General features: G+C 36.1%; 1 protein-coding gene and 1 pseudogene across 1 annotated transcript; one reads left to right on the top strand and one right to left on the bottom strand.

Moving 5' to 3' along the window:
• The first annotated feature begins 12,664 nt into the window (after window positions 1-12,664).
• On the top strand, window positions 12,665-43,977 carry LOC130813887 (structural maintenance of chromosomes protein 3). The gene is made up of 30 exons (XM_057679790.1): window positions 12,665-12,896; window positions 12,999-13,041; window positions 13,444-13,519; window positions 21,446-21,484; window positions 21,576-21,643; window positions 22,436-22,507; window positions 22,844-22,923; window positions 23,042-23,120; window positions 23,234-23,351; window positions 24,063-24,238; window positions 25,257-25,502; window positions 25,595-25,716; window positions 25,894-26,038; window positions 28,097-28,269; window positions 28,380-28,479; window positions 29,544-29,680; window positions 29,799-30,000; window positions 33,006-33,093; window positions 33,167-33,320; window positions 33,701-33,848; window positions 33,925-34,116; window positions 34,202-34,385; window positions 34,465-34,535; window positions 34,624-34,775; window positions 35,192-35,360; window positions 35,489-35,635; window positions 42,215-42,310; window positions 42,959-43,133; window positions 43,294-43,488; window positions 43,587-43,977. The coding sequence occupies exons 2-29, from the start codon at window positions 13,027-13,029 to the stop codon at window positions 43,485-43,487; spliced, it is 3,618 nt and encodes a 1,205-aa protein (XP_057535773.1). The 5' UTR covers window positions 12,665-12,896; window positions 12,999-13,026; the 3' UTR covers window position 43,488; window positions 43,587-43,977.
• A 320-nt stretch (window positions 43,978-44,297) lies between these two features.
• On the bottom strand, window positions 44,298-61,133 carry LOC130813419 (uncharacterized; annotated as a pseudogene).
• Window positions 61,134-72,089: the final 10,956 nt, after the last annotated feature.

Genomic DNA, 72,089 nt, shown 5'->3' with positions numbered 1-72,089 from the left:
AACACTTTGTAAATGTTTAGAGAATACTAGATCTTAATTCAAGAAGTGAGAAAATTGTAAGAAAATGCTGCAATGTTAATTCTTGAATGAAGCCTTATATTTATATATGTCACGCCTCAACATATCCTTGTAGAGCAAGAAAGCTTCATCCGTCAATTTCGTTGATCTGATTAATCTGCAAGAGTCTTCAAGATGTTGAGCTTGAACTAAAACTGACGTTGCACTGACAGCTCATATAATTACGTCATTGTGTGCTGTATTTTGTTATTAACAACCATTGTTGTGCTGTCATGTTAAAACTCATATAAGATATTGAAACTTCAGCAAAACCAGATAATACAACTTATAAATCTTTATTCAAATTTAATTTCTATTTTTAGCATCAATTTAAATTGTCTTTTCTTATTTCTAGTGTCAATTTAAATTGTCTTCTTATTTATAAGAAAGCCTATAATTAATATAGCTTTATTTCAAAACAACTAATTTAAATTCAAATATTCAAAAATAAACCGTGCAATAACATATTCAACGTGTAATGTATTCAAACATATAAATATCTTAAGCACACGTTTATTTTAAAACTTAAAATTTAAAATATAATTATAATTCAAGTATTTCAACGTCTTGAACATACATTTATTTAATTCAAATTCAATATAATCTTATCCAAATACAATTATCTCAAGTCATTTAAACTTAATTTATACTTCATTCAATATGTACTTTGGACTTAAAATATATATCGATTAATTACTTAATATTTAATATGATTTTGGACTTACTTAAACAACTAAATATAATTACTTAATTTATTGTTTAATATGTGTTTTGAATTATCATCACTTAAGAGAATTGAGTCTTCATTAACACTATTATTTGTTCTTAAGAAATATGGGTCTTGGAGTTGTGAGCAATTAGACACTTGAATCATTAGATTTGCAATTCGGAGCTAGAAGTTATGAGCATTTTAGTAAGACATGCCGAAAAGGGACTTTTGATGGTAAGAGATTTGGACTTTAAGTTGAATGTGGAATTTATAATTGGAGTAATAGATAAAGATAGAAAATAATTTTATCATTTCCTAAGCCGAAATCATCAATTTTTGTAAGTTTCTAGTATTATTATTTTGGAAACTTGGATTATTATTCTTGAAATCTTGATATTATTTTTGAAACTTATTTCCTCTTGTATTGGAGTTTTTATTTCTTATTATTTCTCTTGCATCCTTGGTGGCTTATGGTACACACTTCTTACCTTCTTACTATATGACATTTATATTATATTTACTTGAGTACGTGAAACATATGACAATATGTTACATTGATTTAATTTATATCTTGCATGTTCACTTAATGTAAGAATAACACATTTTTGTGTTCAAAGTAAAAATAAAGTGTTTATTATAAGTTTAAGTATATGCATGTTATAAATTGAAAATTTATGATATTTTATATATATTAATGTTAGAAATGTTATTCATATGTTTATATTATAAGTTTTCAAGTATTACGATTATTAACCCAAAATCGGTATTAAATTAAAGCCACAAGAAAAATATATAAATATAAAATTTTCTCATTTATATGATATTAATGATGGATATAGGTTTATTAATTGTATTTTCACTTTAAAGTTCATACATGTAAATTTTTTATGAATTTCTATTATGTAAAAATGCGTAAAAACGGTGTTTTGTGATGTTTTTGTGAAGTTATTGTTGTGAATAAGTTTTGTGTGAGCTTAGTAACTTTAGGAATGTATTTTATATGAACTCCAAAGTAGATAAAAGTTTGAAAATCATTTAGGTTCATTTCCTTAAAGTTATTTCATTAAAATGGTTATTTATGGAATTTTAAGTAATAAAATATGTTCTAATATATAATAGGAGGTTAAATATAATCTTAATGGATAAAAGAATTTATAAAATCATCTTATTATGTTTTCTACAAGTTTGGACCAGATTATTAACTTTTGGCATTTTTCTATGAATTTTTACTAAGTGTTTTACTACTTATTGATTAAACGTAGAATACAAAAATATGAAATAATTACTAACTGAAGTAATTTTGAGCTATATTTTTTACATGACCCTTATATGGGTAGTAGGATTGAAATTTGATTATTAGATAATTTGATATGACCATCTACAGACTCTTGTGAATTTTAAATAAAACAGTAAATCCAAAAATAATAAAATATGAAATAAATACTAAATGGACTATTTTGGACTTAAAATTTTATGATACTCCCATATATAGTAGGATCATATGAGAACCCTTGGATAAATTTTTCGTGGACATTAATAATTTTACGTCGTTTTATCGGTAAATTGACCAAACGTTTAGTTAGAATCCATAGGCTTGTTTTTCCTTAACTTTATGGTATAAAACTAACTTCATATAGATTCTAGACCTCTAATATATTTTTAGATATTTTTGTTGGTTATTATGAATTTTTAAATTAATTCACATGTTTAATCTATGGAAATTCCTTAAAAAATATTATGAAGTATTTGCCTTTAGTTTTATACGTTTGTATAGTTTTATAGAGAACTTATATAGCCTCTAGAACCTTGTTATAATTTGTGAAATTTTATTTATTGATAATATCTTAATTGTTGAATTAGCAAATATATTGACTATTCCCTAAGAGGAGGTTGACTTGGAGTTTGAGTAGACTAGAGTCGACTTATAGCAATGTGAAATAGATAACATGAAGTCTTGTTTGAATTATGTGTATTTAGATGAATGACTCTGATAGTAAGGAAATGTCGAACCACTGACCGATGTGTAATCCAGCGCCCATGTTTTCCGGCACGTAGAAATGCGAGGTTAGACAGGGGGACCGAGAGAGTCCCATCTTGTAGATTTTGGTTCTAAGTAGATCTATTAGATGAACCTTATAGTTGCCAAGTGTAGGTGACTGTAGCAAAGATATTTATTTACATTCATGTGATGAATGTGAAAAATTGTTGAAAGTATTCGAGAACTGAAAAAGAGAAACGAGAACCAAGGAACTTAAAATCAAGTTTTGAAATGTACTTTGCATAGCTTGTGAATATATTATGATTGTCATAGTATTACATTGTTGAGGAGTTTGTACTTGGCGTTAGGCGCTGATTCTGATTCAAACAGTTGTCATCCGTATCATGGATGACAGTATTTGGCAGGAAAGATTAGCTTCAAGACGATCCAGATTGAAATATTAATTTTCTTTATCAAAGATTTAGCTGCATTTTATTTTACTTATTGGTGACTTTGATGATCAGGGTGTATTTATGCTTTTATTATGTTTTGAGAAAACAATATGTGTTCTCTCAATTGTAATATTTTTAAACTTATGTTTTTAAATGATTTTAAATTTTAATGGAGTTTAGCAGTTTGGAATTTAAGACTTTCGCATTATTTATTGTAAACATATTTATTAGTGTGAATTATATACCGGGAATGTTGCGCTTGTTACAGATAGTCACAACCTAAATCTTGTAGTATTAAAATTAAGCATCATATTTAAGTAACCAAGAGTATAAATAACAAAAACAAATTCTAATAAAAGTACTATATTATGTTTTAACTAGAGCTGTTCAAAAGTGACCCAACTCGAAAATCCGAATCGAAATCGAAAGTAAACCGACCCGAAAATGTATTCCTTTTTTTTGGTTTATCGAACCGACAGTACTCGAACCGAAATTGTACTCGAACCAGTTGACAACCGAAAATGGTAAAGCTGAACCCGAGCTGTAACCGATTTTTGTAACCGACACATAACCGTTAACCGAGATTACCCGAACCTAATAATGACCGATCCGAGTCATATCCGACCCGAATCATGCTCGAAATCGAATTCTATCCGGCTAAAATCGACTTAACCCGAACGAATTTTAGATCGAACTGCTGTAAACCTGAACCAATTTTTAACATAGAAGTATGATGGACTCATATTCAATTATCTTATTTGTTAATCTAATAAAGTGTTAGATATTTTAATAAATTAAATTTTATAAATACATGGTTTCCTATATTTAGAGTTAATAACCAATGATCAATGTTTATTTAACTACTTTTAATCGAATTAGATGAATATTGATTGAACTTTATAATTTTAATTTTCGGTCAAACAAGTAAAAGTAACAAAGTAATAATGATTACTAATTGATTTGCATTTTAACTATTTTGCTTTAAATAAAGGAAATCTTGTCATCAATTAAAAATTGACTAACAACTTAATTGATATTGATTCGATCGATAGTAATTAGTAATACGTAGCTGAATTTTGCTTTTAAAAAAAAACTCGAACACGATCTGTACCCGAAAAAACCGAACCAATTAGTAATCGATTACAACCCGAGACCGATTGACACTTGACAGGAACTTCAACCGACACCGAACTGATGCTAACCCGATAGCTTGAATAACCGATCTCCAACTGAACCGTGACTAACCGACTCGACTCGAGTGTGACCCGTTGTAACACACAGCCAAAAAATAACCGATCCGAAATGCAACCGAACCGAATGACACCCGTCCGAAACCAACCCGATCACCCGAAGGAACAGCTCTAGTATTAACCATCTCAAAATATCCAATTACTAAATAATACTCATTTAATAAATAAAAATGAAAATATTTCATAAATAATTGAAATAAATGAAATATAATATATGGCTTTTTAGTAGTACATTAAATAATATGACCTAAAAAGTAGAAAACAATCAATATGAATTATTAAACTCAAAATTAGAAAGTACTTAAGTCAAAGATAATGATACTAACAATAACATCATCATTGAATTTTAAGGGTAAAATTTTTAATGAGAAACCGTCACGTAAGCATTTTTAAAAGATGATGATGTCAACATTGTTTTGTTTTAGTAATAATTATAGATATAGATTTACCTATTTAGTTTCGTATTTTCTGTAATTTTTTTTAAGAAAATCAAAATACTAATCACTCATTAACTTCTAAATATATGTAGCTAAATAAACTAAGTAAAAACTTATTTTAATTGTTTTTAATTGATTTAAATTTCAAACAATTGTGAATTTTTAATATCTTCACTTTTAAAGTATATCACAATCACATTGTTATCATTAGTTTATAATCCCTCCATACTTTTTTGTTCTTCCCATTTACTTTTTGCATAGTTTTCAAAGCAATTTTCAAGTCTCAATATCTCTAAATATGTTGTACGCATCATAAAAAATAATAAAAAATATATGATAAGAATATATACATTAAGACGAATCTAACAAGTTACATGGATATATTTTATCTTCAATACATCTATCAAAAATTTTAATTAAATTTCTCTCTTCTTAAAGTAGAATATTCCAAATGAGAAGAACATTAGAGAATAAAGGGAGTATCTATTATTCATTTTTATTATATGTATCTATATACAATTATATATTCGTGCATTGCACATGCATATGTACTAGTCAATAATAAAATTATTCCAACTAATGGGCTTTTATAAGGATGACACATGTAATTTTCCTATCTTCTTATTAAATTGTATGATTGACTAAATTAGAGAATATAATATACTACATAATATATTGTTGACAATTTTCTAAATTACAGAGTTAATTTATACATATAATGGTCAAATTTGAGTGTTTCCACTACATAATATCTCTGACTTTATTTTTTTAACATCATATATTTATACATGTCGATGTTAAAAAAATTGTGCATTGCACAGGTTTCTACACTAGTAGGAATAAAGTAGGGAAATTATCAATGGTACCCCTAAGTTTTTTCGATTATCAATAGTATCCTCGTATTTTGAGTGTTTTACAACCATAACTTTTTCTAATTTTGTTCCGTCCAAAATCGTCCAAAACCGTTAACTTTTTTTCTTTTTCTTTTGGGGAGTTTGGCAAATTAGTTTATTGATCAATTTTAGCTTATTTTGATGTATATAGAGAGTTGGGTGATCAAACCCGCTAATGCTAGTGTTTGGTGAATTAGCTGGTTGAAATAGCTTATTAATACGAATAAGTTGTTTTTGAACAAGCTGCTTATAGCAGCGGGTTCAAAATCAGCTGGTCAAAGCAGTTAATAAAATCATCTGGTCAAATCAGCTATCAACCATTTGCCAAACATCCTCTATTTTTCAATTACAACATTAAAATAAATAAAAAGAAAAAAGTTAACGGTTTTGGACGGAAAAAATTAGAAAAGGTTACGATTGTAAGACGCTGAATAACACGAGGATTCCATTGATAATAAAAAAAACAAAGGGGTTACTATTGATAGTGTGCAAAAATTTAGGAGTACCATTGATAATTTCCCAATATAGTAAAAATAAACGAGCCGAATTGGATTGGGCTTGATGAACACGGCCTGTATAAGCCTTTTATCTATTTCGTAAGGCCCAGCCCTGCTCGGCCCATGTATGTTAGTGCCCCACCTGACCTATATCCGATCCATTGCACAATCTTAGTATCTATTTAGTTCCATTTAAATCTATTAGATCAAACTTAATTGAACCTTTTCCCATAATATTGCCAAAGGAAAAATTATTTCCCACTTTGCATGAAATAGGAAAGTATTTCCCACAATACCGTCCACGTAGGATAGGTGTGAGAAAAATTTTTTTCTTTTTTTTTAATATAACCGCTACATCAATTAGCGGTTTTGTTTAGGAATTTGTACTAAACTGCTAGATGAAATGGTGCTTTTCATTAGTTAAATTTTTTTTTTTAAAAAAAAGTTAAAGCTGGGTAAACCGTCAATTGAGATGGCGGTTTTATACCTGTACAAAACACACCCAGTTTGTTGTTTTTATCATTTCATTGCACTCCTTCTTGCTCTTCAGCCGCTGTTGCATTAAAAAAAAATTTTCTTCACTCTCATTTACTTCATATTTGCAATTCCTCTCATTCAACTAAACTATTCAACTACATTCCCATCTTCTCCTTCTTTACTTGGTCATTTTCATCCTCATTTAAGGTATGAATATAACCCTAATTTTTTTCAATTTGCAAATTGTTTTTTTGTTCATTATTTGTCATTTGAAGTTATAAATACATTGATTGTTTGTTACATTCTCTTGATTTCATGATTTAAGTTTATCTTTTACACATTTATAGTTGAATTTTATGATTTAGTTTGTATGCATATAGAGTGTTTGATGAAATGCTTCAATGAAAGTTTACTACTTTGTAGGGTTAGTTTAATGGTTTTAGTATATATTCATGGTATTTTTAGCTTTATGTTTGAATTGAACATTCTAATAAGTGTTCTAATACCTTAATATTACAGATTCTTATATTCACATTTACACTTCCCTTACTCACAATCAACAATAAAGTGTATGTGAAATCACATGAAAAACATGCTTGTGTTTGCAGAATATGGATCATTATCCCGTTATAGTGTATTGGGGAGGGGAAGTAAGTTATAGATCCGATGTTGTGTATAATGGAGGATTAAATACAGTGATGTTTATCCATCGTCAGAATACTAATTTTGAGGTGTTTCATAGCAAAGTCTGTGATGTAATTGGTTGTGATCGCAACTCTTTTATGTTAAAAATAGAGATGAAATATCCGGTGTTTGGGAAAAATGTGTTAGTCTCAATTAAGAATGATGAAAGCATAAGTGCTCTTGCTTATGCGGCATCACAAGCCCCTAGAACGGCAATGGAGGTTTATGTTGAATTGGTTGCGAATTTGGGTAATGCGAGAGAAGTCATGACTAGCATGGAACTTCCAGAATCAGGTCCTAGTGTACGCCATGATACATTCATAGAAATGTATTGTAACCCAAATTATGTTAATGTGCACTTGGATGAGTTTACCTCTCCAACTCATTCACGTGGCATTGGTGGTGGTGTAATGAACACCTTTTCCATGAGTCACTTGGGTAGGCGTAATGCGAATGAGGTTGACTCTTTAGATCAAGAGGATGAGCATATTGATTCTGATTCAGAGGAGGATGATGACAGAAGAGAAGCTCTAGATGCAGCGATTAGAGATGGTGCTCCATCTCAAGACTGGCTTAGAATTGATGAGGTTGATCAAAGATTGATTGATGCAAGGATGACCTTGAACGATGACAACTCCATGAATGAAAATGGAGACTTTAGGATAGGGCAAGAGTTTAGCTCCTTTGACCACCTTAAGAAGAATGTTAAAGCATGGACGATTTCTAACAATAGAAACTTCCATGTAATTGAGTCGGAGCCTTCAAAGTACGTTATCCAATGCACTAATGAATGTAGGATGCGAGCTATTATGATCGCCACGGGATCATTTAAGATTGTTTGATATAAGGGTCATAATCAAGATTGCTCAGCACATTACAGTGACGACCATCCCCTCCTTAGTTCTGAATTTGTTGCTGATCTTATCGTGGATATAATCAGAGTTGATCCAGCATTCAAGGTGAAGTCAATCGTTAATTTTGTAAAAAATAAATACGGATTTGTTATAACATATAAGAGAGCTTGGTTGGCAAAAAATAAGGCTATAATAAAAGTATTTGTGGATTGGGATAAGTCCTTTGAGGAGCTTCCAAGGTACCTGCAGGCATTAATGCAATCTAATCTAGGAACAGTGGTGCAATGGGAAGTCCAACCGACAATGGATCCTACCAGAGTGATGTTTCAGAGTATTTTTTGGGCTTTCGGACCATCCATTAAGGGTTTTCCCCACTGTCGTCCGCTTATTTCTATAGATGGTACACATTTGTACGGAAAGTACAGAGGCACACTTATGATTGCTATGGCGATAGATGCAAATTCTCAGTTGTCCCCACTTGCCTTTGCCGTTGTGGCGGGAGAGAGTAACGACACATGGAGTTGGTTCTTGGATTGTATAAGGCATTATGTCACTAAGAGGGATGGCTTATGTGTAATATCTGATCGTCACAGGGGAATTTTGCATGCACTGAATAGAGTTGGAAAAGGTTGGGAAGAGTCATTTGCATTCCATTGGTTTTGTAAACGTCATCTAGCTTCGAACATGCATAAGAAGTTCAAAAACATAGCAGTTAAAAACTTATTCGGAAAAGCTTCTGAACAGACAAAGATTTGGAAATATAATTTCTACATCAATCGCCTTAAAGAGTTTAATAAGGACGCGTATAAGTACTTAGTGGATGGTTTTATTCCTGAGCGCCAATGGACTTTGATTCGTGATGGTGGGCATCGATATGGAGTGAAAACTACAAACATGTCTGAAGCGTTCAATGGCGTAATGAAGGGGGCCAGGTGTCTCTCAATCACTTCATTGGTTAAGATGACATTCTTCCGGGTTAACGAATACTTTGCCACAAGGAGGGATATTAGGGAGAAACAGATTAGAGAATGGACATGTGTATGCCAAGAAACCAACTGATACAATTGATAAGAATGCTGAAAAAGCACGCTTTCATGACGTTAGGATATACGACACAGTACGTGGGATATTTAAGGTCACCACTGATTGTGGCAACAGGATAGCAGGAAAAGGTGGAAAATGCTACATGGTTGACCTCACAGCAACATCATGCTCCTGTCAGAAGCCAACCATGTTCAAGTTGTCGTGCTAACATGTTCTTGCAGTATGTCGAGCTCGTAACATTTCGTATGATGCTTTTGTGGACCCTTCGTTTCACAATACAAAATACGTATCCACATATAAGAAGACCTTTATGCCCGTTCCAGACATGTTCACCTGTGATCCTTGGAATGGTTCTATAGTTGTTCCAGATCCCTCAACTATGCATGGAAAGGGTCGTCCGCGATCAACTCGTATACGGAACGAAATGGATGCACCGTCGACGCGTCCTCGTAACACATGTAGCATTTGTGGATTTAGTGGTCATAATAAGAAAACATGTCCTCGAAGGTAAACAAAGTATGTTTTTTTTAATATTTTGTAATCATGTTGAGTCTGATAATATTTTTGTGAATTTTATAACACTTATTTATGTAACATCGATAATGGCGATGCCGGGCCCAGTTGATCCATCAGTGCTTACACTTCAGGCGACACACAGGAGCTTGGCTGCCTGGGAGGGCTCCACTACCCAGTTGGTTACTCGTCAGCACTACCAGGCGAGTACGTTACATTGGGAGGTGGATGATAGAGTATTAGAGGTAGTGGAATTAGTTGGTTCTAGTTACATTCACAGGTTGTTGGGCGGGGGTTTAGAGCTCGATCGAGCTCTTATCACTGCATTAGTGGAGAGGTGGAGGCTGGTGACTCATACCTTCCACCTCACGGTTGGCGAGGCAACGATCAAGTTGCAAGATGTGGCAGTTATAATAGGAGCCCATTGAAGGACAAGCAGTGATAGGTCATGGAGAGGGAGATTGGCCAGTATTAGTTCATGAGCTACTAAGGGTTCGGCCAGAAAACCCTCAAGACCCCACACAGCTGCAGATCATCACTGGATCGTCGTTGAAGTTGACTTGGCTCAGAGAGCATTTTAGTGCGCTAGAGGATGACGCGGATGATATTACGGTGGATAGACATGTGCGAGCGTACATTTTGTACCTGTTTGGATGCATCTTGTTTCTAGACAAGAGCGGTGACTCGGTGCAGTTGATCTATCTCCCTCTACTAGGAGACTTGGAGCGGGTAGATGAGTATAGTTAGGGAAGTGCTACCCTAGCGTATCTATATCGTAATTTATGTTGAGCATTTCGTAAGGGTGCCCAGGACATTGGAGGCTGCTTGATGTTGTTACAGATATGGTTGTGGGAGCATATTCATCTAGAGAGGCCTATAATTCAGACGATTCGACCCGCTGGGCAACATGATCAGGAAGATGACACGGAGGATTTTGAACCGGTGTTAGGTTCACAGCATCGTCGTGGGGTGGATCCTTTAGCAGTAAGGTAGCAACACTCAATTCACTATTCAAATTCAAAATTTGACTATTTTATGATATATGAAAATATTAAATGATGTTCGTTTGTTTGCAGCTGGCTTCGTGTCTATCTTTCAAGGTCCCACTCCCCACATACTCTCATCTACTATAGAGACGCACTTGATCGACAACAGGACGAGCAGGTTATTAGCATTTACTGTTTGTATTAGTTATGAATAAATTGTATATATTACTGAGTATATTGATTTCTATACAGATGACATGGCAGCCTTACACAGCGGCTAAGATGGACGTTCTGCCACACATATGTACATCGGGCCACGAGATTTGGAGATCTCGTTGTCCACTTATTTGCTTTGACATCGTCGAGCTACATCTCCTGGATCGTGTCATGCGTTAATTTGGTTTGGAGCAGATTATTCCGCATGCCTATGACACCCAACCACAACTACATGCGATTGATCGGAGGACTGGGGACAAGAACTACGTCGTACGACATAGATCGCAGGTAGATGCGTGGAATGACCGAGCATCTCGATTGGTTCGAGGAGATAACTATACTGGTCATAGCTCTGGTACGTACATGAATTGGTACAGGCGTATCTCTATATTACGCCTAACGAACACCACATTTGCGCAGCCAGGATCACATTACCATCCGACATGTACGTTACTGGTACGTCTTCTTTTAACACTCATAATATATAGTAATACTTTTATGTGATACTTTTAACAATATAATGATAACATACAGGCTGAGCGCATTCGATCGGTGCTCATACAATGCAATGTCACGATTCACAGGGCCGCTACATCGCTAGTTGATGTGGGGTATCGGCTATATTCTCAGACCACTTGGCTCCATTAACGCGTCATTGACCGATGCATTGAGTCAGGCGGGGTATGAGTACCTCATTCCGACTCCACCCATCATTGGCGAGGTAGATGACACATTTCCACACACCTTCTCCACGGAGTTCGGCCCACTGAGGTAGCTCTTCCGAAGGATCAAGTACTCGGTCCACAAGAGGTCGCGAGCGTTCATCTACTCGAGGTCGGTCTTCTAGATCCCCATCGACATCCGGTGCTATGTCGCCATTTGTTCCTCCAGCTTCCATGACCACTCCTCCTCCACATCCATCGCCTCCGCAAAGGATCATCACATATCAGCGTGCTAGTCAACGATGAGCTCCTGCTCTTAATGTCATTGCAGAGGTTGACGAGTATACACCATCGTCATCCACCGGTGCGCACAACAAAAGGGGCTGGGGATTATAGTTTAACAAACTTTGTATCAACTTATATGATTTCAACTTCTTGTATCACTTTCCATGATTGTAATATATCTTCGCATTATTTTCATAATTAATGTTTTCAAATAAAGCTGGTTCGTAGTTGATTATTATGGAATAGATGGTATTGAACTAGTTTAATGCAGGTTGCGCTAACTATATGGGAATTGAAAGAATAAAGTAAAACGTTGGACGAGCACAGAGCAAACCGCCACATGAGATGGCGGTTTGCCCTAACCAAACCGCTACTTCATGTGGCGGTTTACTGGTTAATGCAAACCGCCATCTCATTTGGCGGTTTTGTCTGGAATATTTAAACAAAACAAATTGCCACGTGGACGGTATCGTCGGAAATAATTTTCCATTTCATGCAAAGTGGGAAATATTTTTCATTTTTGCAATATTATAGGAAAAGATTCAACTTAATTCAATCGTGCCGAATTGTTAATAAAAGGTCTTTTTTTTTTTTTTTTTGAAAAGAATTGTTCATACAAGTTCAACAACTGTACTTGAAGGAAGAAAAATATAAAAATAGTGGAAAATCACAAGACTTGCCCGGGAATTTTAGTGAGACTAGTGAAGAACCGAAAAATCCTCTAAAACAAAAATCTTCCATTTGACAATCCATCTCTCGCTTCTCTCTAACTCTTGCATTCTCCCGCCTTCATTACTTCATTTCTCTCTCCAAATCCCGCCAATATTTCTCACCACGCACTACTACTGCAACTAGTAAGCATACTTGAAACCCTAGAAACTCAGGTTTATCTCTTCCGCAGTGTAATTTGCTGAATTTCTCGCAATTTTGTTGTTGATTTCTGATTTATGATCCATTACTATTTATATAAGTTGAACTAAGTTAATTTTTGTTTTTACTTGCAGAGGTTGCGGTAGTTTATGTTCTGTAGTTATGCATATTAAGCAGGTAATTCTTCTATTTTGAGTTTTTTTTTTAATTTTTAATTTTTAATTTAATTTTTTAATTTAATTTTTATTGTTTTAAACCCTTATCTGATGGTCTTAATTTCGATTATTGTATCAATTGCTTGAATTAATTGTGTTTCGGAATTGCGGTCATAATTTGTTCATCGTCTCTTATCAATGAATGTATAATGTAATGGAGTAATGTGTTAAGTTTGACGCGAAATTGGATTCTTGTTTTGCTTACGTTTTCTTGTCGTTTTTTTTATGTTACTGAATATATGAAGTTTTAGATAATTATCGAAGGATTTAGAGTTATAAACACATGTATTCTTTATAAACAAATCTTATCAACTTTTGGCGTACTTTGTTTGTCTCTTTTAATACTGAATTTCTGAATATGTAGGTTGTTATTGAAGGATTTAAGAGTTATAAAGAACAAGTAGCTACTGAAACATTCAGTTCAAAGGTCAATTGTGTTGGTATGTGTTTTATTTATTTATTTATTTATCATCTTTGTCCGTAATTTGCTTACTTTGATGATTTTGTTGTTGTCAGTGAACTTTCGAATGGAAACCAGAAGAAAAATTAGAAATTTTTATATTCTTGTTGAAAGCTACAAACTAAGAAATTGATTTTGAAGGGATGTTAAGACAAATGAAAAGAATAATAATGCAGAATATAGATCGTTTGGGTTTTTGAATACTTTGTTTGTATTGTTATAATGAATAATTACACCTCTATTTATACATAAACTAGCAAGCTAATTATAGAAACATATTATACTAAATTCCTAAGTTAACATTATTCTAATCAATTACAATTATTTAATTATAATTTCCTATAGTCCCTCAAGTTGGGCGTAGGATCTCCAATGCCCAATTTGCGCAGTACTGTATCAAAGGCTTCAGTGCTAACAACTTTGTGAGGATTTCAGCTAGATGATCCTTCAATCTGACTAATGGAAGGCTAGTGATTTTACCTTCTAGCTTTTCTTTTATAACGTGTATCAATCTCGACATGTTTCTTTCTATCATGTTGAACTAGATTCTCTGAAATGCTGATGACGGATTTATTATCACAGTAAAGTTTGCACCACTGTCTTTTGTGGAAACTTGAGCTCATTCATAAGTTTTCAAGTTCACCGGATTTCTGTTATCCCTTTAGTAATTTCTCTAAACTTTGCTTCGACTCTTGATAGGTCAACTACCATCTGTTTTTTACTTCATGTAACCAGATTTCCACCCACCAAGGTAAAGTACCCGAAAGTGGATTTTCTACGGATCTCCCGCCAATCTGCATCTATATAGGCCAATAGATCTAGGTGTTCATTTTTGTCAAAGTAAATGCCTGTGTTTCTTGTTCCTTTCAAATATCTTAGGATTCTCATCACAACTGTCATGTGTTTTATTTGGGGAAGATGCATGAATCTACTCACTACTCCTATAACATATACTATGTTCGACCTTGTATGAGACAAATAGATAAGCTTGCCCACCATTATCTGATATTGTTCTCAATTAACTAATTTTGCACTTTTAAGGATTTAGAGCCCATGGTTGGCTACAATAGGTGTTTCAGCTTATTTACAGTCAAACATTCTTGAAAGGCCTGTAGATCAAGAATGTAGTTCCTTTGATGAATGAAAATCCTCTTTTTTAATTTCAAAAGCTCAATACCAAGAAAATATTTGAGGTTACCCAAGTCTTTCATCTCAAATTTTAAAAAATAAACTTCCTCTTTAGTTCTTTAATTTTCTCTGCATTGTTCCTGGTGATGATCAGATCGTCAACATAGATTATTGGGCATGTGATCTTGTCCTTTTCTTTCTTCAAAAACAGAGTGTGATATGAGTTACTTTGTCTATAGCCAAACTTCATTGCTGTAGTGAATCTTCCAAACCACGCCCTTGGGGATTGTTTCAGGCCATAAAGAGCCTTTATAAGTCTGCACCTTTTTCCTGTACTAAACTCTTGGGAATATCCAGGTGGAGCTTCCATATACATTTCTTCTTCAATATTGCCATGTAGAAAAGCATTTTTCACATCAAACTGGTGGTAGGGCCAGTCTTTATTTGCTGCAACGGAGAACAAAACTCGAATAGTGTCTATCTTGGCTACAGGTGAGAAAATTTCAGAGTAATCGATCCCCTATGTCTAAGTGTACCCCTTGACCACTAGCCGAACTTTATATATTTCAAGTGTTCCATTTGCCTGATATTTTACGGAGAACATCCATCTGCATTCCACCTTTTTCTTTCCCTTTCGTAGATTACATTTTTCCCATGTATCATTTTCCTGCAGTGCCATGTATTCAATTTCCATGGATTATCTCCATCTTTCATCTTTGAGGGCTTCCTCAGCATTTTTAGGAATATTAGTGGAGTATAAAGATGCAATGAAAGCAATGTTTGTTTAGGATATGTTTTCCCCACTGACCTTCTGCAGAGGATATCTGGATCGTTGAGTTTTAAACTCCGGATAATACTTTTTTGGTGGAAAACCCTTGGTGCGTCTACGAGGTATCTCATACTTGTTTGTTTTCTCGACATTGGATAGTGGATCATGTTCACAATTAACAGTTTCATGAGGTTTAATAATTACTTCTTGATAGATAGGATTGGGATGGACAGAAGAGGAGATACTATGGTTTCAGTAACAACGTCGGCATTCGGTCCTACTTGCACTTTGGGGTTCAGATCCATCGTAACATGTTATGTGAACCAGCTTAGGTCATCACTTAAGGTCTCCCTCTGAGGACTAATAAGGCTGTTCAAAATAGTCATTGTCCATAGTGGTATATGATCGGTTTTAGATGTGGTCAAAGCAATATTAACCCTTTTGATTATCCCCGTAATCAACAAAGACACATTTAATCACTTGAGGTTCCAACTTGTTTCTAGCCCGTTTTGGAAGATAGACATATACTACACAACCAAATACATGAGGGTTAAGTAGGGATGGGCATGGGTCGGGTCCAGCTACACCCAGATCCAAACCCTAATTTTTTTATTGGACCCAGACTCGGATCCAGATCCGCAGGGTCTGAAAATTTTGGACCCAAACCCGGACCCAAACCCAGACCCTTAGGGTTTGGCGAGTCTAGGGTCTGGATTTGGGTCCAAAACAATTTTATTTTTTTTCCTGAAAATTTTTTAAAAATATATTATGAAGTACAATTTCAACCATTCGCATAAAATTATTTAAACATTTTCGACTAACAAGGATCTTCTAATGCTTTATGCTTATTGAACGAATAAATATATGAAGTTTTCCAACATTCAAGTTCTTATAACGAAATATTTATAAGGTCTTTACTTTTTCAAGTATAGATACAACGACCACATTTTAAATTACATGGACCGAGAAAGTCCAAAAATCATGTAATGTTTAGAAATAAAACAAAATTTCAAATCAAATAATTAAATACACATGATAACTAATATATAATTTTTTTTAAAAAGATGTAAAATGGGTTCATGGGTCGGGATCTAGGTTTCAAACGTGTAGACCCAGACTCGGACCCTAAAGTCATGGACCCAGATCCGATCCGGATCCATAGGGTCCAAAAATAGGTGGACCTAGACCCTTAAAATTAGGGTCAGGTTAGGTCTAGACCCTTAGGGTCTAAGACCTATGCTCATCCCTAGGGGTAAGGAATGTAAAGAGGAAGGAACATGTGAATTAGAGTGTCAAGAGGAGTCTTGTAGTCTAGGGCTTTTGTGGGAAGATGATTAGTTAAATAGGTAGCAGAAACAATAGGAACATGAGACTCAATCATAAGAGCTTTAGTAATTTCAAGGAGGATACGATTTTTCCGTTCAGCCACTCTATTTTGTTGTGGGGTATCAGGACGGGTGATTAGTGAAGCATGCCATGGTTAGAAATAAATTGTTTCATGTCTAATGTAATGTATTCACCCTCATTATCAGATCATAAAATTTGGAAAATTGAGTACGAAGCATCTTATAAAACTTAACAAAGACTGTATAGACTTCAGATTTGTGTTTCAAAGTGCAATCATCCACAAATCCACAAATAAGTAAAAATAAGAAAATACATGGGAAGTAAACTCTGGGCTAGGGCCCCATACATTAGAATGTTTTAAAGCACCAAGGCGATCAGTATGAGTCCTACTGGAAAAATATGAGTCTGTGACTTTTAGCTAAAACACATATTTCACAGGATAGTCACAGTGCAATTTTTAAGAGAAGGAAGCAAACGTTTTAGATAACCTAAAGGATGACCTAACCGTCTTAGGGGACTCATGAGTAATCATAGCCTGACCGTGTTGTGTCATCTCATCCACATAGTACAAACCCCATAGTTCAGTACCACGTCTAATGATCGTCTCGGTTTGAGCATCCTGCACATTACACTCATCGAAAGTCATGAAAACAGTACAATTAAGTTCTCTAGTCAATTGACTAACAAATAATAAATCATGAAATTAGTTAGGGATGAGAAAACAATTATTTAAGAGAATAGATGGGAAATATCAACAGTGCCAGCCTGATCCACACCAACACATTCCCTATTAGCTGTTTGGATGTAGGTCTGAGTTGTAGGAGCGGTAGATATAAGGCCATTAGGGTCAATCATCATTGTCTCTATTGCTCCACAATAAAAAATCCATGATGAGGAGTTAGTTTGGCAAAATAAGCCCGCATTATTAAAGCAATTGTTGGGCTTTTGTTAAGGAGGGGAATTAGGTATGTGGTTTTGAGGGGAGATACGGTTTGGGAATTAGCCCATATATAAAAACCCATTTTGGGTAAGTTTGACCCTTCCTCGCAAAGACTCTCTCCTATTTCTTACTGGCTCCCAACATTACTCTTTCTATGCAACTCATCCTCTCCATGTGACATGACCAGCCCGTAGGTAAAAGTATCGACCCTTGCTGCTGGTTCAATTTTTTGGATCTTCGGTGGCGGTCTGGCGTGGTTATAGTGTATCTCCGCATTTTTGTGGAATAATTAAGGAGGCTCTTTGTCTGTCCTTGTCGCCGTGGTGGTTTTGATCGGACATAGGACTTCGACCATGGATTCCAGTATTAACACCCCTTTTTTGGTGTTTAACCATTTTGGTTGCAATGAAGGGGTGGTTGATGAATGCCGGTTGCTGATATCCATGTTTAGGTAAGTTCATTTGCTAGATGATGCTCACCGAAAGTTTCTTTGGATCTCAGATTTGAACCATACAACTCTGATACCATATTGAGCCGTGACAATTTGTCACATGATTACCCCTATGGGCCCAGTCGTGTGGATACACACACGGGGCACCCAAATGCTCGGGCCCACAAATCCACGGATAATGAGCGTTGACTTGCATACAACACTTGATGAGTTTCACTATTTTCCAAAAGCAAATAGTATTAGGAGGATTAATCATCAAGCATTATATACAACTCCACAACCTAATATTTTAACGATGTGGGATCTTCCTCACATGTGAAGTATTTCTAACGCTCCTCCTCACATGTGAGTCACATCATATCCAAGAACCACCTTCGGCTCTGATACCATGAAAAGAATAATAATGCGGAATATAGGTCATTTGGGTTTTGAATACTTTGTTTGTTTAAGTTATATGAATGTTACAAGTCCGTTTATACATAAACTAGCAAGCTAATTATAGAAACATTATATAACTTCCTAATTTAACATTTTTCTAATCAATTACTGTTATTTGATTCTAATTCTTTACAACATGATGGTGGATAATTAATGACTAGTTGACGATAGGATATGATAAGTGAGTACGGATTGGAACAGTGATAAGCATTATTTTCAATTGTTACTGCTGCAACATTCATGATATGGATGTTATGGTTGTTAGTTTTAATGATTTTCTGGTAAATTGTTGAATAGGCAGCAACAATTTTTATTGACCTAAGGAATTCTAGGCATTGGTGTTAAGATCACCACATTTTGATTATTCTATCATAAATGCCGAGTATAAAGCTATGTATTATTGACTCCCTTGGTCAATTAATTACTAGCATTATTTATAAATGATAGCCCTCTTAGAATAAAATCAAAACCCACATATGGTTAAGATTTAAGGATAAGTAAGTATCAATTGGTGGAACTTAGAAGGGAAAGTTCAAATTTCTGAATATTTGTGGATCAAGGTGTTAACAAAACTAATTAGACAAATGAGGAGGATAAAAATCTAATGAAAACAAAAATAGGGAATTGTGAAATCTTGCGGCTAAATATATGCTAGGAGAAATATGATGTGCTAGAAAAAACATACATTGTGGTGGAATGCGAAAGTAAAAGTTACAAAGAAGAAAAATGAAAGAATGTTATTGAACTCAAAGAAAATGTAGGAGTGAGGAGAATATTATAAAATATAAGGAATCCAAAGCTAAAACAAATGAGACAAAGTTAAAATTTGTACTATCAACTTGTATTAGATGATTAAGATATACTAGTATAATTTATTTTGGGGAGCAACGTATATGATTTGTTCTTAGGGGTGTCAAACAGGTCGGGTTGGGTCGTTTTCAGGTTCGGGTCATATATAAATGGGTCATTAGACCCTTGACCTGAACCACACCCATTTAATTAAATGGGTCAAAAATTGTAACCCCGACCTGATCTGTAGCAGGTCGGGTCAACCTGCTAATGACCCATTTTAACCTGCTTTTTTTTTTCAGGTCATTGAACCATATATTTCAGGTCATTTGACCCATTTGAAAAATCATTGTGAAAAATATACATTACCTAAAACTATCAGATTTCGACATCATTTTTACTCAAATCAGAGTCATTGTGCAATGATACCTTCATGGGATCATCACTTAACCCAATTTCAGAATCATCATCAATTGATTTAACAACATCTTTGAAGATAGGTACAGAATTAAAATCAATATACATAATCAGATTATCAGATAATCAGATAATCACAAAGAATGGAACACAAACAAAATCGAAAAAATCGAGCATTATGAACAATGACAAAAACGCAGTAACAGCAATGAACATTAAAATCAGAAAAAATCGAACAAAAAAATTTCAGAAAAATCGGACAACAATAAAATTCTTACCTTGGCTGAAGGTCGAAGACTCGAAGCACTCGAAGACGAAGTGGAAGGCGCACAGAGAAAAGGAATGAGGAAGGCGCACCGAAAAGGAATGAGGAAGGCGCACAGAGAAGACTGAAGAGGAATGAGGAAGGCGCCGCGCAGAGAAGACTGAAGAGTGAAAGAGGAATGACTGGGAAGAGGAAATAATTTTAGGGTTTATGATTTTCAATTTTTCATTGAGTTACCGTGTTTGGGTTTATGATAGCCATCATTCCATCCCCATTTCGCAGGCCCAACTCCCAAGTGGTCCAATAATGTCTCATATAGTATAATGGGTTAATATCAGATAATATGGGTCGACCTGATCTGATTGACCCATTTAATAAATGGGTTAAACATGTTTTTTTCAGGTTTAAATATTCAACCTGAACCTAACCCATTTAATAAACAGATCAGGTCGGGTTGACCCATTTAATTAATTGGGTCAAAAATCTAAACCCAAACCCGCTAATTTCGGGTCGGTTTCAGATCAGGTTAGCAGGTCGGGTCAGCTTTTGCCAGCCCTACTTAATATATTATTATTTTACGCTAGTTTTATAATCTCTCTTGAAATGCTTAATTTTTTACTTTTATTATTAGTTCAATCAAGATAAGTGATGATAGTGGTTTAAACTTTAAATTCAAACTACTTTATGATGTTATTGTAATGTTTTATTTAAAAAAAGATATGCTATTTAAAATTTATGATAAATAGTGGTTGGTTCCATGTAATTATATGATCACTTTTACCTTTACTTACCCCTCCCATGTGATCCTTCCCCTTTTTCTTAAAATTGGTGCTAAATAAAATGGGTCATTTGATTAGTATAGGAGGAAGTATTATCTTTCTCTCACTAGTCAAGATACTTTTGCAAATTGCATCTTTTTTCTATCTGAATACTTCCAAACTGGGGACTATGAGCGGTTGACAAATATGTGACTCGTTAGTACAATTTTTTTTTTGAACAATAAGTGTGTTTGATCAACCATTATATAGATAATCGTAACATAAAATGTTGTACAGATCGTTTAAGGTAGTAACCAACATTTTATGAAAGTCATTTGAATAATAATAGTTGAATGTAATTGTTGTATTGTAGTGAAAGATGGTCTTTTGTAGTGAAACGTAGAGTTACTGGAACGTTAGTTGTGTTCCTTCACATTGATTAAATTTCAATTTTGTTTATTCTGACATAAATAATTGAATTTTTTTTTTTTTTTGGTTTGTATCATGTCTTTCTTCACGGCTGAATCTGACTATAAATTTGTGTATATGTGGGTGTGGGTGTGTTTATTTTACCTAAAATGAAGTAATGTATGCTTTTATGCAGTTGGTGCTAATGGTTCTGGCAAGTCAAACTTTTTTCATGGTAAGTGATAGGCATAATTTTTGTTTCCTTATGTGGGTTTTTTGTTTGTCAAAGAACTAAAATTTTGTTGTTATTATATTTTCCTATGCAGCTATCCGATTTGTGCTAAGTGATCTTTTCCAAAACCTTCGTAGTGAGGATAGGCATGCTTTACTTCATGTGAGTTCTTTTAAAATTAGTTACATGTTCCCATAATATTTTTCTCTACGAACGTATAGATTTGTACAAATGCACTTGATGTTCGTTTTCATTTTGATTTACTCCTCATGTAGGGTACTAGGGTGTATTTGTGGACATTCTTGTAATGTTACTTATAGTAGTTTAAACCAAAGACCGTGTTTTTGGATTATTTCTAATATCACAATGATTAACAATGTCAACATGACTTGATTACATGACCTATTATCGACAGGTTTCAATCTACTCCCTATTGCTTTAACTTGTGCCATTATTATGGCTGGGTTTTTGTTGTCTTGTGGAATGTTACACATTTTCTAGATAAGTGGAACTAGATAGAATAAGTAGGAAAGTGTATGGGAGTGGAATAAGTTCCTTCGTTTGCATAAATTGTTTAGAGGGGGAGTGGGAGGGATCTTTTTTCATCCCTCTTTAATAAACACCATAACACCAAAATTCAGAAGACTTGGAGGGAAAATAAAGCTCCACCTTCTATTCCCTTTCCTTCGCCTTTTCTTTTCTCTCGTGCTATGCAAACCAAGTGTCAAAGAAGTGAGTATCTTTTATTGTACATGTTTGAGCATTGATAAGCTATAAGCTTCCGTTTTCTGGCACTTCTATATTGCTGTTTGTTGCATCGGATACATGTTTGAGTAATTTTCAAATTGAGGTATCTTTGTGGATATACTGGATGGAATATTGGGTAATTACCTTGAATTTTTTGGTTTGTGAACTCAATTGTTTTCATCTCTCATTTGCGTGTGACATTAATAGGAAGGAGCAGGAAATCAGGTTTTGTCTGCATTTGTGGAGATCGTGTTTGATAATTCAGACAACCGAATCCCGGTAATTACTAGTTTGAAGCTTATTCCATTAGTTTGTTTGGGCTTTTTATCTTTCTTTATCTTTATATGAAGATATTTTTTCCTAGTTATTTTATTTTTATTTTTAATTTATTGTTGAAAAATATTTCTTTCACGTGCACAGATCTTGTTTATTTATTTTATACTTCCATGTGTTCTGCATTTCTCTTTGATTGCATGGCTCTTGATCCTTTTTTGGTTAGTAGTGCTGAGGGCATGGCTGGGAACTAGAACCTAGCTCATGCATTACACTCTTTGAGGCATTAGCTCATTGTGGTGCTTTTGCTCTTGTATTTGTTAATTTTATGCCCTTCGTTAGGTTGATAAAGAAGAAGTTCGGTTGAGGCGTACAATTGGGCTAAAAAAGGATGAATATTTTTTGGATGGAAAGCATATCACGTGAGTACCTATTCTATTGACTACTTTTTTTCTTCTAATTATACAGTCCATTATGCATTTCAGTGATCTTTGTTGCTTCGAAAATTACTTGTTGATCAAGTGCTGCTGCTTTGTATAGGAAAACGGAGGTCATGAACCTTCTAGAAAGTGCAGGCTTTTCTCGTTCAAATCCTTACTATGTTGTACAGCAAGGAAAGGTGACTACCTACTCGTTTGTCCCATCTGCCAGTGTGTTCACATGATGGATTAAACATTCCAAAATCACAATTATCATTTGCTTGATATTGTTCTATGCATTGTCTATATGTAGATTGCGTCATTGACTCTTATGAAGGATTCTGAACGACTAGATCTGCTCAAAGAAATTGGAGGTACTCGGGTTTATGAGGAGAGGCGACGTGAGAGTTTGAAGATTATGCAAGAAACTGGTATGTTTCTGTTTATCGTACTACCTTTAACTTGCTTTATACTGTGTATGAAAAAGATTTACCTGAGCTAACTGGGTGCAAAGATTTAGGGATGTAAACTTCGGTAGATTCAGTTTTTCGATTCTACAGAGGTGTATTGGAACCTCCTCATAAGCTAGTGAAATATGAGGAGCATCTAACATAACTAATGCTTTTATATCTTTTTTTGTTGAATGTTGAAACTCATGGCTCCCTCCTGTTATATGGTACAGCTAATGATTTTCTATGGACCATATCGCATCGGCCGCGTTGTACAGGTCTTATAAAAAATGAGCTGATATTTCATGCGCTGTAATGGTGTAAAAAATTGCATTTTGGTCCATTTCGAAGGATGTCACATGCTTTTGCTTGATATTTGGCGTTATGATAATCACATCTCTCTCGTTAGCGCAACACTGTGTCGTTATTGCGACTGTGATTGTTAGCACATTTTTGCCCTATGGTTGTTTCAGTCAAACTTTTAGTTTCTTTCTTTTTAGTTGTGATTCCGGTAATTGAATCACGATGCCTTAATTATGAAATGTATATTGGACCCTTCTGCCTATTATGCACCCTTGTTCTTGTCTCATGCTTTTGCTCTTGGAACCTGTTATCTTTGGTTTGCCTACGCTATATATATCTTCGATTCATTCATGCTTTCAACCTTTGCTATTATTTTCTTGTGGTTACAAGGAAATAAACGAAAACAGATAATTGAAGTAGTGAAATATTTGGATGAGCGGTTGAAGGAGCTGGATGAGGAAAAGGAGGATCTGAGAAAATATCAGCAGCTTGACAAGCAAAGGAAATCCCTGGAGTATACTATCTACGAAAAGGAACTCCAGGATGCTAGACAGAAGTTAGCGAAGGTTAGCATTACTCTTAATGATTTTATTGTTCTTTTTTTTTCTTGGTGGTTTGTTTTCCTTAAAAAGTAAAGCTAAAATAAGTTTAGATAAGTTCAAATATGGGCTACCAGAGTTTACAGTTCTTGAAGTTCCAATCTGTTTAGGTAAATTCCAACATGTAAAGATAAGTTTGGATCTACATTATGTCAACATTACTGATTTGGCCTCATACTAAGGTTAAGATGACACAAACGTGTTTTTGGTTTTGAGTTTTTACTGGATCGACCTGATTCTGCTATTGGTTACTTACTTCTTACTGTATCCATGCTAGCCAATTGGACACTCTATAAAAAATAACTGAACAAAAAACCACCTAAGGAAGAGAGATATGTTTATCAGGGGTTCAATATTAGTTTTGTGATCGGAAGTTTTGGTCTTTTGTTAAGCAAATAAATCCAAAGAGGATGGTGTAAATGACGATTGCATTGGGTATTCTTGTTCTGCTGTGGTGAGTGGTGAGCCTTGGTGAAGTCATGTGCTTCTTGTTTCTTTTTTTTTTGATTTATTATAATCCTTTTACTGATTCTTACATAAATGGGTATTATGAGATTGGTTTGCATCGTCATCATTCACACCATCCTCTTTGGATTTATTTGCTCAACCACTCATTTCTATCTTCCACTTGTTTTTTTGGCGATGTACTATGATTGCTTAATTCCCCTTTACACTAATTTTCACCCAAAAAACACATGGTGCTAATTGACAGGGACAAAGGGAATTATAATTAACATTCTTATATGCATGTGCCCACAATTTGACAAAATCTTAAATGGTATAAATATATTCCAAACATACAGGGACTGTTTTAAAATTATGTTCCCATAAAATTTAGCTACAACTTAGTGTATGATGATGCACTCTTTGATTTTCCTGTTAGAGTTGTCATGTTATGACTTTTGCTTTGCTTAATTATTTAGATTGCTTCTCATCTTATTTCAATTTAATTTATCATTGTGTCTAATAAATATTGCTTTTTCAGGTTGAAGAAGAGCGAGACAAAGCTTCCGAGAAGTCGACAGCAATGTATGATGAGATTCTTAAGTCTGAGGAGAAAAGCAAGGTCTTGGACAAGGACTACAAAAGGCTTACCAAAGAGTTGCAAGTGTTGAGCAAAGAGAAAATTGCTGTTGAGAAACGCCGTGAAGAAGCAATAAAGAGGAAGACAAAGCTAGAGCTTGATTGCAGAGATTTGAAAGAGAGAATTTCCGGAAGCTCACGTGCCAAGGTTACATATGGTTGAGTTTTATTTGATTGAAAACAAAAATTATTGTATATGGTTCAGTCATTTATCACCTTTTTTTTGGGTAAATTTTGTAGAATGGTGCTGCCAAACTGCTTGAGGCTGTAAAGCAGGAAATCTTGGAATCAAGACATGAACTTGACAATATTAAGCCTTATTTTGATGATCTGAAGATGCAGGAGGATGTGATGACAAAAGGGTATGACTGACAAAAGCCCTATATCTATGTAGATCTGTGGCATATTTTCCTGGAAATATTTGATGCGTATTCTAACTTTATTCTAACTTTTCATGTGTTCATATATAATGGCAATTCAGAAATAAGCCTCTATATGCATCATGATGAATTATGTTTCTTCCCCTTTTTGACATGTAGGATAATGGAACGTGAAAAGAAGCTCAGTCTTCTTTATCAGAAACAAGGTCGGGCTACTCAATTTTCTAGTAAAGCTGACCGAGATAAATGGCTTCAAAAAGAAATTGATGAACTTGAGCGGGTTCTTGCTTCAAATATGTCACAAGTATGTTCTTTTCTATGGTATTCATGTTTATAATGAGAAGTAAATTTAATTCAAAACTGATGGCAGCCACCCGATCTTTTGATGTGCTGCTCAGATTAATGCAGCAACTTGGTTGTTAAAAATATGTCATTCTCAGTAATTATGAGTTTAAAGTAATTTTCCATTCTGTGCTCTTTATTAAGAAGAAAAAATAAGAACCTTTAACACGTGCTTGGATATTGCTATCATTCCATCCAGACAATAGGCATTACACTACCACCACAAGAAGTTAGGACGCTGGTCTTTCTTTAAGAGTTTGGCTATATTTTCTTTCTTTATTATTAAGCTCGAGACTTCGTTTCTGCTTTTGATATTTGTTATTTTCAATCATCTGTCTCTTCACTCTTTTTTATGAAGCCTTCATGCCCAGCTGTGGCTAATTCTAGGATTTAGCATAAATTTTTAGCAAAGTGAACTGAATTTTAGGTGCAAACCGTTGTACCTGATTCTACCTGTGGATGTAAACAAAAATTGCAACATGATTTTTTGAATATTTTGATTGCATGTCCAAGTATCATTTATGCACCAAATGGAGCCTGAATATGTTATTGGGTTGACAGTATTGGTCAAATGGTGTAGTGAACTAAAAATGAAGATGGAATTGCTGTTTATCTGTGTCAGTTTATGCAGTCTGCGGTGTTCCATTACTTGGTACTCTAGGCTTTAATAAGTGTTTTACTTGCCAATTGCCATTGTTCGGAGGTGGTAAAGATGTCACTAGATGGATAGGATTTCTTGATGACGGAGGGGGACTGGAGGTCATGATCATATATGGGTGAAGACGTCGTGTATTGATTGTTATAATGTTATGGAGCAACTTTGGTTTCTTCTTGCATGCATGTTTGTTTGGATCTTATTTTGAATTGGCTAATTTTTCAATGCATTGCTAAACTTTGCAAGGAGTATTGAGCCATGCTACTGTATTTAGAGTGGGGATCATAGTGCATAGACAAGACTGCATCACCCTATTGTAAAATTTTAGTTTACCGCAACTGAAATATAGGCCGCATTGTATATATATATATATATATACATATATACATACATACATATATATATATATATATATATATATATATATATATATATATATATATATATATATATATATATATATATATATATATTGCTTTTCATTAACAAATAATGGATGAAGACATTAAGCTACATACTACTACTTTTAATGATGTGAGTCATCAGAACATCTTTGGTATATTCTTGTAGCAAAAGTATATAGAATTGTTTAACTTGTATCTTAAGGATTTTCAAACCAGTGAAAATAAAAAAATTGAACCACCAAATTTTGGTGATTGACAACATTGTTAAAGATTGCTGCTCACAGATAATATGTTCAGTTTTGGTCTTACATCGTTGCCACAAAACTCCAAAATTCCCTCTACCATGAATGTTTAGTGATTAGAAAGTTTGTTGGAGACACTTAAGCAAGGATCCCCAGGGAGTGGGGCAGGGAGGACTGTCAAGTTATTGAAGTGTTTGATGGCTGATGGGTGGGATGTTTATTATGAAATGGAGTGGGGGTGTACTTTTGGGTGGGGGGCATAGCGGTTGGTCCCATAAGTCTTTTATCTATCTAGAGGCCTGAGGTAGCATCATATTTTTGATCTTATGAGCCTACTTCGGCGTACTATAGAAATGAGAACTGGGAAATTCCATGGCTTTAATTGCTTGCATGTGTTTGATGTTAGGGTTAATTGTTTCTTAATGTTTTGGTTCCATGAAATTAGGTATGTGACTCTATCAAACTCCACATCTTATAAGGAACTAGTGGATATATAGATTTTCTTTCTCAATGCGATTTATTCTTTACCACAGTGCGACCTTGTTTGGATTAGCCTGTAGAATTTTTGATTCTCTATCTTTTTATTGAATGTGACCTGAATGCTTAGATTGGATCTTGTGGTCCTTTTTTCTTTCTTTATCACCATTTTACAATACCATGCAAGTATCTTTGGCCTTTAGTGTTTATTCATTTTGTTTTATTTGGCTGGTGTTATACAGGAGCAGAAACTGCAGGGTGAAATTGAAAATCTTAATGCTCAGCTCAGGGAGAGAGATGAGTTTATTCAATCCCGAAAAGCAATTTTGGCATCACTTGAAAACAATATCAGCCAGTCAAACGAGGGGTTTATCACATTGAAGGGAGTAAGAGACAAGCTACAAGATGAGCGGAAGTTAGTTCTCATCCCTGCATCCAATTCTTTTTGCTTGTTCTATTACATTTTCCTTTTCTCAGGATTGATGCTGTCTATATCTAATTGAAGTAGCTTTGACTACATGCTAGGTCCTTATGGGAGCGAGAAAATGAATTGTCGTCTGAGATAGAAAAGTTAAAGTCTGAAGTAGTAAAGGCAGAGAAAAACCTTGATCATGCAACTCCTGGTGTGAGTTTTTCTATCTTTGATCTTTAGCTTTTACTTGGAGACATATGTGGTATTATTTGTTGTCAATACTTTGCAGTGAGCCCGAGAGGTTGTATTAAACTTTCAATTTTGGGTTTGTCTGGTAATGTTTTGTTATAGACCTTGTGTACATCGGTTTAGACAAACTATACGTTGATTTCGAAGGCCAGTATATGTGAACTTTAGGAATGAAAGTAGAAATAATTGCTGCTGCTGTAACAACTATGTCAAAGAAGTTCCACTTCATTTTGGAATTTAGATCAATCAATTATATACTTCTATTTTAAATTGGATAATAAATTTTATATTAAGAAGTGGCAACTTGTTCATCTGAGGTTTTTATGTTTTTAAGAAAACTCACCATTATATATTTTTGTGATATCGGATCTGTGATTAGTGTGCAGTTCTTCCCTGGATTTTTAATGCTAACTGCTATTATATGATGCTTCATTTGTCATTGACGATCTGCATGAAGATTCATTGTAGAGAAGTAGTAATGATAAAATTAGTGACCGAGTGACTTGTCATATGTTCAGCCAAAAACAGAGAAGTCTTGTGAAGAACTGTTTGTTAGCTTTGGATAGAGAATAATATAATAGCTTTGGGATGGTGGAAGCAAGTGATTTAATCTGCTAGTGAAGGTAGAAATAGATCTTGACTGTGTGCTTAAATGAGGTTGTAAAAAAGTCAAGAGTAGAGGATTAGGAGAGATCTGAATCTCTCAACATTTAGGGTACGTTAAGCAATCTTCTGCATCTAGCAATCAACAGGAAAGTCTGATGCTTTCTCATTTTCTTCCTTCTTTTCTTCATATTGTTCTATTATTCTTTCTCCTTAATTTATGATTTTCACTTATTGTGAGTGCATTACTTCACCCTCATTGCATGCATTGTTAATAATTTATTAAAGAGAAAAGCAGTTTGTTCTGTTCTTTTTACTCCTTTCGGCTTCCTTTACCATGTATTAAATGTAATTTCAGTTCTGAATATGCATGAATGTGGTATTAGCCTTCCCTTTTCAAAAATATTGTCATCAAAATGCTGCAGGATATTAGAAGAGGACTGGCCTCTGTTAGAAGAATAGCTGAGCAATACAGAATTCAGGGTGTATATGGGTCAGTTATTGAATTGTTGGACTGTGATGAGAGGTTTTTTACCGCTGTTGAAGTTACTGCTGGAAATAGGTATTTGTTTTACCTCTTATGGAATTTGTTTTGTGAATGCTCTGTTCATTTTTTTAGTGGCTAAATCTCTCTTGTTTGGTGGCTTGTTATGCATTGAGATTTTTTTCTTTTGGCGCAGCTTATTCCATGTGGTGGTTGATACAGATGAAACAGCGACTCAGATTATCAGACATCTCAATGCATCAAAGGGAGGACGAGTGACATTTATACCTCTGAACAAGGTCAAGCCTGCTCATATCAATTGTCCACAAAGTGATGATGTAGTACCTTTGTTGAAGAAACTTAAGTTCCAAGAGATGTATACTAAAGCATTTTCCCAGGTTAGCATCCTCTTCCTTTTCTTTTAGTGGTTTTGTTCCTTTTTTAATAAAATTTATTATGTGCAAGTCTTGCTTATTTCCAATGTGTAAGAAAGTGCAAGGTGCAAAAAGGTGGTCAGGGTTAGCCTAGGTGCGAAGTCTGTGTATGGGGCTTATGTTGTGCCTCATTGAAGTGAGACAATGTTTCAAAGTTGAAAATTGAAATCAATAATAATTGTTCTGCCAAAACAGGTTGTTAATATGAAATCACTGAACCATTATGTCTCTTTGCGCATCAGTTGCAGGTGTGCCTCGTTGTAAAGGCTTCCTCTAGGCCTATGTTACTTGGACTCGAGTACGGGTATCGGATAGGGGTGCACATTCTAGGATTCGGTATGACAATTTTGGAATTTTAAGATACGCAGACACTGTCCTAACATAGGATATGGGTACGGGGGATACGGAAAAATAATTAAAAAAAATCTCATGTAGCATAAAAATAATTAAAATTGTCTAAAATATAAACAATCAATAAAATTTAAGTTTTTCATTATGCTCAAAATTAAGATGAGTTAAGAAAAATAAGAAAAAAAAGTTAAAAACACTGAAAAGGTAAAAAAGGTAAAAAAAAAAAGTAAAAAAAAGGTAAAATCAAAAAGAAGTAGCTTATTTAAGAAGCTTAGTAATTGTGACTTATGAAAGTCTACTTCTTCTTCAAAGTATAGCTGTCTGACGCATCATCTTCATCGTCCTTTCATCTTCCTTTTTCTATATTCTTTTTTCCTGTAATTGCTTCAACACAGAAGAAATGAAGCTTCTATGGAGAAAGAATGACAGTAAGGGTGCCGTACCAATGTGCAATCCGGTGTACCGGGCACAAATCCGGCACCGATATCCATACCGGCCGTACCGGATACCGGTGTGCCGGCGAAAACAGAAGGTTCGAGTAACATAGATCTAGGCATATCTGGGTTTTTAGGCACCTGCAACTCGGGGATATGCCCGACTTACCTTGGTGACTAGCTGTGTCTTTTAGTACTTTGCTGATACCTTCACCAAGCCAATTACTCAATTCATGTATGTTAGACCTTGCAACTTGCAAGGGGCTTGTTGGAACTCCACAATAATTAAGTTAGCGCATGCTTTATTACAACAATTAGATGTAAGGAAATAATGCAAGGAACAACTATATGGAGACATAATAGGAATTAAATAGGAACTACATTAGAGTTCGTTAGAGTCTACATTGTTATAAATGGAGGAACAGAGAGGGAGAAAGGCATCAAACTATTTAGTATTGTTTTGTTAGCTTTAGCTTTCTTGGGAGGCGATTTGAACTTGAATGTTGATCCTTGTCTTTATTTTTTGTATCTTTGAGTTAATCTCCAATTCTCCACTGAAAGTATCTTCAGTCTAATTTCAATTTCCATCAATAATCTCCATCACCATGTCACTGCATACTGCATAGAACAGTTTAACAACATTACTGGATTGGAGGTAGACAAATGTGTGCTGCTTTGTCCGCATATTTGTAAATAACATTTTTTGGGAAATTCTACATGGTAGCATCGAACTTTCATGAAATGAGAGTAGTAGCATTTTTGTAAGATTTTTTCATATGGTAGCATCCAACATTTGCATTTAAGTTTTCCGTGGCCTTATACACTTAAAAGCGTTTGGTTGAACGTTAAAATAGAAGTCTAAGCATCTCACCCATCTAATTTCGAATTTGATTGCTGCGAATTAGGGATTCGCCTTCTCGAAAGTAAATTAGGGGCTGATTTAGCTTCACACCTGTGTATGAGTTTTGGTTGCTGTAATTGCTTTTAATGATGGTTGCTGTAAGTGCTTTTAATGATAAGTAAATTGGGTTGTGATCGAAAATATGGAGTAAAATGTGTATTGGTTTTAGGTTGATTTAGGGAGTTGAGTTTTAATTGATTACTTTATAATGTGGAGTATGAGCTTGCTTGTTTTAGGGATTTATGAGTATATGTCAATAAACTGTATTGGCTTGTTCTTCAATTGAATTCATGATAAAGTACACCTCCCCTGCTTAGCCGTGCCTAGTTTTGATTTCTTTGGGCATGCGGGATTTTGTTTTGTTGCTTGAAATGTGGAGTTTTTACTTGTTTATGGTGTTTAGACTGGAAATAGAGTAATTTAATGCAATCAAACAGTGAAGGAAGCTACGAAGCTTGATTGATTTGAAACAAATTATCAATGAACTTGGAGGTTGAATTTATAAATAAAACGTTTGCTTTATTTTTTTTTTTATTTTTTTTTTTTGCCTTTTTTCTCTAAATTGATAGGTTGGTTTATGTGTAAGGCAAATTATAAAGACAACAACCAACACGTAGTAAGGGTAGAAACGTCAAATTGGTGAATTAAACGGAAATAGGCAAAATTTTTAACTGACAATGCTGTGTCAGTTAGATATTGTGTATAAACTGGATGCTACCATGTCGAAAAATCTTATAAAAATGCTACCACTCGCGTTTCATGAAAGTTCGATGCTACCGCGTAGAATTTCCCCTTTTTTTTTTCAACGTTAATCCTACAATTGCATGGATGTTGTATCTGTTTATCATTTGATTCTGAAAGCAATTGATATCCTATTACTATATGGAACAATTGCACATTGTACTTAAAAAAAAAGATCTGGAGTGAGACATTTTATTTAGCTCACTGAACTTCATTTAACAAATTTCTCACTAGACTCACTTGTTGATAGTAGAAAGGAGCAGATTTTTATTCTCATGCAAGAATTTTCTTATTGGACACAATCTTGGGTTATATATTTTAAAGGGTTGAAAATTCCTTTCTCTCCTTTCAGTTGTGTCCTTATGTGGACAATATGTATTAACTCATTTTCTGTGGCTGTAACTGTTTTTTTGTGTCACAGTGAGTTGTTTAGCCATATGAGTCATTATATATTAATGCATCAATTTTGTTCTCTTCTCGGCTGTATGTACATTTTTTTTTTGCGGCTGAATTTATTTTTCCTGTGATAAACCTTGTTCAAGGTATTTGGGAGAACCGTGGTTTGCCGGAATCTGGATGTGGCAGCAAGGGTTGCCCGTGCTGATGGTTTAGACTGCATTACTCTGGAAGGTAATCTATATCTTCTTTTTACTTCTCACTGATTTTGTTTTTTGCCTTTGAATTCATATTTATATTGGTGCAGGTGACCAAGTAAGCAAGAAAGGTGGGATGACGGGGGGATTTTATGATTATAGGAGGTCAAAATTGAAGTTTATGAATATAGTTAAGCAGAATACAAAGGTTATCAATCTGAAAGAGGAGGAATTGGCAGAAGTTAGGTTCCAGCTTCAAGATATCCTTTTCTATAAGGTTTTACCTTCACAATTGAAGTGCTAAACTTTTTCCATGAATTTATTTTTTATGTTATTAAAATCCAGGAGTGAACTCCGTAAAGCTTTCTGTCATATACTGAAGGGCTTTAGTTTTCAAAATTTGGTTTGACATAGAGGAATCAAAGGGAAGGGAATGGGAATGGGAATGGGAATGGAAATGATGGGTTAGGATTTATTAATCTTCCCCGTCAACAAAATCTTCCTCATCTAGAGTTTAAAGAAATTGTGAGCTCAGTCTTTCCTACCCTATCTTCCCTTGCCCTTTTGCCTCCTCTTTACTCTTATTTCTATCAACACACTTTTAATGTTTGCTACTTCGTTCTCCCTTAACAATTCTCACATATAGATCATAAAATTACTGAGAAAGTTACAGAGCAGCAGAAAATAGATGCTGATCGTGCTCATCAAAGATCTGAAATGGAACAGCTTCGTCAGGATATTGCTGATGCTAACAAGCAAAAGAGATCACTATCTACTGCTCTGGAAAAGAAGGTATGCGCTAAATGAATTGCAACTTGCCAAAAACTTAAGTTGTCTGGCTTTTGACATCTAGCTTGTTGGTTTGTAGGAAAAATTGCTTGCGAATGTACGCACACAGATCGAGCAACTTAATGGTAATATATCCCTGAAACGGGCTGAGATGGGTACTGATCTTGTTGATCACTTGACTCCTGAGGAAAGGAATCTACTGTCTCGATTAAACCCAGAGATCAAGGAAATGAAGGAAAATCTCATGGAATGCCGGACTAAGCTTGTCGAGGTTGGCATGAACCTCGTTAGAACTATCTTTTTGTCAAGAATTTGTTATTTTATTTGTTAATTGGCTTGTGGCTTTTCATTTACAGATAGAAACGAAAAAATTGGAGCTTGAAACCAATCTTTCCACAAATTTATTACGTCGCCAACAAGAGTTGGAGGCTGTTATATCGTCTGCGGAAAATGAAAAGTTGCCTGCTGAAGCAGAGTTAAAACAGAATGAAGTGGATGAAGCTAAATCTTTGGTGGAACAGGCAACAGAAGAACTCAGAAGTAATTTTCCAGTTGTATATGATTTTCTCAGTTTTACGAGTTTGAAAGCTTATTTGATCATTTGGAATGCATTTTGCAGGAGTTTCTGGGTCAATGGAAAACATAACAAAGGAGCTCAAGAAAATTAAACTTGAAAATGATAAATTGCAGGTGATAAATAAGCTAAAACAATTATAATCATGCAACTGTTATCGGTTTTTCAATTGATTCTTGATGTAATGATGCATCTTCAATGCAGAAATTGAGAGATGACTATGAGAAGCAGCTTCAGAAGGAAGCAGAAGAACTAGAGCATTTAATAAGCAACAAAAATATGCTTCTTGCTAGACAGGAGGAATACTCAAAGAAAATCAGAGAATTGGGTCTTTTGCCATCCGATGCTTTTGAAACGTAATATGATTTCAACACCTAAATATTCTTATTCTACAGAAATTTTCCGTATTTCTCTTGGTCAATAGCTTCTTGCAGTTTGGTGAATGTTTTTTTTTTATCTCATTCCTTCAATCACTAATATTTTTAAGGTGCTCCTTTGACTCAAATGACTGTCTTACATGTTATGTTATAATAAGAATATTATACAGCAGAAAGGTTACCTTACATCTGGGTACATAAGTATACCCTCTTGCATGCTACTCACATGAGATTGTGATCGGGATAATATGAGAGTGCTTGGTAGATTTTTTCTTTAGATCGGGATAACATGCATCTCAGATTTGATTGCAAATCCTTTCAACTGTTCTGATTGAGCCATGTATCATAAATTTAACTTTTTAAGAATCCTACTGAATTCAGTTTAACTTCACCAGATATAGACGGAAAGGCACTAAAGAATTGCATAAGATGCTTCATAAGTGTAATGAACAGCTCCAACAGTTTAGCCACGTCAACAAAAAGGCTCTCGATCAGTATGTAAACTTTACAGAGCAACGAGAAGCGCTCCAGTTAAGGCAAGGTGAACTTGATGCTGGTGATGAGGTAAATTCTTGATCTTGCTCTCAGGTGGCTTGGTGACTAATTAAAAGCATAATCTTGTTACATGTATTTATGTCTGTTTTAACCACATTCTTATTTATTCATCTGTTCTGAGAAAATACAACTTGCAGAAAATTAAAGAACTAATCGAGGTTCTAGATCAACGGAAAGATGAGTCAATAGAGCGTACTTTCAAGGGTGTTGCGCGAAACTTTAGAGAAGTTTTCTCTGAACTTGTGCAAGGAGGTCACGGATTCTTGGTTATGATGAAGAAAAAGGTTAGTAGATATCTTGATTTTGGCTCTAGCTTCTTGTGAATCAATGGTGTTATTACTTGGACGTTGTAAATAAGTTATCGGGTCGGGTTTTGGGTTTGTTGATTTTCGGATTGGGTTTGTGTAATGTCTGATTTCTTTTAGGATGTCATTTTTGAGTTAACGGATGTTGGGTCATTTCAATATTTGAATCATATCATATACTTCCTCCGTTCCAAAATACTTGCACCAAACACAGTCTTGCGCAATCCAATGCGTTTGTCGGATCTTTTATATCTAGAGTTATAAATAACTAAAAATCATAAAAAATTGATATTATGAAAATATGCGACGAGACGAATAAAAGAAGATCCCGCATCACTATATTATTTTCTCGTATAATAGCTGAAAAATGTAAATTACCATAGAATGATGAATAGTGCAAAAATTGGTTTGGTGCAAGTAATATGGAATGGAGGAAGTATATAATTTGATTGAGCAACAAGCTATCAATTGTATGAGACTGTCTCACGGCGAGACAAGTCCATACAAGGAGTCTAAATTTTTTTTTAAGTGTTTGAATGTCCTTAATGTCAATTTTAACATCCAAAATGACATGTTAAACCTTAAATAGTCAAAAGTGAGTCTTTTTAGTACAAAAGTGCATGTTTTAATTGATTTGGTTGGACTATTTAGCCTAATTTAGTTCGTTCGAAAGGAGAATTTGTGAATTTTATATTGAAATAATTATATCATGTTGATAATTGTTGATCAATAAATAGAATATAGTAACAAAGTAAATATAAGTTAATTAATTACTGCATTTTATTGTTTAATATTATAGTTCAAGTCATCTCACGATCACTTTGTGGCTTGTGAGTGGGGTTATTTGGCCTTTGTCCGTTACACAAAAAAAGGGGAGTGAAAGTTCAGTTTGTGGTTTTGTCGTTGTTTTGTTTTATTTTATTTTATTTTTTTTATGTATCTATATATTTCCTATGTATTTTTTTTGAGTTTGAATGTGAACCAAACCGAACCAAATTTGATGAAAACTACATGCAAATCACCAATCGAAATATTGAACCAAAAAAATACAAACACTAAATTAATAAGTTTGCGGATTACAAGCTGCAATCCACAACAAACCAAACCTAAATTACTGCAAGGAATAACAAGTTGAATTTGGATGAATTTGTAACGACATATCCATATATATTTATCTTCAATGTTTAGAAGATAAATATACCATTAATCTCGTGCTTTTGGTATATTTTGCGTCAAATAAATTTTCAACTATTTATCAATTTTGCTTCCTTCATTTTATTTCTTTGTATGCTAATGTCGAACGTCTAAAGAATTAGTGTTGAAAGCATTAATTTTGAGGCAGATTTTTGACAATTAGTAATTATGTATGAATTATATAAATAAATTGAAGTAAGATTGTGTTTGAAATCTAGTAATTTATTTTAAAATATTGTTTTTAATTATGGATATAGGAAATTAAAAAAGAATTTTTCAAATCTAAATTTCACGTTTGGGAATGGCTAAGATTTTTGATTGAATATGATATCTATATATTCTTTTTTTTAATCATCATTCCATCTCCCTTTTATCAAAATATGTCTATATATTCTTGTTTTTTTTCACTCCTTAGATTCTTACTTTGATCAAAGGGTGAGGGCCTTAGAGAAGATCAAAGGTGACTTGTAGTTTCCGGAGAGAAAGAGTTTTAAAATTTTTAATAGAGTATAAAGGAGAGAAATTTTAAGGCTATTTCTTGAAAGTGTCCATTGTCTGTTCGCTGTGAGGTAGAAAAAGGTTGAGTAATATGAAAATGGACAATGCAAGAATTAGAAATGAGGTTTAAGTCATGCCCAGATCCCACTTAAAGAGTTTAAGTAAATAATAAGGTAATGGTTTGACTATTGGACGGAAGTAAATAAAAGTCAAAACGTCCATCCCTTCATTTCCAAAGAGATCCTCTTCCATCATCATTCATCTCTAACCCGACAACGGGAACTCTAATGCCCTTGGTTGCAAAGGTTTGAAGAAGAGTTCGCAATGGAAGAATAAATATTTCTCAATCTTTTGGGGTTTTTAAATCTAAGATTTTGTTTTTGGAATTGAGTTTTGAGTTATCTACTTATATGAAAGAAAAGAGTGAAATTGATTGAGATCTTAGATTTTCAGAAATTGCAATTCGTCAACCCATGATTCCAGAGAGATTGTTATTTACTTATTGAGAGGAAATAGTTAAAGAGGTGGTTTGACAAATGGTTGCTGGCTATTGGCTTTTTTAGTAGTTTGATCAGCAGAAAGTGTGTTGACTGTTTGTGTTGGCTTTTAAGCTAGCTGGATTAGACAACTTTTTGTTGAGATGTTTGGTAAAATTAGGAATTGATTGTTGCCTGTTTATTAGAGCAAAATTGGGTTCACAAGCCAAAACCCATTTACCAAACGACTATTTTTTTTTTTTTAAATTTTTTTTGTAACTTTTTGGCCAACCAATAGCCTAAAGCCAAAACTCGACCCAAAAGCCATTTACAAACAATCCCAAAGACCTAGACATAAAAATAATAAAGGTGATGAAGGTTGTTGAGATAAAGGTGGGGGTACTTTGATCTTGATTTTTATGTAATTTTAAAGTTAGATTTCTGTAATTTATTGATACTTTTTTTTCATTTACTTTTAGTCTTTTTATGATTTTAATGGGTGAGTTTGATTTTGATTTTTAATAGTTTTTTTCTTTTCTTTTTTTTTTTTTTTAATTTTTTTATCATGGTTTCTATCATTAATTTCTTTGATTTTTATATCAAAGACAAAGTCAGTAAAATAGAATTTAATTCTGGTTGTATTTAGTTCCTTGAAATATTTCCGTTGGGTAGGGTGGAATAAATATTTACTCTCAAATAAAGGGGAAAAGTTTACTCTTATAATTTTTTTTTTTCAAATCTAGGTACTTAATATGGCTTGGAAAAATAATGGGGCACTTTTTATCCCCTTCTAGTTCAGGAAGTGATAAAGATCACCTACTTCCCTACCAAGAATCCATGAACCAATAGTGCAATTCAATTATACAGACGCACAGCAGCAAGCAATGTATATATCTGACAGTTTTCGAGCAATGGTTAAGCTCCCAAAGATACTTATTAACATTCAAATCCTCTCTCATAAGGGATCATATGAAGTATTTATAGATTACAAGTGGATTGACCACCTCATACTTCTAACAGGATACTAAAACAGAAACTTAATATTCCTAATTAACTATGCTATTTAATAGGCCAGCTGTCCCAACCATTCTAACAGATTTTATAAATGATCCTTGCCCTCTTGTGTTTGCTTTTTACGCCTTCAGTAGGTCCTCCATGTATCCTGTGTGGTTGTCACAGCATTACCGGCCGCCCAAACAACCACCTTGTCCTCAAGGTGGGTGAAAATTCAGCTTAGACTGTGAACTAAGAGGGAACCCTGATGACTGGTTTGCGAATTTGGCTGAAGGTGTGAGTAAAGGGTGGTAAGTATAGTGGAGCTTTAGAAGTCGAGCCTTGTTTAGTCATATCTGCACAAAGGAAGAGATAAAATAGTTGAGCTTCAAGAGCATGAAGTTGGTGGTTTGGTAATCAAGGTAGGTTAAAACTTTGGGCTCAAATGAAAAATGGGCTGTAATAAAACTTTTCTTTTGAAGTTTCCCCGGTTTCTAAGAATTTGTATCTGTTAAATTAAAAATTACTGACCATTGCCGATTGTGCCAATTCACAAAAGCAATAATGTCAGATGTGTTTAGAGTAGGCATGCTAGGTTCTTTGATATTTGAAATGAGGTCATTGCTAATGTCACCATTTTGTCCCTTCCAAAACTGTCCTTGATACTCCAGTTGGAGAGCACATTTTGGGTTTGTAATTTGCTGATTTACAGTGAGTTTCCACTTTTTACTAGGCGCAAATGAACTCCACTTTCCCTTTGGCAGAACACCCACCTCCACCATTCTCATGATTTTCTGTCCAACATAATCAAGCACTGACCCATGATGGCTTCCATAAATTTCGATGCAAACTCCAGCCCTTCACCAAGGTATCCTTGCCAAACTTAAGTAAATCCGTGGCAACCGTGATTTTCTTTTACCACAACCATTTTCTCTTTCTTTGACCAAAATATCCAACCTACCTCCACGTAATTCGGTGACTGTTCCAGGCCCCACCCGCTAGATCGACAGTATTCATGGTTAATGCCTTTACTTGGTTTTCTTGAGCGCCTCCGCCACCTCATTGCATTAACCTTTGCCACAATTACTCCTTTAAAAAACCGGGTATTTTCTGTCTCTTCCTATTCTTTTTTATCTTCCTTCGTCTCGTGTTGTTTCTTTTTTTCCTTCGTTCCAATCTTCCTCTTCTCTATCTTTTTCGAAGTCGGGTTGGTTGGGATGTACTTCTTTTTGTTCGTTTCATTACCGCTCTCCATGCGGTTTTTCGGTTAGACGTTTGGTTTGGGGAAGGTTCTTGGAAACCTCTGTAAGGTTTTGGACACAATAGGATGAATTTCTTGGGTTATGTTCTTTATGGCATAAATTGGCTTCAGTGGTGAGTGGTTCGTATAAGGTTCGATTGGGGAAAATTTTAGTGGGTAAAGTTGGTCGGAGTATGTCTCTTTTTGACGAATGTTTAGGCTAGAGTAGGGCAAAACCATGGGTGTTAGGGTGATGAGGTTGGGGTTGTTGAGGTGGTTTGTCTTGGGTTCAGAAGGTTGATGTTTTGATGGTTTTGTTGTCATGGGTATTGAAGGATAAGCTGAGTTTTGTGGATAGAGTGAAGGTTTAGACTCAATTTCCGTTGTTCATGTTTGGCATCCTGTGTTATTTGATATTTCAATTGCAAGCTTTCTTGAATGTTAGAAAAATCCAGTGATTGATCTTCCAAACCTTGCAAATTCTTCCTAATTTCTTGCAACCCTTCCACCGATTCCAAACGACTCATCTGGGAAGGGGCCACATTCACCCAGGAAGACAAATCTGATACCAACTGTTATAGATCACCTACTGACCTGCCCAGAATCCAAGAACACAGCAGCAAGCAATGTATATGTCTGACAGTTTTCGAGCAACTGTTAAGCTCCCAAAGATACTTATTAATATTCAACAACCTCCCATAAGGGATCACAAGAAGTATTTATAGAGTCACAAGAGCAATTGCCACCTCATACTTCTGACAGAAACTAACAGAATACTTGAACAGACCCCTAATATACTAACAAACTAAGCTATTTAATATGCTAGACGTTGCAACATTTCCAACAGCTTTTATAACTGATTTTTCCCTCTTGTGTTTGCTTGTTGCACCTTCTCTTGGTCCTCCTTGTATTCTGTGTGGTGATCACAACAGCATGCCCATAGAGAGAATCAACAAATTCAAATTTGTGCCTTTTTACTATGTGTTTAAAATTTGGTCAATTTCGTTGAATTTTGAATATAAATTCATGGGTTTGGTGAATAGGTTATTTGGACCAAATATGTGATTGTAAATGAATTCCAAGTTTCCTCACCATAAAAGAATTCTATGTTGGGATCTATGTATTTAATTTGGTAAATGCAAAAGGTAAATAAGATGGAATTATTAACTAAAGAAAAGTAAAAATTTTACTGACATTCCATCATTTACTAATATAATTTGGGTCCTTTTGGGACTGGGGTTAGATCAATTTGGGTAGAATCAAGTTTATGCCTTATTGTGGGTCAAATACTGGTCAGGTCGGTTCATTTTGGGTCTTGGGTTAGGTCTATTTTCAGTTCTTGTAAAAGTCAGGCATTTGAAGTTTGTGTCATGCTTACTTTGTCTTCTATTTTTAGCAATGAAGTACGACTTGCTTTTCTTTAGTTGTATTGAAACACTTTACTTTTGGGAAATTCCTTAAGATACACCATCACTCTTGTGGCTTACTAGTCTATATGCAGTCACCAATTTTCTGTTATTTCACTGAAATTATTAGTTCATAGTCTCTTTCATTAGCTTTGCTGGGAAAATTTGTTGTTAATAGAGAGTGAATGTTGGGGCAAGTTTCCAAATCGGGCAAAAGAGTGAAATCAAAGAGACTACCATTTTGGGTAAGTGGGAAAAACAAAAGGACAGAAGAAGCATATTTCAACAGGCTTAATGGATTTAGTTTTTGATTACTTGAAGCAAAAAGTTTGGCTTGTGAAAATTTCTAGCTCTTTGAACGTGGATGGAATCTGATCCTTGATTGGTGTCTGAAACTCTGGATGGTTATGCAGCTGTGCAATTTTAATGCTATAGCTGCTGGCTCAAATGGTACAGGACTTGAGTAGGAAGGTACTTAATATATAGCTGCATAACTCGCCACCCAAACACCTTTTGATTGAAATCTTTCTCGATAACTTTTAAGTGACCAAGTTGACTCTGGGACTTTAATGTGACTAAGTCCATGTAGACCCAGTCCCCTAGAATTAATTGACTCTGGCACTTTGATCCATATCATTTTTCGTGGTTCCAGCTTGTTTGTGCTGCTTTCTGTTTGTTATGTTCTGCTTCTTGCCTGACTCGTATGCTAGTTAAGTTGACATTAATTTTTTTCAATTTATTGATCTGACAGGATGGTGACATTGGGGATGATGATCAAGATGAAGACAGGCCTCGTGAAACAGATACTGAGGGAAGGGTTGAGAAATATATTGGAGTGAAAGTAAAGGCAAGTATACAACACTATGATCCTTTTTTCCAAGTTATATTTTAGTTATGGTATTATGTGCCTTTTGCGGGGGTGAATCTAGGTTTACAAAATTCCATATAAATTCGTCACTATTACTCCTGTTCATTCTGTCAGCTAGCTGTATAAATGGGAATTTGGATGCTATCACACCCAAGTGATTCCTTTATCTGTAAAGTTTAACTAAGAAAATCATGGGAAAATCAAGTATTAAATTGTTTTGGGTGGAGGGAGTTGGGTTACATTTCATTATTATTCATACAACTCTTCGGTGAGTTTAGTTCAATTTTTCAGTTACTTGTTTTCAGCTGTAGATAATAGGCCCTGGGGATAGAAGTTTGTGGGTATTTCCTTATAAATACTCAACTACTCTGGTATTCTGCCACAACTCTGTGGAATTTAGCAAAAGAATGTGATTTGAATAAAGGAAGGGGAAATGCCAAACCTATTACTTTTTTATTTGACAAGAAAGCTATTACTACGTGATGTTAAGGCTATAAATTTCTTATTAATAGATGTTCAGTCTGATCATGGACAGTCATTTCCACTTATAATTCTTTGGTGGTTGTGATGAATTGTTGGAATTGCAATTAACTTAAATTATTGTTATTTTGGTCTTATTCATAACAGGTATCATTTACTGGGCAAGGGGATACACAATCTATGAAGCAGTTATCTGGGGGTCAGAAAACCGTTGTAGCATTGGCATTGATCTTTGCTATACAGCGATGTGACCCAGCTCCGTTTTATCTTTTTGATGAAATAGATGCAGCACTGGATCCTCAGTACAGAACTGCTGTTGGGAGTATCCTAAATTAGATGTTTTGTTCTTTATTTCTTGAGAGTTTCTACTTTGTTTTCTTTAATAAATGGTTTGATACATGTTGTCTGTAACTGATAATTTTAAGTGATATAGAAAGTTCTTGTTGCATTTTGATTCATTTCCTTAACCTTTTGCTTGTTAGATATGATACGTAGGTTGGCAGACCAGGCAAATACACAATTTATAACTACAACATTTCGACCTGAGCTTGTTAAGGTTGCTGACAAGATTTACGGAGTGACACACCATAAACGAGTTAGTCGGGTGAATGTTGTGTCCAAAGACGAGGCTTTACAATTTATTGAACGAGACCAAACTCAAAATGCTGATCAATAAGGTTAGCATATAATTTCTGGACCACCACTTTTCTGTTTGTTTTTCTGGCCTCATACGTCTTTCTGAATCTGTTGCCAAATATATTTTTGACTTGTTTAGGTAACAATCAAGCTGCATTTTCTGTTGACATGAATCTATGGACGTTTTCGTGAATCCTGTACATTGCTGGTCAATTTAGGCCAGACACCTCTGCTGTACATATAACTTAGATGATATTGTTAACCTTTTAAGTCCGGTTGTCTACGAAACAAATTGGCAAACAATTTCATTGTACTGCTGTTATATCAAAATGTTCTGAATTTTAATAGATATAGGTTTTAGTCGTAATCAAAACCAGCTTTTGATGTGGTGTTTAAGAGTTTTTCGTTTGTAATCAGACATAACTATTATTTCTCTTTGTAAAATTATACTGCACTTATGAGGTACATTTTCATTCTTAAATAGTTTGCTCGGTTAATCTATGGTCTTGAATGATTTGGGTCGGCAAGAAGTCTTCTTACTTTCAAATTGCAAGTGTTTAATGGCATTTGTGTTGAGTGACTATGTCCATCTACACTACTTTCTGCTCGTCTATACACAAAAAGAAAAAGAAAAAGAAAAAAATAAGCCAGTGTTTCAGCAGCTTCTAAGTTTGTAGGAAGAACAGATATTGAGATCTTGGCTTCAATACTTGGTCATATAAGAAAAGATGAATTTCAGTAAGTAAATACAGGAATTTCAAAATGTTTATATATTTATTAAAAGAACAATTTTATCAAACCAGAATTTAAGATCTCTGTAGTCTGTAGGAACTAAAACTTATAATTACAGTCAAAAGCCTAAAAGTGTGTTATTATGCTGGTAAACTGGCTGAGTTGTGAGACCAAAACCATAAGGGAAGAGAGGATCATATTTAGCATCCCCTACGTTCATAGGAAGTTGATCAACACTCTTAAACCAAGTCCTTGAGAGCTTGCCAGTGAACCCATAGTCTCCGAACAGCACATTGGCAACACCTTGCCCTTAACTTCCTGGTAGTCAAGCTGCTACTAAAGCATGAATCATGGACATGTATGGTTGGATCACTACTGGCCTCCCTGAAACCACCACCACAACACACTTAACTGCACCACACATAGGTGAAGTTGTTGGACTTGACAAGTTCCATGTCTGGGTTTTCTTTATGAATGATCTCGGTGCTTGGGTCTACAGTTGATGAGATTGCACTTAGTATAGTCGTGCCTGTAAATCATAGAAGAACCAGTTCATAATCATCCAGGCTCGCAAATAACTTTAAAGAAATGAATTACTCCTATGGAAAGGAAAGAGAGAATAAAAGTTGTTGGCATCCGTTCCTTGCCAAGTGATAGACCAACAACCACATTGATAACCAAGATCATTAGCATGAGTTCCAGCTACCAAAATTTTGCTTGCCTTCTTTGGAAGCGACTCTATTGCTGTCTCTGCATTCTCTCCATTCTTTAGCAGCACCAAAGATTTCCTTACTGCTTCCCTTGCCAAATCTCTATGCTCCTATTTTTTTTATATGTATATCCATTTCAAACAACTAACTAATTGTCATGTAACATATTAACTAAATAATCTAAACGACACAAGTAAATTTGTACTCCATCTATATCCTTTGAAATTCCAACAAAAAGAAATGAAACAGTGGGAATATGAATCGGAAAAAGATACAAAATGTAAAGAAGTTTAAATAATTGTATATATATATATATATATATATATATATATATATATATATATATATATATATATATATATATATATATATATAATACCTGGCCTTAAACATGCTGAACGAAGCTATAATCAGCCATGGGATTCTCAAATAAACCCCTTGTGAATTTGACTCGAAGAATTCTTCTCACAGCATCATCAATACGAGTCATGGGAACTATATTTTTGTTTACAAGCTCCTTTAAGATGTTTATAAACTCAGTATAATTATATGGAACCATCACCTGGACAATGTTTAGAATGAATTAAGGCAGCGTGAAGAATATAAGAATTTGCTAATCGATCCGTTTTATGAAAAAGGAAAAGATAAGGGTTACTTACCATGTCAATGCCGGCACTAATACTGACTTCAACAGAATAAGTGTAGTTGATATGCGGAGGATCAGTGATCCTTTCTATACCTTCCCAATCAGAGATACCATTATTACATTAAAACCCACATATTATTATTAGACTTACTAATCTAATAAGTGTACGTATGATTAGGTCTTGGAAATAGAGTGATTAAGCTCCGTAACTTATGTACTAAGTAACTAGCTAAGTGTTACGTAAAAATAAAAAAGTGATTGAACCAAGTATAATTGATGATCAATGACTAACATTTTAAAATTCAATTCAATTCTTAATCTTTTGTTTGACAAAAACAAAATTTTGAAACTCGACAAATTAAATTACGAAATCTATGTTAATTCATGGATTTCAATACTAATCCTAAATATAGATTATGAATCATATGAATACCGTTTAAAGTGGTGAAAATCAAATATTAATTTACCGTTTAAAGTGGTGAAAATCAAATATTAATTTACCGTTTAAAGTGGTATACATATGAATACCGTTTAAAGTGGTGTACATATTCAGTTAAACGGTGTACATATTAAGCTAAAATGGTTGCGTGTACATATTAAGCTAAAATGGTTGCGTTTTTTCGGCTATTATATTTATTATAATTCTAATAAATAAATAAATAAATAAATATATGCTTTAGATGAGATAACACACGACCTCTTTTATTTACTTGAATATATACACCCTTTAACTCAATATAATTAATTTTCAATTTTCACTAACGTTAGCTAACTAATAATCCTCGGTAATTATAATTAAAAAAAAAGAAAAAACAGAAGTTTTAGGATATAAGGTAATTAATTTCCCTGAGTTTAAGGGTACCCTTGAGAAAGTTGGTAAGAAGGTCGTGATTAGCATGCATTTTAACACCATTCCAGCTTGAGTAAGAAGCCATTACAGTAGAAAAGCCCTTAATAATGGAATTGTAATATGGAGGCATATGAATTTTAAGCAATGAGTGTCGATCTATTTTTGTATTTGCTTCATTTACTCCATTAGTAGTGCCTCTATCTCCTACAAAGTGCTTTGCACAAGCAATCACTTTATTCCTACAAAATCATACATAATAATAAGTTAAATATGATTCATAATTCGGTCAACTTTTTTAACTTGATGTTGGATTTATAGGGTGACTTCACTCCTTAAGGGATCACAAGGAATGACTTTGCATTGGGACACCACCAGGTAATTAATATGAATTGGGTAATAATGGTAGGTATCCAAGTCTTTGATTAATTATAGAAGGGTTGAAATTCTACTTTCGATTTTTTCTATAAGGAAAAGCCGAGTCGACTTTTTTTATGGCAACAGGAAAAACCTGGGTTTAAGCCTTTAAGTGTTGTATGGCTGCACCGGTTCGCTCTTTTTAGGTTTTCAATCACTGTATGTAATTATAATTATACATTATAAATATTCAAAATTACGTTGGATTAATATTTTTTTTACTTAAATCTCCTAATCTATCTAATCTCTTTTCTTCCTAATTTTCCAAATCACCATTGTAAAACCATTAAAGCTTCAAGAAAGCCTTTGATTCATAAATAATTTATTTAGGCTAGATGTGAATGTAGTCCACATTGGATAAATCAAATCCATTTTGTTTTGCTTTATTGGTTAACTGTTTTTATAATTTTTTTATTTTCAATTAGTTCAAATCATTTCCAATTTAATTGAAGGTTCTAATCATTGATTCTTAACACAGTTAGGTCTTCATTCTAATAATTAGTATCAAAACAAATAGTTCTTAGTGATTATTTGAGTTCTTTATTTACATTTGGATCCAACACGCTTTAAATGAAGTTGGATAATGTAAATCAAAATTTTGGCTTATGGTAAGTCTAGATGAAAGCTTTTCTGAAGGTTGAAAAAAGGGATCAAATAGTTACAAAGGCTCTTAGGGTTATGTAATCTCTACGATGAGGTGCTTAGAGAAGTTGTGGAGGAGACTACTACAAAGGGTATATAAGATAGACTTGAAGACTTATACATGGCCTCATCCACAAAGCTATAGTAGTTGTGGGGTGCAAATGGATCTTCAAGAAGAATGAAGGATCATCAAGTGACATTGGCCGCATCCAAAAATCTATAGTAGTTGCAAAAGGTTATTCTCAAGTGTAAGGTATAGACTTCCATGTGGTGTTCTTTCCGATGGTGAAGCATTCTTTAATAGGGCCCTACTTGCTTTATTGGCGATGATGGACTTGATGTTACATCTTATAGAGTAGTATATTTTCCATATTATATAAATATTTATATTTTGGTAATTATCTTGTAATTATGTTGTTTCCTAAACTTTAGGATTATGATTTGTATTTATTCTCATTCATCTAATGGAAATGGCAAGGGAATTAATACCAATATGATATCATTTTCCTAGGTTTTGATCTTCCCAAAACTACCTCTCTTCCTCCTCTTCTACCTGCTGCCAGCTGCCACCCTTGGTGGCTATCACCACTTTCTTCCTTTCTCTTTTTCTCTTCTTTCCATGGTTTCATCCACAAAAATTCATCCGGCTACTTTGGTTACTAATATTAAAAATTGGGTCCCCATCCAACTTGATGAGGAAGGTGTTAATTTTAACACATGTTCGACTCTTTTTCAACTTCATTGTCGTGCTATGTATGGAACCGCATCGAAAATAATTTTTACAACAATAAAACCTTTCGTATTCTTCATCTTGAATCTCAATTTAATGAACTCTCTCATCTCAATTCTCTAGTGTGAAAAATTATTGCAAAGAACTCATAAATATCGTTATCACCCTTAATAATCTTGGTACCACCATCACCAACAATCAATTTTGCATCAATTAGGGTATTATTTTTTGATTTTCTTGTCCTCATACTTATTCCCAAAATGGTAAGTCCGAAAGAAAGACTCATTTCATTAATAATATTGTCCGGACTTTATTATGTCATTCTTCTCTTCCCCACATTTTTGGCCTCACACCTTAAATATCGCAACATATCTCTTTGATATACTCCCATCCATATTACTTGATAATCTCACTTCAACTTACATTCTTTACAACAAATTCCCTTCCTATAAACATATCCGATTTTTTGGGTGCTTATGTTTTCCTTTCATTCCTTCCACCAAAATTCATAAATTACAACATTGATCCTCTCTGTGTGTCTTCTTGGGCTATCTATCTTCGAACCACGGTTACAAGTGATATGAGCTCTCTTCTCATTAAATTCTTATATCTCCTCATGTTCTTTTTGATGAAGCAAATTTTCCCTTTTCTCGGGTTTCTAATTGGTTTCCTAATGAGTACAATGTTTTAGATGAACCTCTTCCTTTGTCTATATTTCAGTATACTCCAAACAACCCATCTTTGAGTCCACATGGGCCTGCATTATCCGATCAAATTTCAGCCTCCCCCCTTTCTCTAGTCAACTCCAAAACTCCTCCCCTCATAGGTACAGCCTTAATTGGCGCAATTCCTCTCCCCCTTTTCCAAATACAACTTTCCTCATTCTCTCCTTTCCCTAAGCCTTCCTCCCATAGCCCATTCCCTACTGCCTCCACTTTTAGGCCTACTTTTAGCATTCCACCTCTTACTTCCTCCCTCCATCCACAAACTTACCCACCTCCCTCATCACCACCTTATCCATCTCGCGACGGCATGACTACGTGTAGTCAACAGGGTATTTTTAAACCCAATCCCAAATACACTCTTCAGGCTTTATCTGTTTCTTTTTCTCCTATTTCCAAAAATCCTGTACATGCCCTCCATGACCCAAAATAGAAAAGCTATGAATGAAGAATTTGATGTTTTAATTGACAATCATACTTGGGATCCTGTTCCTCAGACTTCTAATGCCAATGTTATTCGTTTTTTATGGATTTACGGTTGAAGACTACATCTAATGGGTCCTTTAAGTGTGTCTTGTTGGTGATGGGAAGTCTCAAAGAGAAAGCATTGATTATGATGAGACTTTTAGTCTTGTGGTTAAACTTGCTATCATTCGCATTAAGTATTGCTTTATCCAGATTAGGGCCTATACATCAGCTTGACGTTAAGAATGCTTTTCTTCATGGCCACTTGAACGAAACTGTGTACATGCATCAACCTCTGGGTTTTCATGATACTGTTCATTCTGATTATGTCCGTCTCCTCCGAAAATCACTTTATGATCTTAAGCAAGCCCCTCGGGTCTAGTATCAGCGGTTTGCCGATTGACTACTATTGGTTTCTGTAATAGCATTTCTAATAACTCTTTCTTTTTGAATTCTCATGGATTCGACATTGCTTATCTGCTTTTGTATGTGGATGATATTGTTCGAACTACCTCTTCTGACTTTCTTAGTTATTTCTTGGGTATTGTCGTCTTGTACTTTTGCAGGCCTTTTTATTTCTCAACACAATTATGCAACTGAAATTCTTGAAAAAGCAAGCATGTGTCAATGCAAACCTTCTCCTACTCTTTTATCGTTGTTTAATTGGGGCTTTGTGGTATCTTACCTTCACCCTGCTAGATATTTCTTATGTTGTTTAACAAGTACGTCTCTTTATACATGACCCTCGGGGTTGAACATATGGTTGCTCTTCATCGTATTCGTTGGTATGTCCAAGGTACTCTTTATCATGGTCTGCAACTGTATAAGTCCTCTATTTCTTCTCTTTTATCCTATATGAATGCTAATTAGGGTAGATGCCCTGGCACCCGTCGTGGCACTTCTTGATACTGCGTTTTTCTGGGTGATAATTTGGTCTCTTGGTCTGCTAAGCGATAGCTTACGATTTCTAAGTTCAGTGCCGAGTTCGAATACCATAGTGTTGCCAATGTTGTTTCTGAGACTTGTTGGCTTTAACATATTGAGCTTTATCGTCCTATTCCAATTGCTGCTCTTGTTTATTGTGACAATGTTAGTGTTGTGTATCTGTTTTATAACCCTATTCATCATCAACGCACTAAACATATCAAGATGGATATTCATTTTGTTTGTGAAAAAGTTAAACGTGGTGACCTTTGGGTTTTTTATGTTCCTTCTCGATATCAGATTGCAAATATTTTTACCCAGTGTCTTCCTCAAGTTTTGTTTGATAATTTTCATTTCAGTCTCAGCATCTGTAAGCCTTCCGATTAAATGCGGGGGGTGTAATAGAGTAGTATATTTTTCTTATCATATATCTAAATATTTATATTTTGGTAATTATATTGTTTCCTAGACTCTAGGATAATGATTTGTATTTATTCTCATTCATTTAATAGAAATGGCAAGGAATTAATTCCAATAACATCAATTATATGTAAAATAACATTTCTCTACGATGAATTATATGAGAAGATCTAAATGAAGAAACCCAAAGGCTTTGAGATAAAAGGTAAGAAGGATCATGTCGTGTGTCGCTTGGAGAGATCACTATACGAATTGAAGCAATATCCAAGATATGGTGTAAAAGGTTTGATTCCTTCATGGTATCACATGGTTTTGCATAGACTTCATATAATAGTGGTGTCTATATGATGAGCACTAGTGTTGGGTCCTTGATCTATCTTATGTTATATATAGATAATGTGCTTGTTTCTTGTAGTAGCATGGTTCAGGTGGTGACATTAAAGGAGCTTTTATCAAGTAAGTTTCATAGGAAGGACTTTGGATTATGCAAAGATGATTCTTGGTATGGAGATATTTAGGAATAAGAATAATGGTATATGTTTTGTGATGTAGATGTCCATTCTAAAGAAATGGTATACACTTTTAAATTTGTTTTGTTAATAAAATAATAAATAAACTACAATGACATAAATAAAGTAAAGACTTACTTTCCACCAATATAAGGAACACCAAGTGGAGGTTTGGGAGGGATACTTCCTTGTAAACCATCAATAATAAAAGTCATTTCTTAGACGGTTTTAGGGTCTCCACTATAACTCTCATAACACCTTCCCCATCTTGGATCTCCACAAATTAAACCTAATCAAATTTCATTTTCATACAATATAAAATTAATATTTTTATTGATTAAAATATAAATAAACTTTCAGTAGGTCTCTTTGAGTGATAGCTCTCAAAGCCCAACCCAATTTATTAAAAAAGACACCCGAAATACCCATGCATATCACAAAACACCAACTATTATTTTTAATATTTATTTTGTATATATTGAAGTAGACATATAAACACCTACAGGCAGCACATAACATAAACTATTATGCCAAATAACCTAAAGACCTACAGCACATAACATATATTCCTACAACACATAACACAAAAACATACAACAAATACTCTAAACACCTACAACACATAACAAAAAAAGCTACAACACATAACAAGAAAACCTACAACAAATAACCGAAACACCTACAGACATAATCTAAACCCGTATAGCAAATAACTTAAACATTTACAACACATAAAACTATTTGACAACTTTAACATGTTTAAAATACCTACTTGACATACTGTGAACCCTTGTTTGACGTATCCTAAATGCGTACTTGAGGTATCCTGAAACCCTACCGAGTAAACGTACAGTTACACTCCATATTCTTTTTTTTTATTTTTTTATTATTTTTTATTTTTTTAATTTTTTTAAAATCTAGTGGGTGGACCCATTAGAGAGAATTTTCTTGTGAGACCATCTCTCCCAACAATTAGTGATAAACTTTTAGTTAAGAATATTTACCGCAATACATGGAGCAAAAGCATAAGGAATACCAGTTGCTGTAACTTCAAAGGCCGTTTCTTCACCTATCCTCCTTACAAGGTCGGGATCCCTACAAATAATAAATTTTAAAAACAAATCATTATTGATATATTTCTAGAATTTCGTAAAATTTTACATAGTTGTTATTGTCACGGGCTCACTTATTGACTTTGTGAAAACCGTGTGGCACTAGTGACAATGGCTATAGATTGCACTAGCTCATCCTTGAAAATGTGTTTAAGTATAAAGAGCTTAGAGACTTAAGCTTAAAGAAGCTAAAGGGAATACTTGAAGAAGAGTGTTTTTGTGGAAAGGCTTTGTATTACTTGAATGCTTGTACACAACTTGAGTGTGTTAGTTGCAAAATGAGGGGGCTTGGGGTATTTATAGTGATAACGAAGCCTCTAAAGAATTCTAGAGAGTTCCATTAGCTATTCTACATGGTTGTCTCTAGAGAATTCTAGGACATCTCCTACCCTAGGCTTTTCTGCTAGTATCTAGATAGTTCTACAACTATGTACAATACTCTACATTATTCTAGTGTATACAAGTGAATTCTAGAAGCTTCTATAGAACTCCAAAAAGCTCTTGATAACGCGGGCTGAATCGAAAAAACGAGTCGAACCGTGTCATTCTCCCCCACCTGAATGTTGCATCGTCCTCGATGCTTCAGCAACTTTGAACTTCCGATGAGCTTTTGAAATTGCCATAAGTGTTCGACTGGTCCCCAACTGGTCTCGCTTATCGGTAGGCCTTTCCATTTTACCAAGTATTCTCTAATGGCTGCTCTGTTTCTCTTGCACGTGATTCTCTTGGAAAGTATTTCCTTGGCAGCCTTGTCATATTGGTCCCGTATGCCTGTTGGAGCACGGGTGGATATGTTTCGATCTTCCTAGAGGGGGTCCTTTTTGTGTGGCTTGAACAAGCTCACATGAAACACCGAATGAAGTTTTGAGTATGCCTCGGGTAATTCCAACTTGTAGGCTACGGAGCCTACTTTCTTAATGACCGTGAAAGGACCCTCGTATCTTCGCATAAGTCCCTTGTGTAAGCCTCGAACACGCCCATGCTCGTACAGCTTTACTAGTACTTGGTCCCTTTCTGCGGACTCCCAATGTGTGTGCTTCTTAAAGGGCCATTTTTTTATTCTCTTGGCAGACTTCTCGAGATATAACTTTGCATGTCTGCTCGTTCTTGCCAATCTTTGGCAAATCTATATGTTGGTGGGCTATTGCCCTTGTAGCCTCCAACAATGTCCTTTGGTGTGGTTGGTTGGAAACCAAGGACTACCTCGAATGGGCTATTTCCCGTGCTTTCGCACCTCATCAAGTTGTAGGAGAATTGCGCAATGTCCAAGAGAGTTGCCCAAACATTTTGATTTGCTGCCACATAATGACGGAGGTAGACTTCTAACATGCTGTTGAACACGCTCTGTTTGCCCATCCGTTTGTAGGTGCATCGTTGTTGACATCTTTATCTCTCTCTCCCCATTAGGCGAAACAGTTCTTGCCAAAACCTCCCTGTAAACCTGGAGTCTCTGTCGCTTATTATTGATGTTGGCAGACCCCAATATTTAACAACATGCTTCATAAAGAGCTTGGCAGTGACCTCTGCCATACATTCTTTCGGTGCTGGGACGAAAAATCGCATACTTTGACAATCGATCTACAATGACCAAGATGTTAGTGCAGCTTTCTGAAAGTGGCAAGCTTACTATGAAATCCATCGAAATGCTACCCCATATGTGTTCCGGTATGGGCAGTGGAGAAAGTAAGCCATAGGGGTGATACTGCTCCACTTTGTCTTGTTGGCACACCAAGCATGTTCGTACATGAAGCTCTACGTCCTCCTGTACTCGGGGCCGATAGAAGTGTTCTTGCACCATTGCTAGGGTGCGATGTGTTCCCGGATGTCCAGCATAGGGAGTCTCATGACACTCTCGTAGAATTTCCCTTCTCAGATTGCCCCATGCGGGGACGAGGAGCCGATTCCCTTTTGCATATAATGCACCATTATCCACCCAAAATCGAGTTATCTTTCCTTCCTTTGCAAACTCCATACATTTTTGTGCTTGTGGGTCATGGCTTAGTCCCTCCTTGATACGATCGAATAAGTCTCCTTCGGGGATACTTTCTAACGGTGCCAAACATACTTTTCGGCTTAGAACATTGGCGACTTGGTTTGTTTTTCCAGGGCTATATTCTAGCTCATATTTGAATTATGCCAAGTAGTCCAACCACCTTGCTTGTTTGCTCTAAAGCTTCTGTTGGTTTCGGAAGTAACTTACGGCCTTAGTTTCGGTCTTGATTTTGAATGGAGTCGATGCCTTTAGGTAATGCTCCCATACCCTTAGACAATACACCACTGCGAGCATTTCTTTTCGTGTGTTGGCCATCGTTTTTCCGTCTCGCTGAGCTTTCGACTCTGAAAAGCAATTGGATGACCTTCTTGCATTAGTACCCCACTGATAGCAAAGTCGAAGGCATCTGTGCAGACTTCAAATGGCTTATTGAAGTCCGGAAGAGCAAGTACAGGTTCTTGTGTGACGGCCTGTTTCAAAGCTTCGAAAGTCGTTTGGTGTTTAGGTGTCCAACACCAATCATGCCCCTTCTTCAATAGAATAGTTAGTGGAGCGGCAATCGCTGAATGCCCTTCGATGAAGCGTCGATAATAGTTGGCAAGCCCTAAGAATGATCTTAAATCAGTGGCCTTTATTGGGGCCTCCCAGTCCATGATTGCCCTTATCTTCTTGGGGTCCATTCGAATCTTCCCATCACCAATTATGATCTTCGAGAACTTGGAGAACATTTCTCCTTTTTAATGTAAAGTTGGTTCTCCCTTAGAACTTGGAGAACAGCTCTTAAATGATCCACATGCTCCTCCATCGAGCTACTATAGACGACTAATCATCCAAGTAGACTAATACGAACTTTTCGATGAAATCAGCAAGTACCGTTGCATAAGGGTGCAAAATGTTGCTGGATCATTCGTCAATCCAAAGGGCATGACAAGAAATTCGTAAGACCTGTTAGCTACATTTTATCTTTATTTTTACCCCTATAAGTGGCTTGTTTAGTGTGAGTAAACTACATGTTATTGCATTGGTTTATTGGATTTTACGCTTGTTTTGTTGCTTTGGTATTTTATTTCATTTCAGGATCTAATCATATACATCGAGCACAAACTAGCCCTTCTAGTTGCATACATTGCTCACCTAAATAGATCATCGAGCACAAACTAGCCCCTCTAGTTGCATACATTTCAAAGAAGCGAAACATCATGAGCCAAGCCACAAGAACAAGCCAAAATAGATCCGCTCGACAAGTTGAGCAAGATGGCTCGGGTCGAGCGAAGTGCATTCACATTTCCAGAAGCTTCTGATCATCAGCAGGATTTAATTCAGGAGCACAGTACATCTGCTCGACTGGTCGAGCACAATGGCTCGGGACGAGCGGAGTTAATTTTTACATTCTGTCCCATTCTTGAAGTCTCTGATGTTGAACCTGAAGGTGGCTCGACTACTCGAGCGGGATTCGCTCGGGTCGAGCGAAATGGGCGGTAGCAACATGTGCGATCTTTTTAAAGCATCATTCGAGGTCCAATTATATTTGTTGCTTCTAATTGCTGCTGCCAAGACTGCTAGCCACCCTACCATATCCACTAGGGGTGGCACCCCCCTTCTTATAACCTAGGGGTGGTGGAGCAATCATGAAACCACCACCCCCCACTTGCTTTTGAAGCCTATAAATAGAGAAGAGGAAGAAGGAGTTTGCATCTCAGACTTCAACCTTTCATCTTAAGTAATTTATGTATTCTTCATAGTCTTGCTTTCATTTCAATTAAGAATTAGTTTTAGCATAATCTCTATTTCAATTCAATCTAGTATTTTCATTTTCCAAATACAATCTTTACTTATCCTTTATTATAATGTTTTGCAATTTGGGATTCTTCAACCATTGATGTACTATTATTGAAGCTTTTGGAAGGTATTACTTTGAATCATCAATTCATCTTGTTCACCCTTGGATTGAGCTCAAAAGAGTAACTTCTATCCTTGCTTATATTGTTTTCAATTCATGTCACTTAATCCCGTTGATTGTTTGCTTTAGTTTCATATATTCATGCTTGTAGTTCTTCAACTTATATTGCTTTCATCTCTTTAAGGTACTCTAGCTTAATTTATTCATCTATGCTTCTTGACTTGCTGCATTCTACAATTTCATTATGAGTATGAGTGAGTAGTTTGTTTTGGCTTAGGCTAGGCATTATCACAATGAATGTAGTTTGAATTGCTTTTTTTACCTTTGGTTTGGTTGTGTTGTTTATGGTTTAAGATGGATTTTGCTATCATGTTGTAGTGTCGTTGAATTGAGGGCGAGAGTCGATTTTTAACGATAATCTATGCTTAAAAGTTAAGGCGTCTCCATGAGAATAGGTAGATGCTTTGATTGGAAATGTTGAATGTGTGCTTCACGTCTTAAGTTGTGTATTAGCTCCATGAGAATAGGTAGTTGAGCATGGTTAGGAAGCTTTTGTTTCTCGAGAGAGAACATTAGTACTTATGATACGTTCTTCCCCATAACAAAATATCCATGACCTTAGGTTAATGTTTAGTAAACACTGCTTTGGTGAGAAAGCCTAGCCTATGACTCTTAGTTTATTGATCATTTTATCCTTGCTTTTAGTTCATTGTATCCTTATTTACTTTTATGATTTGTTTTCATTAAGTTTCTTTTCTTTAATCGCTTGTCTTCATTTTATCTCCAAACATCATATTATACGTTTTTGAACACACTAATCGATTGAGAAACTATCAACTTAACCCCCACTCCTTGTGGATTCGACCCGTACTTGCCGACGTACTACGCTACGCCGTGCACTTGCGGTATTACTATTGAAGGACATAAAGTCCCGATCAAGACCTGTACCTGGTGATGCATACCGTCTTTGGTTCATCTCCCGCGGCTATTCTTAGCTGGTTGTATCCCTTCCGAAGATCTAGCTTTAAGAATACCTTTGCTGGTTGTAGTCGATCAAACAAATCTGCGATAAGAGGAATTGGATATTTGTTCTTGACGGTTAACTTGTTTAGCACCCGATAGTCGACACACATTCGGAGAGTCCCATCCTTCTTGCGTTGAAATAGCACAGGTGCACCCCAGGGGCTCTTCGAGGGCCTAATGTAACCCGCGTCCAACAATTTCTTTAATTGGACTTTGAGCTCCTCTAGTTCAATAGGGCACAAACGATATGGAGCTTTGACCTCAGGTTTTGCCCCTTCTATAAGCCCGATCTCATGGTCGATCTCTCGTCTCGGAGGAAGCTTCTTCGGCAGCTCGTCGGGCATAACGTCTTATAATTCCTTTAGAACGTCCTCGATCGCAGGTGGAGTTAATACCTCCTTTGTTGGTTCTTCGGTTGGCGGCTCCTCTTCAAATACCATGGCGGCAAACGTTCTTTCCCCATGAGTTAGTCCCCTTTTTACTTGATTGGGGCTAAGCTCTCCTTTTTTCTTGAGCTTGACCTAGCAAGGTTTGTCTTGTTACATAATTAACATGGTGTCTTTACCCGGAACTAGTAGTGGCTTTACTTGGTCGAGAAACTCCATTCCGGACACCAACTCATAGTCGTCCATTGGAGCGATGGTAAAGTTGGTCGTACTTGATTATGTTCCGATAGAGAATGAAACGTTCCTGGCTTCTCCATCTAGGTTCATCCAGGTGCCGTTAATACCCTTAAAATGGCCTTTGCTTGGACCCCAGCTTATACCAAGTTCACGAGTGACCCCTTCGCTTAGGTAGCTTGTGTCGGCCTCGTTGTCGAGAAGTCCCCACCTCGTCCTGTCTTTGAATTTGGCCTCCATATATAAGTGTCCCTTTCGTGTTTCGGATCTGGCATGGATGACATCCAAGCGATGTAGACACGCTACTCGCTTCTCCTCTTCTTGGCTCAGCTCTTGGGCCAAGGCGACCAACTTAGTGCGAGTCGGGCAGTTGCGTGCCAAGTGCGGTCCTCCGCACAAGAAATAATCATCGGACATCTTTGCCTTATCCCCCTTGGATGTGTTGCCGGTAGAAGTCCTAACCACAGTTGTTGCTTTGGGATACTTACCCTTGTCTCCCCCACCTTTGCCCAAAGGTGTCTTTTTATTCTTGTCTTTGGAGCCTTCTTTCTTCTAATACTCGATGAGGGACTCGGCCACGCGTAGTGCAGTCTTGATATCTTGTACGTCCCTACGTTGAAGCTCTAGTATTGCCCATCGGTTCAACCCATCCATAAAGGAGAAAAGAGCTTCTTTAGGAGCCAGGTCAGGTATTTCCAACATAACATCTTAGAATTCCCGCACGTACTCTCGAATATGCCCGCCCTTGTGGTGTAGGCGACGTAGTTTAGCTCGTGCTTCATCCTTCGCATCAGCGGGTAGGAATTGCTTCCTAAACTCATCTTTGAATCCCTCCCACGTAGTAATGCTCGGGCCCTCGTCCCCAATAGGTGTGGACATACGTTTCCACCAAGATAAGGCACTGCCCTTTAAATAAAGAGAAGCTTGGTAGATCCTTACCGAGTCGTCTTCCAACTCAATGGCTCCAAACAGGAAGCCACCCCGGTGACTCCGCTTGACCCATTGGCATCAAGTCGTGTCCTGAGCCTCCTTACTTCAGCCTTTGTTGTGTCGAGTTCATTCTTCAAACCATCGATGGTCTCTTGGAGAGTGGCGATAAGAGAAGCATTGGCTTGACACACTTTGTCATTTTGGTCCACCACTTTGTTGATGGCCCTAAGCGTCTCTTCCCTTAAGCTCTCAATGTCTGCCTGGAGTGTAGTTAAAAGGGAAGCATTACCTTCTTTAGCCTTGTTGTTACGATCCACCGCCTCATTAAGAGCTAGAAGCATGTCGTCTCGCACCTCTTGTATGGCGCCAAGCAATTCCTCCCTGAACTGCTCCATACATGCCTTGATTATCCTTGTCACGGTGCTACTATGCTTCTCCCATCGCTCTTGGTGCTCTGCAACCTGCAAGCCTTCTCAAGCTAACCTCTTTTCCAACTCCACCATAGGCTCTCTAGAGACGGACTTGTCTCTGCCCCTACTGCCCTTTCTAGCAGCCTTGCTTGTGTCCCCAACGACAATATCTTGGGCAACACATGACTCCTTGTGGCTTTGCACGGCTACTGATTCATCTGCCATTAGTATAACTTGTATAACTCGACTCGGTGTTGAACGAGGCTTTGATATCACTTGGCACGGGCTCACTTATTGACTTAGTGAAAACCGTGTGGCGCTAGTGACAATGGCTATAGATTGCACTAGCTCAGCCTTGAGAATGTGTTTAAATATAAAGAACGTAGATACTTAAGCTTGAAGAAGCTAAAGGGAATACTTGAAGAAGAGTGTTTTTGTGGAAAGGCTTTGTATTGCTTGAATGCTTGTACACAACTTGAGTTTGTTGCAAAATGAGGGGGCTGGGGTATTTATAGTGATAACGAAGCCCCTAAAGAATTCTAGAGAGTTCCATTAGCTATTCTACATGGTTGTCTCTAGAAAATTCTAGGACATCTCCTACCCTAGGCTTTTGTACTTGTATCTAGATAGTTCTACAACTATGTACAATACTGTACATTCTTCTAGTGTATACAAGAGAATTCTAGAAGCTTCTATAGAACTCCAGAAAGCTCTTGATGACATGGGTTGAATCGGAAAAATGAGTCGGACCGTGTCATTATGAAGAATGGTTTGAAGAGAAATATACGAGAATGTATAGAGAAAAGGGGTCTCAAAATACTAAAAAAAATATCTAAGATAAATCTTCTTTATATTATTATTATTATTATTATTATTATTATTATTATTATTATTATTATTATTATTATTATTAAATATAACGACTTAGAATTCTTATGAACAAAAAAATACATGTTTTCATTTTGTATATATGGGTCATTTATCTCTAACTAGTATAATAACTCGTGCAATGAATGAAGTTGTTAGTATGAAGATATATAAATAAAATTTTCAAAAGTATGTTATAATAAACATACTATATATTAAAGATGAAGTAATAATTATTAAAGATATTGTGATATGACATTGTTTATTTACGTAATAAATTCAAATAGTTTGTAGATAACCCTTAAATTAGGGAAGAAATGGTTTTGAAAGTTTAATATAATTAATTTATTAATTTTACTTACATATAAGTTATTTTTAATAGATCTTGTTGTTTTGTCATTTCCTAACTTGCTCAGCATTTATAATCAATTTCTCTACAAAAGACTAAAAATTTAATCGGTGTAGTGTTCTATGAGGATGACAAGTAAAATTTTTCAATCTTTTATAATTAGATTGTATGATTTTATCTATGCTCCTAACAAGTCAAACGACATTATATATCAATATTAATAATATGGCATTGAAAAAGTGAATAAATTAATCAACAAATTAAGAATTAGTAAAAGCATTATGTATACACACCTATTAGCACCAAGACCAGTATTATGAGGAAAAATAGTCGCCGTATACACATTATTATGGCCATGAACAACATCAATCCCATAAGTCATGGGGATCCGTAACCTACTAGATAATGAACCATTTTGAAAGTTATTGATCATATCAACCCAAACACTTGGGGTGACATGTGCTTTAGGGACACTCCCTCCACCACTAAGGACACTTCTAATGAAATAATCTCTCCAGATCTCCTTTGTTGTGTTAGCCCGTTCGATTTGCACCATTTATCGAGTCTTCTCTTCAAATATCATCCTAGCGATTAGATCTCTGATCCTTTGATTAATGGGTAATTTTGCATCTTTGTAAATCATGTACTCTTCTAATGTATGTGCTTTAGTCTTTGGTGTGTATATAATCATGATTAGTACTACAATTATAATTCCCATCTTTGTTCTTCAAAAACTCTAACAAGAGTATTTAGTCATTCCTTCTTTATTATGATTTTTTTTTCAAGATCCTTATCCAATGGAGTCAACAAAGGATGCAAAAGATCCCACATAAGACCCTAGTAGGGTATATTACATACACCCTTCAGACTTAGCAAGCAACAAATTGGTCTGTACTGTTTTTGATGGCACGGGTTTTAGTGACTAGAAGAGATCCATGATAAGTCTTGATGCTAAAAATAAAATGAGTTTTGTTGATGGTAGTTTAGCCCAACCAAAAGAAGGAACTATGGAAGAAAAAGCATAGAAGTGTTGTATTAACTTAGTCACAGGCTGGCTTATTGTCTCCTTAGAACGATACATTGCCAAGAGTATAATGTACTTCAAGACTGCTAGTTCCATTCGATCTGACCTTGAAGGAAGATTTGGCAATCCATCATCATCCCAAATGTATAGGCTTTAAGAACAACTCCTTAACAACATCCAAGAACTAGGAATGAGCATGGAAGATTATTTTACAAGAGTTAAATCTATATGGAATAAGATTGATGATCTCAGACCATTACCTGTCTGTGTCTGCAATCCAAGTGTTAATTTTCTTAAAATCCAACAAGAACAACGAATTCTTACTTTTCTTATGAAACTTGACCGAGATTATAGTCAAGTTAGGTCTAATCTTTTAATGCACAAAGACTTACTTGATATCACTGAAGTTTATAGGATGTTGTTGCAGGAAGAAAGTCATAAAGGCATACAACAACCCTCCAAGTCTGTTGAACCCATGGCTTTTGCTAGTGGCAAATGTAGAGGTTCATTTCATTTAAAGAATGCATCCAATGGCAAGAAACCAACTTATTATTGTGATCACTGCAAGATTGCAGGCCACAGTATCCATAGATGCTTCAAATTACATGGATATCCTAAGAATCGATCTAATCTAGGTAAGTGCAAGAAACCAGCCCAATATTCGTTTCACTTATGCTAGAAGGCCCAAGAAGAAACTACTAGAAGAAGGTTAAAACTGCCAAATAATTGCTAAGGTGAGAAATAATTTCAGTTTTGGGGTAGAGGGTAATTTAGTAAATCAAGAAGAAAAGTTGTTATGAGTTTGTTAGCTGGGAGGACTTGTTAGGAATACACTTAAGAAGTTTGTTAAGAATCTGATTATATAATGGAGCATGGGGGAAGGGGGAAAGGCAAGCAATTTCATACTAAACACGTAGCATCTTTGGGAGAGCACCTTCCTCTCGAAAGAAGGGGTATGTATTACTCAATCAGCACTTGATAAAACAAACAACTTCCATTCTCTGAATTTCTTTTTCTTCTTGTAATATTCTGATTCCCAGCAATTGGTATCAGAGCGGAATCGTTCCAAAGATACGGAGAAGCAGATGGCTAGATTGAATCACGGGCAAAGGTTGGATTTGCTGGAACAGGAGGTGGCCGCTTTGCCCACACGTGTAGCTCAGGAGATAACTACGGCTCTGGCGGCGTTCAAGGCTGACCTTAGCAATCAATTGGCTGCTGGCCAGGAGAAAAACCGACCAGACCTACACTCCTCGCTGAACGGGTCACCACCGGCATGGGATAACCCATTTTCATCTCAGTCTCAGGTGGGAAACGGAGAAAGGGGCGACCCAGGAGGTCAGTCAAATTGGAAGATGAGAAAACTTGACCTACCTCTGTTTGACGGCACGAATCCGGATGGTTGGATTCTCAGAGCAGAGCGATTCTTCCATTTTTACCGGCTGGGGGAAGAAGATCAACTGGAGGCGGCCATTGTGGCGCTGGAAGGAGATGCGCTGTTGTGGTATCAATGGGAACGACGACACCATACGGTGCCCTCGTGGGACGCTCTGAAAAAGTTGATACTCCGGCGTTTCCGATCCACCGCCACCGGCACGTTGCACGAGCAGTGGCTCGCCCATGAGCAGACTGGAACAGTGGCCGAGTACCAACGACGCTTCATTGAGTTATTGGCCCCAATTGATGGAGTTCCAGAGGAGATAGCAAAAGGCCAGTATATAAAGGGGTTAAAGGAGGAGATCCGGATTGAGGTTCGGATCTTAGATCCGATTACATTGGATCAGGCCATGGAGCTCTCTTTAAGAATTGAGGAGAAATGGAAACTGGGCCCAAGGCCCAAGTCGAATTTAAATCCGTCCACGTGGCGACTCCCTAACCATAACCCAAACCCACGTGCATATCTATATCCCACTACCCAGATCAAAAATTTTCCCCTTCAAAAACGATAACCATTCCCAAATCCCACAACCACCATTCTCATACCAACCAAAATACCTTTAACACTTACAAAAATCCCGGGGAGGTGAGACGGCTCTCCGAGACGGAACTTCAGCAGAAGAGGGAGCGAGGGCTATGTTTCCGGAGTGATGAGAAGTGGTCGGTGAACCATCGTTGCCAGCGCCGTGGGTTGAGCGTCTTACTCACGGAGGAGGAGGAGGAGGACGAAATGGCGGAAGATGGCGAGTTGGCTGCAACTGAGGTAAGAGCTAACGAAACCATTATAAACCATCCCAACTCAAATTTAACCCCAGAAGTTTCCTTGAGTTCCATAATGGGACTAACCGGCCCGAAAACAATGCGTTTGGCTGGTATCATAAATGAGCAAGGTGTGGTAGTGATGATTGATCCAGGAGCAACCCATAATTTTATCTCCAAGATTGCAGCCCAATAGCTTGGTCTTAAACCAACAGAGAACAGGAGCTTTGGGGTGACCTTAGGTACTGGTGAATCAGTTCAAGGGGAAGGAATATGCAAAGGTGTCGTACTAGACCTCCAGGGGGTCGCGATCGTCGAAGAATTTTTGATTCTTCCCTTGGGCAGTTCAGACGTCATCTTGGGCATCCAATGGTTAGAGAAGTTGGGAACCATTTCAACCAATTGGAAAACACAAACACTGAGATTTCAGTTGATGGGTACAACAATCACTTTAAAAGGCGATCCTTATCTGGGACGAACGGGAATTTCGCTCAAAGTCATGATCAAAACTCTACAGAAAGAGAAGCAAGGGTATCTCCTGGAATTGAGTCAGTTAGAAGAAAAAGAGGAATTGGAGCCCACCATCCCTGTAGAATTCCTACCATTGATACAGGAATTTAAGCATGTATTCCAACTACCTGAAGGGTTACCTCCACGACGACGAATTGAGCACACCATAGTGCTGCGTAGTGGAGCTAATCCCGTTAGTGTCCGGCCATACCGATACCCGTAGACACAGAAGGATGAGATTGAAAAGCTTGTTGCAGATATGCTCAAAGCAGGAGTGATTCAACCTTCCACAAGTGCATACTCCAGCCCGGTTTTATTGGTAAAAAAAAAAGATGGGTCGTGGTGATTTTGTGTGGATTACAGGGCATTAAACAAGGAAACAGTCCCAGATAAATTCCCCATACCCGTCATTGATGAATTGTTGGATGAATTAGGAGGTTCGGCCATTTTCACAAAGTTGGACCTAAAATCTGGCTACCATTAGATCCGAGTGAGGCCCGAAGATGTTCATAAGACAGCCTTCCGTACCCATGAGGGTCATTACGAATTCTTGGTTATGCCCTTTGGACTAACCAACGCTCCGGCTACATTTCAATCCCTTATGAATGAGGTATTCAAACCGTTCCTGCGTAAATTCGTACTCGTATTTTTTGATGATATATTGGTATATAGTCCTGGTATTGAGACACACAAGAGGCATTTAGCCCAAGTTATGCAGATTCTCTCAGACCACCAACTCTTTGCCAACTTCAAAAAATGTGAAGTGGGAAAGGTGAGGGTGGCCTATCTTGGTCATGTGATCTCTGCAGCCGGGGTGGAAGTCGACTCTACAAAGATACAGGCTATGTTGGATTGGCCTTGCCCCTCGAATCTGAAGCAACTTCGGGGATTCCTTGGCTTAACAGGATACTATCGCAAGTTTATTAAGGGGTATGCCCAAATTGCTCTTCCTTTGACGGATCAGCTGCGCAAGGAAAATTTCGGGTGGAACGATGCAGCCACTTCAGCCTTCAGTACTCTAAAAACAGCCATGGTAAACGCTCCTATATTAGCAGCTCCTAATTTCTCCCTTCCTTTTGAAATTGAAACAGATGCTTCTGGGCATGGGTTAGGTACTGTCTTGCTTCAAGTTGGGCACCCCATTGCATATTACAGCAAGATTCTGGGCATACGAAATCGGGGTAAACCTATATATGAAAAAGAACTCATGGCCATAGTCTTTGCGGTGGAGAAATGGAGACACTACTTATTGGGTCGTCACTTCATTGTACGCACTGATCAGTGGAGCCTTAAGTTCCTCTTGGAACAAAGAGAGGTGGGACAAGCTTACCAAAGATGGGTTAGTAAGTTGATGGGATACACTTTTACAATTCATTACAAGCCGGGCCCTACGAACAAAGTGGCCGATGCTCTCTCACGCCAACACAACCCTGAGGTTTCTTGTAGCACGTTGGTAGCTTCTTGTGGGCTACGATGGGATTATGTGCAGGCCTTTATAGCAAAGGACGCCACCTTGCAACGGATGATTACTCAGTTCCAACAGGGAGAAGGGACACCGAAATGGTTTTCTCTGGAGAATGGAATCTTGAAATATAAAGGGAGGATAGTAATTCCAAAGCAGTGTGAACTCACCTCTAAATTACTCAAAGAATACCACGATTCCTTGGTAGGAGGGCACGCCGGTGACTTCAAGACCTACCAGCGTTTGGCAGAGGAATGGTTTTGGTTCGGGATGAAGAAGGACGTGGCCAAATATATACAGCACTGTCATGTTTGTCAGCAAAACAAACTCTCCACATTGTCTCCTTTGGGGCTCCTCCAACCTTTACCAATTCCTGAGAAGGTTTGGGAGGACATTTCTATGGATTTCATTGAGAAATTACCCAAGTCGTTGGGGTGGGATACCATACTCGTGGTAGTAGATAGACTGACCAAGTACGGGCATTTCATTCCACTTAAGCATCCTTTTACTGCGCAGAACGTGGCCCAAAAATTCATATCTGAGGCCGTGAGATTACATGGAGTACCCAACTCAATTGTCTCTGACCGAGACAAGGTTTTTCTGAGCATTTTTTGGTCGGAGCTGTTCAAGCTAAAGGGTACTCAACTCCTGCGAAGTACTGCTTACCACCCTCAAACAGATGGCCAAACTGAGGTGGTCAACAAAGGTGTCGAATCTTATTTGCGATGCTTTGTGAACGGTAAACCGTACACCTGGGCTCGTTGGTTACCTTGGGCTGAATATTGGTACAACACTTCCTTCCATACCGCCACTAATTACACTCCTTTCAAAGCTTTATATGGCAGGGATCCCCCCATTTGATTCGATTCTCTGCTGGCCACACAACTGTGTCGTCAGTAGAAACACAATTGCAAGAACGTGATGCCATTTTGGATGATTTGAAGTTTCATCTGGTACAAGCCCAAGTTTATATGCAGCAATATGAGAATAAGAAGCGTCGGGAGGGTTATTTTCAAGTAGGCGATATGGTTTACCTAAAGCTACAACCATATCGACAGCAGTCTGTGGCGAAGCGAGTCCATGAGAAACTCTCACCTCGATTCTATGGCCCGTATCCGGTGTTAGAAAGAATTGGCCAAGTTGCCTACAAGCTGCAACTTCCTCCAGAGTCCAGAATTCATCCCGTCTTTCATATCTCTCAGCTCAAGAAGGCCCTAGGAGCGGGGCATCAACCTACCAATCTCCCTACCCAACTGTCTGCTGAATTGATATTGGAGGTGGAACCTTAGGCTGTGCTTGGGGTGCGCAATTCTCAGGCCAATATGGAAGTCCTGATTCACTGGAAGGGACTGCAGGATTTTGAAGCTACTTGGGAGTCCTTTGAGGAAGTCAATCTCAGATATCCTACCTTCCACCTTGAGGACAAGGTGAATCTTTGGGTGGGAGGTATTACAAGAAACCAACCCAATATTCGTTTCACTTATGCTAGAAGGCCCAAGAAGAAACTACTAGAAGAAGGTTAAAACTGCCAAATAATTGCTAAGCTGAGAAATAATTTCAGTTTTGGGGTAGAGGGTAATTTAGTAAATCAAGAAGAAAAGTTGTTATGAGTTTGTTAGCTGGGAGGACTTGTTAGGAATACACTTAAGAAGTTTGTTAAGAATCTGATTATATAATGGAGCATGGGGGAAGGGGGAAAGGCAAGCAATTTCATACTAAACACGTAGCATCTTTGGGAGAGCACCTTCCTCTCGAAAGAAGGGGTATGTATTACTCAATCAGCACTTGATAAAACAAACAACTTCTATTCTCTGAATTTCTTTTTCTTCTTGTAATATTCTGATTCCCAGCAGTAAGAAATATGCTGCTTTAGAAACTATAGAAGAAAACAAACATGATAATTCAACAGGTATCAGTTGGACCTAAATGATGAGCAATACACTAACCTTCTATCTCTCCTAGACAAAAAGGGACCTGATAATCTTGAACTTCCTAATACAGAAAGTTTAATTAACCTAGTAGGTACACATTCTTTTTCTTCTCAACTTTACTATAAAAAATGGATTATAGATAGTGGTTGTACTGATCACATTTGTAATGATTTAAGTGTCTTTTTTAATGTCCAAGATATATCTGGCTTCCACCATAAGATCACTACACCTGATGGCACCATACATACAGTTCACAAAAGAGGTAGTGTACAGCTGCACAAAAACTTGACTCTACATAATGTTCTGTATATGCATGTATTTAAATTTAATCTCATTTTTGTGTATAAGATTTGTTCAGAACTTGATGTTAATGTTCTTTTTCCTAAGGCTCATTGTTTTATTCGGGACCCTATAAAGAAAACCCCTTTGCCTCTTGGTAATATAGATCAAGGGCTGTATTACACAACAGTCACTAAGGCTACTGCTGATCTGAGGACCATCCACTGTCACACGCAAGCTGGCAGCATTACATCTAAAGCTATGCTTGATCTTGCAAGATTATGGCACCTAAGACTAGGGTGTTCACCTTTTACAAAGCTTAAAGTGCTTATTCTAGAAATAGATCCTAAAAGTATTAAAGATAATTTGAATTGTAGTATTTGTCTAGCTGCACGACAATCTAGACTTCCTTTTACTCCTAACTACATCAAGACTAGCAAAGCTTTTGATCTCCTCCATATAGACATATGGGACCCTTATGCACACAAAACCACAAGTGGATGTACTTTCTTTTTGACAATTGTAGATGACTTTACTAGAGTAACATGGTTGTACTTGTTAAAAAATAAATCTGACTGTTTTGATATGATAAAACATCTCTTTGCTTATATACAAAATCAATTTCATATGCATGTTAAGGTTGTTCGAAGTGACAATGCCAAAGAACTTTGTGCAGGCAACATGTTAAAAATATATAATGACTTGGGCATTGAACATCAAAAATCTTGTAGGGACACTCCTCAACAGAATGGAGTGGTTGAGAGGAAGCACAAACACCTTCTTGAAACAACAAGGGCCTTGTTCTTCCAATCAAATTTACCTCATTCCTTCTGGGGAGAATGCATTGTATGTGCCACATATATAATTAATTGTTTGCTTTTATCTTATTTGCAGAATGTATCCCCATATGAGAAATTATTTGGTACACCTCTTAAAAACACACTTACGAACTTTTGGATGTTTATGCTATGTCTCAACTCTAAAACAAGGTAGATCCGAATTTGAAGCAAGGGCTAATCCTTGTGTCTTTTTAGGATACCCCTATGCACAAAAAGCCTACAAAGTGCATGATCTTAAGACAAAGAAAATCCTTGTGACTAGACATATTATCTTTCATGAAAAAAACTTTTATTTCTCCTTTTTCCACCTTTTACTTGCCTGCTAGCACTAGTCTCCTTAATCCTTCTGATTCCTATTCACCTACTCCAATCCCCTCTCCCACTACTACTGACCCAACTTCATCACAACCACATGTTACCCTCCAAGATACCATTGTCCCAGCACATGAGCAAACTACTCAAGAGCTTGACCATCTAGATTAGGCAGCCACACTTCGAAGGTCCAACAGACTATCCAAAACACCCATACATCTATCTGACTGTATATGTAATCTTGTTTCTTTTTTTAACCTTCCTAATGATTCTCAATTTTTTTTGTCTAAGCAATCTCAGTGGCATGAACCAAAGACTTACAAAGAAGCTGTCCAACATCCATCTTGGCAATTAGCTATGCAAAAAGAGCTTGATACATTGTCTCTTAACAACACTTGGGAACTAGTTCCTTTACCACAAGGCAAAAAGGCCATTGGCTCCAAATGAGTATACAAAGTCAAGCTTAAATCTGATGGAAGCTTAGAAAGGTATAAGGTCAGATTGGTTGCAAAGGGCTACAATCAAATACATGGTGTTGATTTCCAGGAGACATTTTCACCAGTAGTTTGTATGACCACAGTCAGGTGCTTAATCGCCTTAGTTGTCAGTAGAAATTGGCCACTGTTCCAACTTGATGTGGACAATGCTTTTTTACATGGGGAGCTCTTTGAAGATATATATATGAAGCCTCCAGATGGTCTCTCATCTCCTCCTAATTTGGTTTGCAAACTCAAGAAATCCCTATATAGGCTCAAGCAAGCATCCAGACAGTGGTTCTCCAGACTTACCAATGAACTCTTTCACCAAGGGTATACTCAGTCCAAGAATGATTATTCTGTATTTACCAAGAAGGTTGATTCCTCCATTACCATTGTGGTTGTCTACGTTGATGACTTTATCATTACAAGAGACAACATCTCTCATTTTCAATCTCTCAAAGCTCACTTATACAGACTTTTTGGGATAAAAGACTTGGGCAAGTTGAATTATTTTTTGGGTTTTGAAGTTACTTATGTTGAAGAGGAGAGTTCTAAGCCAAAGAAAGTTTACTTCTGACCTTCATCTTGATTAAAGTCTCCCTTCCTTTAAAAAGATTGTCATTCCTCTTCCCCTAAACCTCAAATTATACTCCAATGACTCTCCTTTACACTCCAATCCAACAACGTATAGGTCTCTTGTTGGGAAACTTAATTTTCTCACAAATACAAGACTTGACCTTGCTTTTTCCATCCAAGCATTGAACCAATTTATGAAAAACCCTACAGAAAATCACTTCAAAGTTCTCAACCACACCCTTCACAATGTGGTTACTACTTCCAGACAGGGTATCCTACTCAAGGGCAGTAACTTCCTCAAACTCCAAACATACACAGATTTTAATTGAGAGGTTTGCTTGGACACACATCGATCAGTCACTGGATATGTGATTCTTTTTGGTTATTCTTCTGTGAGTTGGAAATCAAAGAAGTAAAGCAACGTATCCAAGTCATCCAGAGGCCGAATATAGGGCCATGGTAGTTGTTGCTTCTAAACTCACTTGGATTGTACGTTTATTGGAGGTATTTGGTGCTACAAATTTGAAGCCTATCACTCTTGAATGTGACAACAAATCAGCTATGCAAATGGCACACAACCCTGTCCAACACCATCGCACCAAACACATTGCTATTGACTGCCAATTTACAAGGAAAAAAAAAATTCTTGAAGGCCTTAGAACTACGTTATATTCCTACTCAAGATTAATTAGCTGACGCTATGACTAAGGTTCTTCCATCCCATCACCTACAAGAACTATTATCCAAGCTTGGTATGATTAACACCACTAGAAGCTTGACGGGGGATGATGAATATATGCCCAACAGTAACATAATCTTCTTGTAGCTTCAGCGTTCCTTTTCTTTTCTATTATTAGTTAGTTATTCTGTTTGTATTTAGTTAGTTAACCTTAGATTAGTTTAGTTGGTTAACTTTCATTCCTTTCTTGTTTTGTATTCTTGACTCTTATATAAAAGGGTCTTAGCATTGTATTTCCATATTCATTCAATCAATAATTCTTCTTATACTTAGCCATATTCTGATATGTCTCAAATTAAGCTCTTCTCCAAACTAATCTGATTCTAAACCTCCATTTGTATCAAAATAAAATTTATAATTACTGAGAATTTCATGCAATAATCAAACAATTATATTTTTACATCAAATAAATTAACACAAAGCAAAACTCTCTCTAATTCAAAGTTAATGTCATATGTGCTTTTTGGACACTATTCACATTTTTTTAACTTGTATTTAATTCTTAATATATAAGTTCAAATATAGTCAAATGAAATCTTGTTTGATTCGTCTCATTGTGAAGGTTATTAATATCATTTTTCTTAATTTTTTATCATACACAATTAGACATATTATGGATTGAATAAGTGCGTTGACAAACACACAAAAAATAAATGAAACATTAACTCTGAATTGGATGAAGTACAATTTATCAAAGTTTTAACGGTCCGTTTGGTTAGTGTTATTAAATGGTGGTAATGGGAATGGTTTATAGTGTAAAATTTCATCAAAAGTTCCATATCATTTCCATGGTAATGAAGCTTTGATCACAAAAAACTTTTTCTGTTTACAAATTTTCATTACCACCTAATACTACCTCTCCCAATGGTAATGTATTAGAATGAATTTTATGAAGACAATGAGATGATTGAAGTTGAACAAGTATGACCATAAAGGTAGCCAAGAGATTTTTCAACCAGAATTACACTAATTTTTCATTTTTATTACCACCGTTTATCATCATCTACCAAATGGGCCGTAAAAGCACATTCTTATTATTTTTTCATTTTCTTCTAAATTTCCCCTTTTTTTATATCATGCATTCAATAATCGTGTTTGAAACAAGAATAATAACAGAGTAGTTAAAAATAAAAAGCAAGGATAAACTAATAAAAACGTACCTTTGCTAATGTTCGAATAAAGTAAATTTTCAAAACTCGGCTTTTACATGCAATTAACAAGAAAATTAGAATTCGAAGTTATGAATCAATTGGGTATAAGTAGTAAAGTTTAGTGCTTTTGGATTTGGATAAAGCTATTATTATGGTATGAAGATAAGTTGATAACA

Source organism: Amaranthus tricolor, chromosome 5, assembly GCF_026212465.1.
Source record: "Amaranthus tricolor cultivar Red isolate AtriRed21 chromosome 5, ASM2621246v1, whole genome shotgun sequence".
Classification (NCBI taxonomy): domain Eukaryota; kingdom Viridiplantae; phylum Streptophyta; class Magnoliopsida; order Caryophyllales; family Amaranthaceae; genus Amaranthus; species Amaranthus tricolor.
This window is presented reverse-complemented; position numbering and strand designations above follow the sequence as displayed.

Bases quoted from the DNA above. Each gene is read 5' to 3' on its own strand.
- LOC130813887 (XM_057679790.1), top strand. The intron at 28,270-28,379 runs GTTAGTTCTCAT...ACTACATGCTAG, and splicing joins AAGCTACAAGATGAGCGGAA to GTCCTTATGGGAGCGAGAAA. The intron at 33,094-33,166 runs GTAATCTATATC...ATATTGGTGCAG, and splicing joins AGACTGCATTACTCTGGAAG to GTGACCAAGTAAGCAAGAAA.